We start from the raw sequence: 72,089 nt of genomic DNA, 5'->3' as shown, positions 1-72,089 counted from the left end.
GCTGTCTTTATTTCTGGCTCACCAAAACTCTCCACACTTTCCTTCTAGCTCATCGTTTGAGAAACCATTGACAGTAAAAGCAGAGATTGGGAAATGCAAATGAGGGAAGCATTCTGGAGAAAGAGGTGGACCATGCGCAGTCTTGGGGAAACAGAGGAGGAGTAGCAGCAAGGAGAGAGATAGAGAGAGAGAGAAAGAGAAGAAAAGTGCCGGAAGTGTCGGCAGATAGAAACAAAGGGAGAAGCAAGGAGAGAGAAAGGGACCGGTTCGGAGTTGGGGACAGAGTTGATAAAAGAAAGCATGCGACTTCGTTGTGTTCGAGTACAACAAAGTTTCTCTCATCAACAAGCTCACTGATCTAAACTGATGCAGAGGTGGAGCGACAGCAAATTACCGAGGAGTTTATGGTGGAAGATGAAAACACAGGGACCATCGTGCAGGGATATTGAAATAAAACACAGGAGCATCATCAAATGAGAGAAGGAGAAACAACGGATAGGATAGAGAAAAGGGAGCGTTTCCTGACTGGGCAGGCCCTGACAGTTCCTGTGTTCCAAACAGCGTCCATCTGGGTGAATTACAGCTGAAGTGAGCCTCACATATTTGAGGGGAATCGACTGCAGAGCGATTCCAGCCTGGATATGGCAGACCATGTGTGAAATATATCAATCAATAAATACATGAATTTTTCAGAGTGTTCAGTTGCACACCATGGCTTCACAATTCGTCAAGTGAGGGTGCAGGCAGGAAGCATGAAGTATGATTTAATTCTACTGCAGAAATCATATCCTTCTTCTATGATTTAACGAATTTCGTGATCAGCTTCAGTGGGTATTTCACCGCGTTTTTCAGCTCCGCTCTGAATTTGCTTTGAGTCACGGCGTAAATACACGTGTTGGTGGAGGAACTGAGGATCTGCAGCATCGCTGCAGTGGCGTCTGCGATATAAATCGGATCCATGTCCGAGTAAAGAGAAATGTTTGCAATCCGTTGGTAGATATCAAACTCCACCAGTGTTGCACACAACAATATGGATGGATTTCCTTCGGTTCTTCATCTCCGGGTTCTGTCATTGTCTCCAGTGTTGCATGCCTCGGAGCCGTCTGCGGACTCTGCTGGTCGCTAAAATTTGTCTGACCGTCAGAACATTGCACAACAAAATCAGAAGGAACGGAAGACAAGGCGATGAAACATCTTAAATGCGCCCCACGCGGGGGACGAAAGGAAGCTCCCTTTTGTAACACGACCAAAGGAAACATCATCAATTGTTGCAATATGCTCCATTGCGAAATAGAAAGGGATACTCCTCTAAACAGCCCAGCAGACTCACTGTCCCTATAACCACAGCCGCCGTTCTCTCGGTGCAATATTTTGCTTTCAGTTTCTCAGAACAAATGACCACAAACCTATGACAGGTGCAAGCGACTGTCAGCCAGACGGAGACCGCGGTACTGGCGAAAAACAGGCAACGAATAAGCCTGAAAACGGGATTCATGTGGAGGAATGACGATGGAAAAATGAGAACTGTCCACCTCAGCAGCGGGGTCCGAGATAACGGCGAGGAGATCAGCCGCTGCCATTACCACCAGGTAGCGAGTGATACATTGGAGAGACCGCACGTTTCTAGGGACAGAATCACAATCGCCACCAGGTTAACTGCAAGAGAAGGAAAGGAAGAAGAGAAATGACTGACCAGACGGGGAGATAAAACAGCAGGGTGAAGGCATCAGATTCGTTCTTGAATTGTGTTGCTGACCAAGGGGTAGAAACTGGATAGGGACCGTGATCAGAGACAGAGAGCCGCCCCCCCCCCCCACCATCGGTGTGGACAGAGAAGGCGTGGAGAGAACGGTGCAAGTGGTTGATATCTGGGAAAAGACCGAAACCGACGAGGGGACAAGCGTCGATGCCGGGTAACAGCAGTTGATTTACTGCTTCCTCAGGCGCAATGAGGGATCGATTTTGGATGCCAGTTTTACTGGTTCCATGCATGTGATAAATCAATTGAAATCCAGCACCTGCAGTTTGATTTGTTTTCATTTCTAAAATAAATGAAGTGAATCGCTAGAGGGCAGCATTGTCCCACAACTAATCACCCCCTTCACTCTCGCTCCATCTCAGTGATGAGAACAATGGAAGGACGCTGGTTGCAACAGACGCAGTGCAGTCAGGTAAACTGATGTCCAGAGATTTCCAATCAAACTGAGTCCATCACAGAAGGTCAGGGGAGAGGATTTCAATGCAGGATAGCAACTCAGCTCAGTTGTGGAGAGCTGCCTGCGACAGTAATAATGGGAATTTTTTTGTCAACGCCGGCATCCCATTATTGAAACGAAGGTAGTTGGCAGCTGGCTGTGGTAACAAGCAGCGAGAGCGACACTTTTTAATATTGGAATGAACCATCGGTTTCCACCCAACGGCAGGTGTGGACAGCAGCTACCGGGAATTCCAACAGCTGAAACAGTAGGATGGTAAATATCTTCTATCCACCAGATGACTGGATATCCCATTTCAGCGAGAAGCAGTGATTTCTGTTGCCCCGGTATCCACAGCTCCGGCAGACAGTCTGAGCTGATGCACTCCAACAGGCTCTGATTTACACAGAGAATCAGTCTCCGGTGACACTGTTCCATCCCTGACCATTGCTCTTGAACAAACAAATTTCATCACTGCCGTTGTCTCTGGTGCAAATACTGTGGGGGTTTAACACACATCAATGCCCTTGGCATTAGCTCAGTCATATCCCTCTGTGGAATGGGACCGAAAGCTGCAGTGACACAAGACCGGTAAAATAACAATGAGAGGCTCAATTTACAGCATTTGAACAGCTGCATTGGCATCTGTCCGTACTGTTGACATTTGTCAACGTGAATTTTTAATTGTATTTCTGCATCCACAAATGCTCTCTCAATCTATGTTTCCAGCATTTTCTGTGGTTTTTTTTACTGTCACTCCGGATGATTGATTTACAAATAGAAACGGTTTCCCCGCAGTGTGCACTGAATCCAGGTGTACACGAAAACTACTTTTATTCTCCTCCTGCAGTCTTCCTTATAAAACCATTCGCCACCTTCCATTTGTCCGTCAGCTCCCGTTTGGCCTTTCATCCAACCGTCCCCTCCCAGTCCCAGTTAGCGCCACCAGTTATAAAGCATACCTACCATGTCCACACCCCCCCGGTTCAATCCCCCTCCAGCCCCTGCCGTCTTCACTAACTTGATCATTTATCAGTCCTACCCATACATCATATTTATTTTCAACACCTTGATTTTAAGAGCTGTCCACGGCCTCCTCCTTCTCTTGAACCATCGTCTCCACATCTGCAGCAGGCACATAGGGATCGCTCAACACATCGGACACCGGGCTTTCGACGGACTGTTCTCACTGGGTTCCATTGTCACCGATCCGGTCGTAGTTACAGCTCCAATATTGGCTTCCCTTCCCCTCGCAGCACCGTTAAATCTAGGGTCCCTGACATTGCCAGCTTTCTCCATCAGCTACATGCTGCGTTTTGTTGACATGATCTACATGCAGGATATCGACATTGTGTAGGCTGAAGGGATTTGTTTAGTTAGGCATTTTATTACTTGTTTAATTCCTTCGGCACAACATAGTGGGATGAAGAGCCTGTTCCTCTGCTGTATCGTTCTATATTCTGTGCGCTATTTTCTGCATAAAATCTCGGAGAAGGAGTAGGTCACCAGGCCGTTCAAGCCGGCCCCTCCCTCACCTCCCCATTTCAATATGATGATGACTGATAAATGCTGGCCACAGCTCCTCTTCTGTGCCAGTTCCTCATAACCCTCATCTCCTCGGCTTTTCAAATTATGTAACCATCTCCCCTTAAAAATGTCTGATGATCTTGCGTCGCCATCTTGTGGGCTGAGAATTCCAGAGATTAACTGCCCTCCAAGAGAAGAAATTTTGATCCATCTCAGTTTTAAAGTCTCTGGTCCCTGAGTTTTCCATCTGTGCCTAAGCCTAACTCAAACCCTAACCCCTACCCCTAACCTTAACTCTAACCTAATTCACCACCACCTACCTGAGCCCCTTGCCCTAAACCTAACATTACACAAGCCTAGCCAACACCCCGACTAACCCAAACCAACACCCCATTAGGATATCCTAACCATAATCCTTAGGTCCCCTAAGTCTAACCCTACCCTCCCAAATTCACCACCACCTCCCCAAGCCCCTTCCCCTAAACCTAACATTACACAAGCCTAGCCAACACCCCGACTAACCCAAACCAACACCCCGATTAACCCTTGCCGACACCCCCCTAGGGTTACCTAAACCCTAATCATAAGGCCCCCTAACCCTACCCTCCCAAATTCACCACCACCTCCCCTAGCCCCTTCCCTGAACCTAACATTACACAAGCCTAGCCAACACCCAGACAAACCCAAGCCAACAGCCCGATTAGCCCTTACCGACACCTCCACTAGGAAAAACCCTCCACGAGCACAATTTCCCACCCTATTAAGATATGGATTCTGAAATAAGGCACAGATCGCAATGAAGGCGAGTGGAACCAGACCAAGATAATGAACCCGTGGGCCCATCAAGTGGCAGGGTACAGTGAGACTGAATCTCCAGTAACGAGATCAATGAACACAAGAGGGATAATTTTCCCACTGCCCGCTAACTCAACCTCACCCTAACCCTAACCCACGGGTTCATGATCTTGGTCTACTTGCACTCGCCTTCATTGCGATCTGTGCCTTATTCCAGAATTCATATCTTAATAGGGTGGTAAATTGTGCTCGTGGAGGGTTTTGCCTAGTGGACGTGTCGGTAAGGGTTAATCGGGCTGGGGTGTCGGTCAGGGTTAATCGGGCTGTTGACTTTGGTTTGTCGGGGTGTTGGTTAGGCTTGTGTAATGTTAGGTTTAGGGGAAGGGGCTAGGGGAGGTGGAGGTGAATTTGGGAGGGTAGTTAAGGGTTAGGTTTAGGGGGTTTTAGGATTAGGATTAGGATGTCATAGTCGGGGTGTCGGTAAGGGTTAGTCGGGGTGTTGGCTTGGATTAGTCGGGGTGTTGGCTAGGCTTGTGTCATGTTAGGTTTAGGGGAAGGGGCTAGAGGAGGTGGAGGTGAATTTGGGAGGGTAGATAAGGGTTAGGTTTAGGGTAGGGTTAGGGTTAGTATTCGATCTCGTTGATTCTCCAACGAGTGAAAACAGCTCAACATCTACACTGTAAATCCTCCTCAGAACTGTTTACACCAGCCCCCAAATTTACCCAACTCAGGAATATCAGGAATATCCACACAAACTATTTCAGCTTTCTTGATGCGACAGTCCTAGCAAAAACAAAGAAGCTCCAATGCGACTTGTCAAATGCATGGTCGGTGCAGTTTAACATTCTCGAAGGGACAGCTTTTAGTTTGGCCCAAAGTTAACATTATCTTCATGTTAATAGGTCTGTAACAGGGGAGGTGGGGCGTCCGAGTATAATTGTTACCACCGTGACTTGGAGGTTGGCGAAGCAGCTGCTGTAATGTAATGTTCAACATGGAAATAAGATTTGAGGATTGACCAGCACAGAGTTCCTTGCCAAGGCATCAGCGGTTAGAGACAAAGAAAAGAATATTGTGATACACGAACTATGAGAATAAAAAGAACTGGAATTTGCTGGAAAATATCTGCAGGGTGAAAGCAATTTTGTTGAAAAAAGAAAACACTAGGACGTCTCAGGCAGATACTCTCAGAGCAACAACACCCTCGGTCACAGCAAGTTGAAAAAACAAACATTTAATTTCTATAGATTCGGGTTGTGCCTTTTATACTGACCATATGGTGCAAATTACTCCAAGAATTATCGAACAGGTGATCTAAAAAATGTGGATGTACTTTCTGACGGAAAAAAAAAATGCTCGCTTTGTTGCAGCTCCTGTTCCCTCCACTTGATGTCCCGTCCGACAGATCGGAGATAGACAGCACCGGCGATTCCTCAGCCGGCAGCGGACTAAAGTGAGAGTCGGCACCTGCAACATTTAATGAGCTATAAATAGAGAATCCTGCACATCACTATTACTGTACAACATTCAAGCTTTGTCATTAATGTTATTTTTATTAGTACGCAGTCCTGTTAAAATTTAACCAAGTTCCATCCAGTGCTGAATACAATCGAGCTTGAATCTCTAAAAAGAGATCTCCAGTCACACGTTAGACATTGCATTTATATACTCCAGTTGAGTTTCCGTTCAATGTTAACACCCGGGTTAGTGATGTTCGGAGACTCAGTCACAGTAAAACAATGGAATGTCGAGATCAGATGGGTGGACCGTCCCTTATTGGAGATGGTCACTATCCGGCACCTTTGCTGCACGTATGCTGCCTGATAACAGTCAGCCGGTGCCGGAATACCTTGATGATTCATTTTCAGAAGAACTGAAAATGGAATTGAAGATCATGAAAACATCACTGATCATCTCCAGTTCTGGTGGAAGGTAGGTTGCTAATGTAGCAGCTGAAGGAGCTTGGACTCATGTGATCCGTCTGAGGAACCTCTGTAATGATGTCCTGGGTCTGAGATGTTCCACCTCCGACAATCTCAAAGATTGTCTTGTGAGAGGGCTGTGATCCAAATCACAGGAGTGTTTACCTTTGCTTTCCGCTGACTCCAGCTTTATCAACGATTGTTGGTACCTCACTCGGCCAAAGGCCCGCCTTGAATTCAAGTGTTCTCTATAGACTAGAGAGTGACAAATTTGAGAGGAAATATCACAGGAGAATAGGATTAGAGCAAAACGGAAGACACGTTAATGGTACATGAAGGGCAAAGAAATAAACATGGAAACCCCTGGGTGATTGCAATTTTGCTGATCACATAGGAGGATGGTTGTGTTGGTTGGAGGGCAATCATCTCAGTCACAGGACACCTCTGCAGCAGTTCCTCAGGGGAGTGTCCAAGGCCCAACTATCTTGAGCTGCTTTATTAATGACTTCCCTTCAATCGTAAGATCAGACGTAAGGTTGTTCGCTGATCGTGACGCAATGTTCAGCCTCATTCGCTATTACTCACATAGTGAAGCAGTACACATACAAATGCATCAATATCTGGACAATATTCACGCCATCCCTGCTACACAAGTGCCAGGCAATAACGATATCCAGGAAGAGAGAGACCAACTCTCACCATCTGACATTCAATGGTATTCATTGAATTCCCCACTATCAAAAAACTAATGGTTACCATTGGCCAGAAATTGAAACGGAGTAGTACTGTACACAAAGTGGCTTCAAGAGCAGGTCAGATTCCAGGAATCCTGCGGCGAGTAAATCGCCTCGTAATTCCCAAAGCCCTGCACACATCGTACAAAGCTCAAGTAAGGAATATAATGAATGACTCTCCACTTGCCTGGATGAGCAGAGCTACAACAGTCTAGAATCTGGACACCATTCAAGACATAACAGCTCTCTTTGGTCCGAACTTCACCACAACTGCGAGACCAACAGCAGCAGTAGTTTGCACCACTCCTGGATGCACTACAGCAACTCAGCGAGACCCCTTCAACAGCACCTTCGAAACACACGACATTTCACAGCAATAAGAACAAGGGCAGCTAAGGCATGGGAACAAGGCAGCCTGGAAGTTGCTCTCCAAAGCTACGCACCATGCTAAACTGGAAATATATTATCGTTCTTTCACCGTCGTCGAGCCAAGCTGCTGGAACTCCCTCCGTTACACCATTGTGGATTGGCTCACCCTTCAAGGACTGCAGTGGTTCAAGGACAACGTCAGCATCACCAACGTCAGGGCAAATGGGGGATGGGCAGTTAAATTCTGTCTCAGCCTGTGAAGCCCACAATCAATAAAACAATATAAAAATGTCAGTTGCCAAATGTGCATTGTGCATTTATGGTCGCCATACTCGGCAATGCGATTGTACTGGAGAGGGCGCTGAAGTGATTCACCAGGTATTTGCATGGGTGGGAAACGGGATAGCCTGGGTTTGTTCATCTGGAGCGGAGAAAATGAGGTGAACCTGACTGAGGTAATGAAAAACATGAGATGCATAGACAGTGTGGGGAGGGAGTAGCCTTGGCCCTTAGCGGAGGTGTCCTTGCACGAGAACATCGTCAAAGTACAAGTCGAGTTTATTGTCAGAGCTACACGTACATGTCTGCAGAGGTGAAATCAAAAACCTTCTTGCAGCAGTATCACGGGCAAAAATATCATATAAGCATTTTCACAAGAAAAACATAAATTAAACACAATTTTTACAAGGAAGAACATAATTAGAACAAAAGAAGTCCATTTTAATGCAAATTGATCAAAGTGGTCACAGTATTTCTAAACTGCAGTGATTAGCGTTTTGCCGGTTGGTTTAAGAACCGAATGCTTGCAGAAAAGTCGTCAAATCGGGCGAAGGCAGCCTCGACATAGGGGGCACAACATGACGTTTCTACAGGACAGTGAACGGAACAGAACATCCCGGATGCATCAGAGGAGAGTATTGAGACAGTAAACTGCCCCGTTTAATATATCTCAAACGTGCTTCACGGAAGTGAGAGATTTCAACGAATGGCATTGATCGGGGAGTTTGGGGCGTTGATGATGGTGTTGAGCACACTGTTTTTCAGCCTTGGTACCTTAGTGCAAGATCGCAGGTCACGGGCTGACTCGTTTTGCCAGCGATCAAGGTGGAAGGCCTGCAGAAACTCTCATTTCCGCCGTTAGAGTTTTTCCTCATAGATCAGCCTCCTGCCCCGATAAACGTCCCACAGTGAGGAATAGTTACAGGAAGGAGTCGACCGCCACCGCCAACCACCCCACTGAAGTGTGAATTCAGCGCTGATGATTGGTGTTGGGGACGGTCTGTCATTTTTGTCATTCATGCAGAAGCTCCAGCGCACACGGCATCATCTGACCCTGTCACCACCTCCCGCTCACCCTCATCACAATCAGTTCAACTACAGGGCACCGAGCGACAAGGAAACAGACAGTGGCCTAAATTCATTTGATTCATTTATTTCAAGTATATATGAACAACATGTTTCAGATTTAGTTTACGGATAGGATGATGTCACAGCGCACGATCCTCGGATAAACTACATCTATCGGATTGCTGCATTTTACGCATCGTGGTGCTGCCCTTCAGAGTGTCTTCAGGTGAGCAATTTGGTTATACTTGGCGAGGGCTGAAATATGTAACAGGAACCCCTGGAAAAACCCACTGCAAATGCAGCGAAGCTGTGACATCTGGTCAGGGATCGGGAATATTAATAATCGGACTGTGTCTGCGGCTGTCTCTATCATTTGATTAATTTCACAATGAGATTCACGGGGTATGTCACCACGTACGTCAGTTCCTCTCGGAACTTTTTTCTGTGTCAGGACATAAATCCCCGTGTTGGTGCAAGTGCTGAGAAGATGCAGCGTGAATGCTACGAAAGGAAATCATTGTCCGCGCTGTTACTGAAGCGCCCAGAACCCCTCTCATATACAACATACACAACTAATGAACTCTACAACAGTATGAAACTGACGGATATGCTGAAGATTAAAACAATGAATTTCCTTTGGTTTTTCCATGTCCGGGTCCTTGTCATTGTCGCCATTGCTGCTTCTCACGAGCCCCCTGCAGACTCTACAAGAGACTAAAATGTACCTGGCGGTCAGTGAATTCACCAACAATAACAAAAAGAACGGGAAACAAAAGGTGAGAGTAAACATCAACAACTCAAATGACGCCCACGGGGGTAAATTTAAGAATGTCCATTTCAGGTTACACCCTCGGGTAGATTGTCCATGATATGTGCTCGGTCCAATGTAAAATACCAGGGGATATTCACCAAACAGCTGAGTGTAGTCATCGTCCCTATAACAATAGTCGCCTTTCTCTCCGTGAAATATTTTGGTCTCCGCGTCTGACAACAGATGGCCACAAACCGATCAAATGTGAAACCCACGGTGAACCAGAGAGAGCGCACAGTAGCCGTAGACACCAGGACAAAGATCAGGGAACACACAGAGGCGATGGTCAGGAATGAAAGTGGGAAATACATTTCAACGATGGTCCTTAATATGACGTAATTGATGACGACCAGGAGGTCGGCCGCTGCCATTCCCACCAGCTAGCGAGTGAAAGATTTGGAGAGACCACACTTTCCTCGGGACAGGATCACAATTGCCACCAAGTTCACTGGAAGAGAGATAAAATAAGAAGTAACAATCATCCTGAGATCAGCAACAATAACTGCTGAAATAAAACCCGAATGCCATGAAGAATGGAGTTTGCAGAATAAAAGGAGAAATGCAGTAATTCATACTTGAAAGCTGAGGAAAACCAAATCGTTGTTCCACCCAATACCAGGAACCCGTGTTCGATCCCCTCCTCGAATGCTGTCTGGGCGGAGTTCCCACATTCTCCGGATGGCCGATTCGCTTTCTCGCTGGGCTCCGGTTTTCAGTGTGTTAACAGGCTGCTGTAAATTCCCCCATAGTGCAGGGTGATGGCAAGAGGACCAGCTCGGATGGCTGGGTATGTGAGGGGGAATAAACTGCTGTACAGCAGGAAATAAGAGGGGCAAGTGGCTTACAGGATTCTGCTTTGGGATAGAGTGGAGTCAGCGTACCGAATGCCCTCTGTTTTGCCGGAATAAATGCCGAAAATAAAATGTCGTTATTGCAAAACAGGCACGGTTGGGGACAAATACCTAAACTTCAAACAACCGACCAAGTTTGTGGAGCGTAGGAACCACAACTGAGGCAATAGCTGTGACGACAACTGGTTCCCCACGTGGTTCGATTTGAAATCGCAAATCCTTCAATGGTTTGACTAATTTCACAATGCTGTTCACAGGATTTTTCACCGGGCTGACCAGCTGCTGTCAGGATTAGCGGTTAGTCAGGACATAAATCCCTCTGCTGGTGCGCGCCAACCGACCTGACACCGGTTGTGTGAAGTGCGGTGGGTGAGCTGGAGAAAGGCACATAACATATCCCACTGCTGCGCTTCATGAAGAAATAAAACTGGAGTGTATACTGAAAAGTAAATCGATAGATTTCTTGCTGACTCACATTAGTTGACACTTGAATATTTTCTCACAAGAGAGAACCGGAGTCTTCTTCCGACTCTGTAAACCACACGCCAGAAACAACCGCGATGAAGGTACAATCGCTGAGAGTGCTGGGGCTGTAAATGGCTGTGGACAGACTGATGACTGACAGGGCAGAGCACAATAACAGGGAAGGTTGTGAGAAGGGAATTCACAAAGGGCAGATTGCAGGATCAACGTGCAGTTGGGACTGGGGAGGGTGAAGGTGCAGAGCGGATTGTGTTGTACTCAAATTGACTGGGAGTGAGCTTGTTGTGAGATGGATTGGGGAATCAGCAGAGTGAAGCTGACAAACAGCCAGGCAGAATATAAGAGATGTACAGAATAGACACGGTGAAGGTGCAGTGGGTACCGGGCAGGGTGAATGTGCAGTTGGGACTGGGCAGGGGGAAGGTGTAGTGGGGTCCGGGCAGGGTGAAGATGTAGTGGGGACTGGGCAGGGTGAAGGTGCAGTGGGGTCCGGGCAGGGTGAAGGTGTAGTGGGGACAGGGCAGGATGAAGGTGCAGTGGGGACCGGGCAGGATGAAGGTGCAGTGGGGACTGGGCAGGATGAAGGTGCAGTGGGTTCCGGGTAGGGTGAAGGTGCAGTGGGGACTGGGCAAAGTGGAAGTCCATGGTTCAATGCAGTGGGAATATTCAGTAAGGTATTGTCAGAGTGAAGGTGAACAGTGGATGGAGCAAGGAGACAGTGCTGTGTAGTCTGCACATACTGACAGTGCATTTGGATGCGGGCAAGTTGAACGTCCAATCCAAGCCAACAGTGTGAAGCAGCAGTAGTTCTGGGCAACGTGGTGATGCACTTAGGACTGATGGTGGATGTGAATGGCATTTCCTTCCCTTCTCTCTTATCTCTCTGCAAATTCCTTGAATGATTTTGCACAGTCTGCCAAGGTAAATGCCACATTACTACAGTACCTAGGCCAACAATTGTTAACTGCAACCCAATGAAGTGTTTCCTCGCATCCTGTTCTAACGAAAACGTCTACTCTCTCCGATCATTCCTTATCGCTCCCATTTCCATGCAGAATAACAGGCCGGTAAATCTCCTCTGCCCTCCCTCCAGTGAAGTCGTGTCATTGCTGTAATGTGGAGACCACAACTTTCTTCTGTACTCAAATTGTGACAGAACGGGTGTGGAAAGCACTCCAAGCATTGTATCCCCGCTGTAGTGTGAGAAAGAAAAGTGCCTCTATGCATTTTACATACCTGACTGAGCTCTCCCCCTCCTTTGAACACCCGTGGACAAAGAATCCACAATAATTCTGATCAACAGACCTCAATCAGTGAGGATAGGCAGCAATACCTCTGGCATGATTACTCTCAACACTGGTGCCCCACAAGGCTGCGTCCTCAGCCCTCTACTCTATTCATTATATACTCACGACTGCATGGCCAGATTATGCTCTAACTCCATCTACAGTTTTGGAGATGATGCCACCATAATGGACACTATCTCAAATAATGACGAGTCGGAGTACAGGAAGGAGATTGAGAGCTCAGTGACATGATGCCATGACAACAATCTTTCTCTCAAAATTCAGCAAAACAAAAGAGCTGGTTATTGACTTCAGGAAAGGGACGGTGTACAGGCACCTGTCTGCATCAATGGTGCTAAGGTCGAGAGGGTTGACAGCTTTATGTTCCTGGGATGTGAACATCACCAATAGCCTTCCCTGGTCCAACCACGTGGACGGCACGGCCAAGAAAGCTCACTAGCGCCTCTATTTCTTCAGGAGGCTAAATAAATTTGGCATGACCCTTTTTATCGGTGCACGATAGAAATAATCTTATCTGGCTTGGTATTGCAACTGCTCTTTCCAGGACTGCAAGAACCTGCAGAGAATTGTGGACACATCCTAGAGCGTCACGGAAACCAGCCTCCCCTCCACAGACTCTGTCTATCCCCTTCGCTGTCTTGGTGAAGCAGCCAGCATAATCACAGTCCCCACCCACCCGGATCATTCCCTCTTCTCTACTCTCCCGTCAGGCAGAAGATATAGCAGCCTGAGGGCACATACTACCAGGCTCAAGGACAACTTCTATCCCACTGTGACAAGACTTTTGAACGGTTCCCTTATACGTTGAGATAGACTCTTGTCCTCACAATCTACCTTATGACCTTGCACCTTATTGTCCACTTCCCTGTAGCTGTGGCACTTTACTCTTTATTATGCGCTTACTTTTGCCTGTGCTACCTCAATACACCCTGTCCAAACTCAATATATTTACACGGTGTAATGAATTGATCTGTACGATGGCTATGCAATGAAAGTTCTTCACTGTACTTCGATACGTGACAAAAATAAACCAATACCTAGCCAGTTAAGAGAATGATTTACGTTTAAATAAATAAAATGATGGACTCAGACTTTTGGCTCACATTCACATGAATTCACCCCGGATTCTACAGTTCATCCACACACGTTGTGTAACTTAGAGCAGAGAAGTAGCCACCAGCTCACATTCCTTTGGTGGGAGCAGAAACCGGAGCAGTCGGAGGAAACCAACGCGCTCACAGGGAGAAGGTGCAAACTCAACACAGCAGCAGCCAAGGTCAAGGTCAGACTTCACTGTGAGACAGCAGCTCTATCATGCAGAAACATAATTCAGAATCTGGCACTGAGCTTGGTGATGAGATATAAGGGACAACTCAGGGACAGTGCATGAATTAACATGTGCGAAAATCAACAGAGCTGAGCCTAGCTGCAACTCTGCATATTCACAGTGAAACAAATGGGAAGTGAGGAATGCAGAAGTTGCCGGTGAACTCAGTCAGGATCTCTGAGGCGTGAACAGGAGTCAACAGCGAATCTCCAAAGAAATGAGTGACCACGGGGACTTTACTTCTACATATCTTACACCGCACCAACCCAGTCAGTAAAACGTAAATGTATTCTTGTGTGATGTCTGACACCAAGGAACTTTGCCCAGTCCCGTCACATTCAGGTTCAGTGTCTCGAGCACACAGGCACATTCCCAACCGGAACAGGTGCTGCATTTCTCCACTGATGTTGGGTCAAGACCCGGGATCCCTCACTACACACAACTGTGACAGCACTGACACCCATAAGGGGGCAGCGGTTCAACAATGTTCTTCCGTCAGCTGGTGTGAGGGCTCTGGAACTGCAGGCGCTCCTCTCACGGAGCAGCAAGGGGTGGGGAACAGACCCGCACTTGTGTCTTGTCCGTCACCCAAGCCCACGCCCCAGATCTGATCTCAGATTTGGACAGTGATTGAAATGTACTCAGTCCAGGCAAGAACACGGCCCCATCTCTCTCTGGAACACAGTCTGAAATTTACTCAAACCAGGAACAACCGAGCTCAAACATCACCACAATGTACAAAGAGAACTGGAAAAGCTACTCCATTACTGGAGGTGAATCTTCACATCCACAGACCAGTGGGGGAATTAAAAAAAACACGATGCTGAAAATCTGAATAAAACGGAAGATGTTGCATACATGGAAATGTAAGTCAGACTGTACAATGTTGTCCCAGACTTTGATACAACAACTTCCCAGCTGTATCAAAGACACATATCACTTTACACAGATTGTTAACTCCCTGACCGTGACCCCTATGGCCACACTCTTTACCATGGACATTGGAAGCCCGTACGCAAATATGGAAACTTACAAGGGCATGAAGGCTGTTAACAATATCCAAGAAAAACACAAGATCACAAGACAAAAGAGCAGAAATAGGCCATTCGGTCCATCGAGTCTACTCCATGAGCTAAACTAAAACTATTTCTATCTAGCCCCAATTTCCGGTCTTATCCCTATATTCCTAGATACCTTGACTAATTCGATACCTATCTATCTCCTCCTTAAACGCCCACAATGATTGGGCCTCCACAGCTGTACGTGTCAAAGAATTCCATAATTTCCCTACCCTCTGGCTAAAGAAATTTCTCCTCATTTCTGTTTTAAACCGGTACATCTAATTCTAAGATTGTGCCCTTTGGTCCTGGACTCACCCACCAAGGTAAACAGCTTAACCACATCTACTCTGTCCAGTCCTTTCAATATTCTAAATGGTCCTATGAGGTCCCCTCTCATTCTTCTGTACTCCAGTGAGAACAGTCAAAGAGCCGACAGAAGGTCATAAGTAAGCCCTTTCATTCTGGGAATGATCCCCGTAAATCTCTTCTGAACCCTCTCCAACTTCAGTGCATCCTTCCTAAGATATGGGGCCCAGAACTACACACATACTCCAAATGAGGCCTCACCAGTTCCCCATAGAGCCTCATCAACACTTATCTACTTTTTATACACTATACCTCTCGAAGTGAATGCCAACATCGCATTCGCTTTTTGTCCTGCCGATCCGACCTGGTGGTTAACCTTTAGGGTATCCTGCACTAGTACCTCCAAGTCCATTTGTACTTCTGTACTTTGAATTTTCTCCCCATCTAGATAATAATCCGTCCGTTTATTTCTTTTTCCAAAGTGTACAACGGCACATTTCTCAACATTGAATCTCATTTGCCATATCCTTGCCCATTCTCCTAAACTATCTAAGTCTCTCTGCAATCTTCCTGTTTCTTCAATACTCCCTACTCCTCCACCTATCTTGGTGTCGTCTGCAAACTGAGCCACAAAACGATTTACTCCGTCATCCAAAGCATTAATGTACCATGTAAAAAGAAGCGGCCCCAACACCAACCCCGTGGAACACCACTAGTAACCAGTGGTCAACCGGAACAGGATCCTTTTATTCCCACCCTTTGCTTTCTGCCTACCAGCCAATGATCCACCCATTCTAATATCCCACCTGTAATTCCATGAGCTCTCATCTTATTAATCAGTTTGTTGTGCGGCACCTTATCGAGGGCCTTTTGAAAGTCTAAATACACAACATCCACAGCCTCTCACTTATCCACCCTACCTGAGATTTCCTCATTAAGCTCCAATATTTTGGTCAAACAGGATCTTCCCCTTACGAAACCATGCTGGCTTGGAACTATCTTGCCTTGAACATCTAGGTATTCCATAACCTCATCCTTGAGGATCGATTCCAATAACTCTCCCACCACCGAAGTCAAATTAATAGGTCTGTAATTTCCTTTCTGCTGCCTCCCACCTTTATTATACAGCGGAACTACATTTTCGACCCTCCAGTCCTCCGGAACCATGCTAGAATCTATTGATTCCTGGAAAATTATCACCAATGCCTCCGAAATCTCCAAAGCCACCTCCTTCAGAACCCAGGGGTGCATCTCATCCGGTCCGGGTCTGTTTTTAGTCCATTTAGCTTCCCTCGCACCTTCTCTCTAGTAATCTTGACTGAACTCAGTTCCATCCCCTGAGACCCCTGACTATCAGGTATATTGCTGTTGTCCTCCACAGTGAAGACCGATGCAGAATACTCATTTAGTTCCTCTGCCATCTCTCTGTTATCCATTATTATCTCTGCCGCACCGTTTTCAATAGGTCCTATATCAAACCGTGGCTCTCTTTAACATTTCATATATTTAAAAAAACTCTGGTATCTTTTTGAATATCTGCCAACTTCCTTTCATAATTCATCTTTTCTTTCCTTATGATCTTCTTAGTTTGTTTCTGTTAGTTTTTAAAAGATTCCCAGTCTTCTGTTTTCCCACTATTTTTAGCTTCCTTGTATGCCCTCCCTTTCGCTTTTATTTTAGCCGTCACCTCTCTCATTATTCACAGTTGTGCCATTTTTCCATTCGTAATCTTCTTTTTTCTTGGACTATATCTATCCTGCATTTTCCTTATTTTTTGTAGAAATTCCATCTTTTTCTGCTCTGCCGTCCCTTCAACTAACTTACTTTTCCAATCAATTTGGGCCAGTTCCCCTCTCTTGCCACAGTAATTTCCTTTGTTCCACAGAAATATTGATACATCTAATATCAGATTTTCCTTTTCACATTTGAAAACTGAACTCAACCATATTGTAATCGCTAGTTCCTAATGGTTCCTTTACCTTTAGTTCCCTAATCACCTCAGGTTCATTACAGAGCACCCAATCCAAAACAGCTGATCCCCTGGTGGGCTCATCAACAAGTTGCTCCAGAATACCATCCCGTAGACACTCCACGATCTCGCTGTCCTGAGATCTACTGCCTTCCTGGCTTTCCCAATCCACCTTCATGTTAAAATCCTCCATAATTATCTTGACATTGTCTCTCTGACACGCTTTTTCTATTTCTAGCTGTAACTTAAAGTCCACATCCCTGCTGCTGTTAGGAGGCCTATATATATATATATATATATATATATATATATATATAACTGCTATTATTGTCCTTTTACCCTTGCCATTCCTTAGCTCCACCCATAAGGATTCCACTTCTTCTGACCCTATGTCGCTTCCCTCTATTGATTTTACATCATTACTAACCATCAGGCCCACACCATCCCCTTTGCCGACCCGCCTATCTTTCCTATACACTGTGTAGCACTGAACATTCAGATCCCAATCATATCCGTCATTAAGCCATGATTCAGTTATTGCCAAAATGTCATATATTTTAATCTGTAGCTGTGCCACTAGGTCATCAATTTTATTCCTAATGCTACGTGCATTTAGACCAATAATCTGCTACCGATTTCTCTATATTTCTATTGTTCAGTAAATTATCCTGTCTTTTCACCTGCCTGTCCTTCTTACCATCTTCAATGTAAACTGTCTTGGACTTATTCCTATATACCTCTTCTTCTATCCGAACATCCTGATTTCCTTCCCCCTGCCAAATTAGATTAAACCCTCCCCAACAGCCATATTAAACATTCCCGCCGGGATATTTGACCCCTTGGGAGTTCCGGCGTAACCCATCCTTTGTGAATAGGTCATACCTCTCCCAAAGAACGTCCCAATGATCCAAGAATTTGAAGCCCTTCCCCCTGCACCAGTTACTCAGCCACGCATTCAGCTACCTAATGTTGCGATTCTTACTTTCATTAGCACATGGCACAGGTAGTAATCCTGAGTTGCTATTTAACCTTCTTACTAACTCCCTGTAATCTTCCTTCAGGACCTCCTCACTTTTTCTACCTATGTCATTGGTACCAACATGTATCACCGTCTCCCTTCAGAATATTCTGGACCCGGTCCGAGATATCTCGTACACTGGCACCAGGCATTTATCTGTTCCCCTCATTATAGAATCCCAATAACCACTGCATTTCTCCTTCTCTTTTCCCGCTGGACCACAGCACCAGACAAGGTGCGAAACTACCGTTTGCCGTGGTCTTACTCTATCGGGTCATCGTCTCCAACAGAATCTAAAATGAGATACCGATCTTTGAGGGGGATCACCACAGAGTTAATCTCTACAAATTCTTTATAGCTTCTGTCTATCTCCTCCTCACTCTCCCTATCAGCCGAAGGTGATCGAGCTGCAGCTCCAGGTCCTTAACACGGTTCCCGAGGAGCCGCATCTCAATTAACTTTGCGCAGATGTCGTCCTCGGGGAGGCTGGTAGTCTCCCAGGGTCCCCGCATCTGGAACTCCAAACATAAAACGAATCCCAGATGCATACTACTATGGCACTGTCTAATGTTACTAAAATAAATAAGCTAGTAACTTACCCTCGATCTATAAATCTCACCTGTTACCTGTTTACGCCTAAGCCCGTTGAGACAAAGCCCAACCACGCTGCTCCCTCTCACTCCGCTGCCCGCTCCTAACGGCGTCCAGTGGATATGGCAGTCTTCGTTTTAAACCTCTCGCGCGCTACCCGCTGACATCACGCACCTACGCACTCGAGCCCCGCTATTTCTGTTTAGAGAAAGAGAAAAAAACACTCAGCTGCTCCGAAGTCTGATGTTCGCCGAAACGACCCGATTCGAAACGCTTGCACTGACAGACCAAATGAAGCTTTGGTCAAACTACTTTACCTGGGCCTGGCAAAGAATGACTTTGAGTTCATTGACGAATGCTACTTACAAGTCACAGGGATAACAACAGAGAAGCCTTTTCCCCCAGTTTATGCCAACATATCTATGGCAGTATGAAAAGGGATAGTCTTCCAGGAGTGTCCAGGTGACCAATGTGTTATTACAGTTACCTAGATGACATTTGGGGAGTGTGTACTCCCCAAAAACGGATTCAGAGGTAGGCATTCAAATCGTTGACAACCATCACCCAAAGTCAAAACCATAACAACCAAAGAGAAAGTTGACTCTTTGGACACCAGCGTTTTTAACTTGGCATCAGAAACTGAGGGCCATAAATTCTCCATCAAACAATTTTTGAAAACAACAGACACCTACACCCTGTTGAACACTACGCCAGCATCCAGACACACATTTAGAGGCAGAGTAAATCACAACGGATTCATTTTCATCTCACATGCATCAAGTAGGAGGACCTTAACCAATCAACTTCACCACATCATTCAGACTTCACAACATCACCGTGGACTTCACAACATGAGCAACGCATCACGCAGACAAAGGAGCTCAACTCTCCGTTCAACGGCACCATCATCTAAACCAGATCCAGACATCCCCTATGTTCCACCCGTTGCCCTCCCAACCTCCTTTGCCACCTACACCAACTTACTTTCTTCCTTTCTCGGTCATAATCAAGTGACTTTGACCTGAATCCTTCAGTGTTCCTCATTCTACAGGTGCCCTCTGACCTGTTGAGTTTTGCCAGCAGTTCAGGGTTGTATTGCAGAACAGTGGGGATTTATTCCGGGATGTGGAAATATTCCGTGCCAACTGTGAATATATAAAGTTGATGAAGTGAAACTCGAGCTTGTCTCTGGCAGCCGAGCGACAAAACCGACTCACACCCGGGCGGGAGCATTAACGGCTGATCTCCAGTCCCTGAAAGAGAAAGGAAGGCATTGACAGCAGGTTAGTGTCCCTCAGTGCTGTAATAGTCGGGAGACCCAGGGACAACCATCCTGGGTTGTTTCATTGTGTATTTTACAGACTGGCTGCCCACACACCCAGAATGTACACTGTAAACTCACACCGTCACTGCTGACCTGACACTGGCGGCTGGTTTACACATCACCTATTAACACCTTCAGCAATCAAAATACAACACGGCAACTCTGCCTGAGATCACAGTTTGAATGAAGACACCGGGTTAAATTAAAAGGAACAGTCGGATTGAGCAGAGCTCACTCACAGAATTACACAGCTGTGTAACAGGCTATTAATGCAGCACACATCCATCACCAGCACCTACAGAGTTAACAGAGATGAACAGGGTGAGTACCTGTGTGGAACGACGCACAGGGAACACCGACAGCTACCAGAACCGTATAGTAAATGGCCAGGACTTGTCCAAGCATCCGGGCTCCCATGTTCGTGGAGAAGTAGTGATTCCTCTGTTGATGCAACACACCAGGCCCGTTGTCAAAGCAGTTCTGAGATGTTTACGGCAGCTCTTATTGTGGAGGAGAGAACTCCCCAGCGGCACCAGTCTCCTGATCATTGACGTTAGTTACACTCACGGAACAACCAGCTTACATCAGCTGCTCCCAGAATAGGGCTGCTGTAGGAGTTCCAGACCTAAAGGGACATGCCAAACATCAAAATGTAATCTTTGGCAGAGAGCAACGGGTAAAGTGTACAGGGGCTGTGCCACCGTAGGCTGCGCTGCTCTGAGCCCTGAATGAACCCGAGCTGTCCCGTCAGATTTATAAATTTATCCATACATAAACGTGTACAGGACGGAAACAAGCCCTTCGACACAACTTGTCCGTGCTGACCGAAGTGACCATGTACACCAATTCCATTTCCCTGCGTTGGGTCCATATTCCCGTAAACATTCATCTTCCCGTCCTTGTCTTTGTGTTTTCTTTAACCGTGTCATTGTATCTGCTTCTACCACCTCCTCTGGCAGCTCTTTTCATTTACCTATTGACCCACCATTCTCTGTATGGAACACCCACGCCTCAGATTCCCTGTGAATATTTCCCATTTTACCTTCCCTCTATGCCCTCTACTTTTAGACTCACCCATTCTGGGAAGAAGACAGTGATTCTGTTCCTCATAATTTTACAAATCTCTGTAAGGTCAACCTCAGCCGCTTTCACTCCAGGGACACGGTCCCAGCTGATCCAATCCCTCAAACCCTCCAATTCAGGCAACATCACTGTGAAACTTTTCTGCACCCTCCCCATTTTAATCACATCCTTCTTACAGCATCGGACTGGAACGTCACACAACACTTCACACTAACACCTTGCAGAACTATACAACTCCGGTACTGACTGCTTCTGTCGATGAAGGCAAGCATGCCATGTGTCTTCTTCAACATCCTGTCTACCTCTGTTACCACCTGCAGGGAACTATGCACCTGTACCTCTCGGTCTCTCTATTCAACAACCCCAGCCGCGGCACTGCTATTCACCATGGATATCCCGGCATGTTTTAAATTCCCAAAGAATGCATCACTTCAGACGTGTCTGAGTTAAATTCCACCTGCCATTCCCTTTGCCTACTTACCAGTTGATCAGTATCCTGTTGTAACTTTGGACTACATTCCTCACTGTCCACGACACCACCAACTTTGGAGTTATCTGCAAACTTACTGATCACAACACCAACATTCCTCTCCAAACAACAGGGGAGCCAGAACCCATCCTTGCCACATATCACTGGTCACAGGCCTCAAATCTGAAAAACAACCATCCTCTCCCACCCCTGCCTCCTTCCACCAAGTCAGTTTTCTATCCATTCAGCAGTCACCCTCTGTCCCATGTGATCTCACCTTCCAGACCAGCCTACTAGGAAGGACTTCATCAGGGCTTTGCCAAAAGCCATGTGGACGACTTTTACCGCACTGTCCTCATCAATCTTCATCACCTCTTCAAAATATCCTCAGTCAAATTCGTGAGACATCATTTCCCACGGACAAAGCAATGCTGACAGTCCATAACCAGTCCTTGCCTTTCGAAATGCTGGTACATCCTGTCCCTCAGAATCCCCTCCAGTAAAATTCCCACCACTGATGTGAAGCTGATCCTTCTGTAGTTCTCTGGCTTGTCTTTGCAACCTTCTTCACTAAAGCACAACATTCTCCATCCTCCAGTCTTATGGTACCTCACCGATGGTTAAGGGTGATACAACAATCTCGCCAGAGCCCCAGCAATGTCATCACAACACCCGCGGATACAGGCATTAGGGATCTATCCAGATCGCCTACACCGATACATTCATTCTGTAGGTGTGTTTCAGGATATCATTTCTTCTTCTCTCTACTCACCAACTACCATGTCTTTTCTGCGGTAAATAAAGATGACCAGTGTCCATATAAAATCTCACCCATATCCTGTGGCTCCACAGATAGACAACAACACTGGTCCCTACGGGAACCTATTCTCTCTCTAGTTGCCCATTTACTCAAAATATACTGACAGAATTCTTCAGGATTCCCCTTTACCTGATGGGTCAGGGATATCTAATGTCCTTACTTTGCATTTATAACTTCCCTCTCATATATACTCCCACATTTCTTATACTTCTCAGGGGATTCATTTCGTCTGAGCTGCCTAAACCTGACATGTGCCTCCTTATGTTTTGCTGACCAGATCCTCAATATCCATCATGAATCTAATTCACTTCCCTTACCCTGCCAGACTTTCTGTTCACTGGAACAGGGAGAATTTGACCCTGAAGTCTTCCTATCCCATGTTTAAAGACTCCCACTTGCCAGAAATCATTTTACTGTTAACAGACTCTCCCAATCAACCTTGAAAGTTACTGTCCATTGATACCAAAATTTGCTTCTCTCCAGTTTAGGATTCATGGACCAGCCCTAACTTTTCCCATAACTATTAAAAAAAATGGGGTTATGCCACTGGTGCCACACTGCTCCCGCACTGACACGTCAGTCACTTGCCCAGCCTTGTGTCCGAGGAGAAGGTGAGTGTTGTCCCCTCTATGGGAGGAGCATCTTCACATTGCTTGAAAACACTTCACTGGACTCACTCACAAATGTTGCCCCATCTAATCCCTTCACACTACTGCCGTCGCAGTCAACAATAGGGAAGATAAAATCACCTATTTCCACCTGTGTATTTCCCTACAAAGATGCTGCCTAACCCTGTTGAGTTCCTCCAATACATTTTGTGTATTACTATCACAGCCTATTATTTCGACAGCTATCTGCGATCACCCTAAACATCCCTCTAAATCCTGCTGGCTATTGGCAGGAGGAAGGTGTGAATGGTAGGCAGGGAGATCTGTTTAGCCCCACATAAACCCTACTCTGTGTAGCCCCACATAATCCCCTCTCTGAGCAGCCCTCAAAAGCCCCACTATGTGGCCCCAACATAAATCCTGTGTAGCCCCACATAACCACATCCCTGTGTAGCACCACATACACCCTTCTCAGTTAGACCGACATCATCACAACTCTGTGTAGCACCACATAAACCTTCTCTTTTTAGCTCCACATAAACCCTTTGCTGTGTGACACCAAATAAGTCCCTCTCTGTGCAGCCGCTTCTCTGTCGAACACCAAATAAGCTATTGTGCGTAGCCACAAACACTTCTCTTTCTAGACCCACAGAACGATAACCCCACATAAACTCTTCTCTGTGTATCCCCACATAAACCCTTTCGGTGTAGCCACACAGAACGCTTCTCTGTGTAGTCCCACATGATCTGCTCTCTGTGTAGCCCCACAGAAAACCCTCTCTGTTTCGCCCCAAATAAATCCTTTCTTGTAGCACAACAGAATCACTTCTCTGTGTATCCCCACATAAACACCTCTCTGAATAGAATCGCCTCTCAGTATAGCACACATACAAACCTTCTGTGTTGCCCCACATAAACATCTCCCTGCGTAACCCCACTTAATGTCTTCTATGTGTAGCCCCACGGAAACTATCTCGGTGTAGCCCCACAAAAACATTTCGCTATGTAGCCCACATAGACCCCTCTCTGTGTGGCCCCACTATGAACACATTTCTGTGTAGCCCCACTTAAACCATTCTCTGGGTAGCCCCACATATACCCCTCCCTGAGTAGCACCACATATTTTCTTCTCCGTGTACCCCACATAAACGTTTCTGTGTGTAGACACACATAAACAAGTCTCTGTGTAGACCCACATTATCCTTTCTCTGTGTAGCCCCAATAAACACGATTTTGTTTAGTTCCACATAATCTCTTCTCTGTGTAGCCCCACATAACCCCTGGAAGTGTCGGTCACATTATCCCCTCACTGTGTAGCCAACAAATAAAAAACCCTCTATGTAGACCCACATAAACTCCTCACTGTGCAGACCCACATAAAACCTTCTCTGCGTTGCCCCAGATAAACCCTTCTCTGTGCATCTCCCACATAGACACCACTCTGTGTAATACCACATAACCTCCTCTCCCTCTAGTCCAATAGAAACCCTTCTCTGTGTCGCCACACGTTATCCCCTCTGTGTAGCCCCATATAAACCCCTCTGTGTAGCCCTAAATAGAGACCTCCCTATATAGCCCCACATAATTCCTTCTGTGTGGCCCCACATAAAACTTTTCTCTCTATAGAACCAAATGAACCCTTCTCTGGGTAGCCCAGGTTAACTGATCTTAGCAGCCCACATAAACCCTTTGATGTGTAGCCGCACATAAAACATTGTCCGTGTATACGCACAAAAAGCTCCCCTCTGTTTAGACCACATAAACTCCTCTCTGGGTAGCCCCTCAGAAACCATTCTTCATACCCCATATAAACCCTTCTCTGTGCAGCCCCATATAAAGTCCTCTCTGTGTAGCCCCTGACCACCAGGAGTGTCATCCCTGACCAGCGAGACTGTCACCCCTGACTACCGGGAGCATGGCCACTGACAACCGGAGTTTTCACACCTGGCACCCTGGAGCCTGACGGCTGACCACCGGGCGTGTCACCGCTGATCAATGGAAGTCATACCCCTGACCACCAGGAGACTGACTCCTTTACACAGGGTGTGTCACCCCTGACCAACGGGACTGTCACCCGTTTACCACAGGCCCCGGAGTCTGACCCCTGTCCACCGGGAGTGCCACCGCTCACCACCAGTAGTCTGACTGCTGACCAACGGGAGTGTACCCCGGCCTCAAGGAGTGACACCCCTGACCACCTGGAATCTGAGCGCTGATCACCAGGACTGTCACCACTGACCACCGGTAGTCTCCACCCGGTGAAGAACGGAAGTGTCACCCTGTCCACTGGGAGACTGACCGTGAGCACAGGGAGTGACACCACTGACCACCAGGAGACTAAGTCTGACCACCGGGAGTCTAAACCCAAACACGGGAAGTCTGACCCCTGACAACCGGTGGTATGACCCCTGAACAGCAGGAGACTCACACCTCACCGCCAGGAGTCTCACCCCTGACCACCGGAAGCCTAAACCACTGACCACCGGGAGTCTCACCACTGACAACCGGTAGTGTCACGCCTGACCACCGGGAGTCTGACAACCTTATCACCGGGAGAGTCACCCCTGACCAACCGGAGTCTGACCCCTGACACCGGGACTGTCACCCGTGACAACCGGTAGTGTCACCACTGAACACCGGGAGTCTGAGCCCTGATCACTGTACCTTTGACCCCTGACCGCCGGTGGAGTCACCCCTGACCACCGGGAGTGTCACCCATGACCACCGGGAGTCTGCCCCTGACCACCGTTAATCTCACCCCTCACCACAGGGAATGACACCCCTGACCTCCTGGATTCTGACACCTGACCACCGAGAGGGTCACCACTGACCACCAGAATTCCGATCCCGGAGCAGTGGGTGTGTCATACCAGACCAGCGCTGTCCTCCCTACTAACTCAGGTTGTGTAATACCTGACCAGCGGAAGTGTCACCCCTGACCACCGGAAGTCTATCCCATGGCCACCGGGAGTGTCACCACTGACCACCAGTAGTGTCACCAATGACAACCGTCAGGACGGAACCGTCACCACCGGGAGTGTCACCCCCCTGATCACGGGGAATGTCACCCCTCACCACCGGCAGTCTGACCCATAGAAGCCAGGTGTCTGATAGCTGGACATCAGGAGGGTCACCCCTGACCACAGGGATTGTCATCCATGGCTACCCGGAGTCTCACCGTTCGCCATGGGGAGTATGAACCCTGACCACCGCGTGTATCACCCTTGGTCACCGAGAGCTTCACCCCTGACCACCTGGAGTTAGACACCTGATCACCGGGAGTGTCACCCCTGGCCACAGGGAGTGGCACCCCGACCACCGGGAGTCTGACCCCTGACCAGCAGGAGTATCACCCTGACCAGAGGGAGTGTCACCCCTGACCACCGGCCAGACTCACCCGTGAACGACAGGAAGTGTCTCCACTGACCACCAGGAGAATCACGTCTGACCACCTGGAGTCTAAACCCTAACCACTGGGAGACTCACTTCTCTCCCTCATATGTCTCACCCCTGATCACAAGGAATATCACCCCAGACGACCGGGAGTTTCACCTGTAACCACACAGGAGTCTTGCCCCTGACCTCCCAGGAGTCTCACCCATGACCACCGGGAGCCTGGACCACTGATCCCCGGGAGTCTCACACCTGACCGCCGGGCAGTGTCACCACTGGCCACCGGGGAGTGTCAACAATGACCACTGAGGGTCTCAACCCAGACCACTGAGAGTCTGACCCCTGGCTACCGGGAGTGTCACCCCTGACCCTCGTAGAGTCACCCCTAACCATCTGGAGTCTCACACCTGATCTCCGGCAGACGCACCCGTGACCACAGTGAGAGACACCCCTGACCACCGGCACTGAACCTGAACACTGGGAGTGTCACCACTGACCACCTTATGTCTCACCCCGACCATAAAGAGGGTCAAATCTGACCAGCGGGAGTCTCAAACGTGACCACCGGAAGAATCACTCCTGACTACTTGGAGTCTCACCCGCGACCACCGGGCGTGTTACTCCTGATCATCGGGAGGTCTCACTCCTGACCACCGGGAATTCAGCCGTGACCACAGGGAATCTGACGCCTGACGACCGGGAGTCTAACCACTGACCACCTGTGGTCTGACTCCTGACCACCAGAAGACTCACACCCTCACCACCAGGAGGTGTCAACCCTGACCATCGGGATTCTGACCCCCGACCACCAGGATTGTCACCACTGAACAACGGGGGTGTCCACACCCGACCAATGGTGTCTGGCCCCTGTCCTCCGGGATTGTCACCCCTGACCGCCTGGACTGTCATCCATGACCACCGGGAGTCTCACCGTGGTCACCGGGAGTCTGACACCTGACCACAGGGTGTTTCACCCCTGACGACCGGGAGATTCACCCGTGGCCACCGGGAGTGTCACCACTGACCACCGGGATACTCACGTCTGACCAGCGGGAGTCTAACCAGTTACCACCTGTAGTGTGACCCCTGACACCGGGAGACTCACACCTCACAGCCAGGAGTCTGACCCCTGACTACCGGGAGTGTCTCCCATGACCACCGGGATTCTCACCCTGACCTCAGGTAGTCTCACCCTTGACCACCGGGGGTCTGACAGCTGACCACAGGATGTGTCACCCCTGAACACCGGGAGTGTTACAACTGATCACCGGAGTCTGACCCGGACTGCCGGGAGTTTCTCCCCTAGCCACCGGGAGGCTGACACCCTTACCACAGGGAGTCTCACCCATGACCACTGGGAGACTCACTCCTGACCACACGGAGTCTGACCCATGACCACCAGGAGTCTGACCCCTGACAACCGGGATTCTTAACGGTTGAGCACCGGACACTCACCCCTGACCACCCAGCAGTCTGACCCCTGACCCACCGGGAGTCTCACCCATGGCCACCGGCATTCTGACCCCTGACCACCGTGAGTGTCAGAACTGACCACCGGTGGTCTCACCACTGACCACGGGGAGACTCACACCTCACCGCCATGAGTCTCACTGCTGACCACCGGGAGTGTCAACCCTGACTACTGGGAGTCTGACCCCTCACCACCGAGAATGGTCACCCCTGAGTACCAGGAATCTCACCCTGACCATCGGGAGCCTGACTGCTGACCACCGGGATTGTCACGCCTGACAACCGGGATTTTGACCCCCTGACCACCGGGAGTCTTACCCTGACCACCGGCATTCTGACTCATGGCCACGGGGAGTCTGGCACCTGTCCACCGGCAGTGCCGCCCCTGACCAACGAGAGACACACCCCTAACTGCTGGTGGTCTCACCCTTCACCGACGCGTGTCAAACCTGACCACCGAGACTCTGACCCATGACCACCGTGAGTGTCACCTCTGACCAACGGGAGTATCACCACTGATCACCGGGAGTGTCACCATTGACCACCGGGAGTGTCAGCGCTGGCCACCGGGAGACTCATCCGTGATCTCCGGGAGTGTCACCCCTGAACACCGGGAGACTCACTACTGACCTCTGGGAATCTATCACCTGAATACCGGCGTTTTAACCGATGACAACTGAGAGACTCACCACTGACAACCGGGAGTCTAGTGCCTGACACCGGGAGTGTCACACTGACCACCGGGAGACTTACCCCTGACCACCGTGGTTCTCATCCCTGACCAGCGCGTGTCTGAACCTTGACCACCCGGAGTGTCACGCCTGGCCAACGCGAGTCTGACCACTGACCACTGAGGTTACACAGAAATGGGTTTATGTGGGGCTACACGGAGACGGGTTATGCGGGGCGACACGTAGAAAGGTTTATGTGGGGCTAAAAGTGAAAAGGGGTTAATGAGTCTGCACGGAAAAGGGTTTATGTGGGGCGACACAGTGTAAGGTTTTATCGTGGGCTACAGAGAGAAATATGTGTGGGCTTCAACAGAGAAGAGTGGGTTTATGTGGGGCTTCGCCGGAGAGGGGTTTTATGTGCGGCTACAAGATAACAGTTTATGTAGGGTTACACAGAGAAGGAGTTATGTGGGACTACATAGGGATGGGTTAATGTGGGGCTACACAAAAGACGGTTGTTGTGGGGCTACCCAGAGAAGGGTTTAAGTGCGGCTACACAGAGAGGTGTTTAAGTCGGGATGCACAGAGAAAGGTTCATGTTGGACTACACGGAGAAAGGTTGATGTGGGGCTTCATAGAGAGGGTTTCATGGGGGCTACAGAGAGAAGTGGTGTGGGGCTGCACAGAGACTGGTTTCTGTGGGGCCTACACAGGAAAGGCTTTATGTGAGGCTGCAGAGAGTGTGTTTTTTTTCTGGGGATACCACAGAGAAATGCTTTATGTGGGGCTAAAAGGGAAATGGTCTTTGTGAGGATACACGGAAGATGGTTTATCTGTGGCGACAAAGGGAAAGGTTTTATCTGGGGCTACAGAGAGAAATTGTGAGTGCCGGGCAACACAGTGAGGGTTTATTTGGGGCCTATACAGAGAGTGGTTTATGTGGTGCTGCACAGAGATGTGTTTTTGTGGGGCTGCACAGAGTGGGTTTTGTGTGGGTCTACATAGAGAGGGGTTTATTTGGGGCTACACAGAGAAAGTGTTTATGTGGGACTACACAGAGTGGGTTTTTCTGTGGGATCTACATAGAGAGGGGTTTATCTGGGGCTGCACAGAGAACGGTTTCTGTGGACTAAGACAAGGTTTAAGAGGGGCTACACAGGGAAGGGTTTATATGAGGCTACACAAAGACGGGTTTAAGTGGTGGCTGAACATAGAGAGGTGTTTATGTGGGTCAACACAGAAAATGCTTTCAGTGGGACCACACAGAGAGATTTATGTGGGTCTCCAGGGAGAGGTTGGTGGGGCTACACATTGAGGTGATTAATGTGGGCTAAACAGAGAAGGGGTTTAAGTGGGGCTACACAGAGAGTGATTCATGTGGGGATACACGGTGAGAGATTTATGTAGAGCTTCACAGTGAAATGTGGGCCTACACAGGTAGGTTGTTTCTGTGGGGCTTGAACCTGATGGGTTGATGTGGGGCTACACAGAGAGGTGTTTATGTCGGCTACAGAGTAGATTTTCTCTGGAATACACGAAAGCGGTTTATTTAGCTCTACACAAATGGGGGGTTTAAGTGGGCTACACATAGAGGAGTTCATGCGAGACTGCAGAGAGAGAGGTTCATGTTGGCTCCAGGGAGAAGGGTACATGTGAGGCTACACAGGGAAGGGTTTATGTGGGACGAGGGAAAGCTAGGGGTTTATGTGGAACTACACACTAAGCTGTTTATGTGGGGCTACACGGAGAGCGGTTTATGTGGGGAGACACAAAAAAGTGTTTTCTGATTGGCTGCACAGAGAAGGGTTTAAGTGGGTCCGCACGGAGAGGAGTTAATGTGAGGTTACACAGAGAATGTTTTTCTGTGGGGCTACACAGAGAAGGGTTTAAGTGGGAGCGGGGTTTAAGTCGGGCTACACAGAGAGGGGTATTGTTTGGGCCACACGGAGAGCGGTTTATGTGGGGGTAAAAGGGAAAAGCGTTTATGTGAGGCTACACGGAAAAGGGTTTATCTGTGGCGACAAAGAGAAAAGTTTATCTGGGGCTACAGAGAGAAATACGTGTGCGGGGCAACATAGTGAGAGTTTATGTGGGGCTATACAGAAAGTGGTTTATGTGGGGCTGCACGGATGTGTGTTTATGTGGGGATGCACAGAGAGGTGCTTAAGTGCTGCTAAGAAGACAAGGTATTTATGTGGCGCTACACAGTTTATGTGGGGCTAAAAGGGAAAAGGGTTCAAGTGGGGTTACACGGAAAAATGGTTTATGTGGGGTGACAGTGTAAGGTTTATCTGGGGCTACAGAGACAATTGTGTGTGGGCAACAAAGAGAGGAGTTTATGTGGGGCTACACAGTGGTTTATGTGTGGCTACACAGAGAGGGGTTTGTGGGGCTATATATAGAGGAGTGAATGTGGGGCTACACATATTAAGGTTGCTGTGGGACTACACAGAGAGGGGTTTAAGTCGGGCCACATAGAAAGGGGTTCATGTTCGACAACACGGAGAGGGGTTTATGTGGGGCCACACAGAGGCATCTTACGCGGAGCGACACGTAGAAAGGTTTATGTGGAGCTAAACGGTAAAAGGGTTAATGTGGGGCTACACAGAAAGGGTTTTATGTGGGGCTACACAGAAAAGGGTTTAAGTGGGGCGACACTGTGTAAGGTTTTCTGGGTCTACAGAGAGAATTGTGTGTGTGAGACAAAAGAGAGATTTATGTGGCGCTGCACAGAGCGGGGTTTGTGGGGCTAGACATAGAGGAGTTAATGTGGGGCTACACAGAGAAAGGTTTTCTGCGGGCTACACAGAGCAGGCTTCATGTGGGAATACACATAGAGGGGTTTGTGTAGGTCTAAACAGAGAAGGTTTCATGAGGGGATTCTCAGAGAAGGGCATTTTCTGGGGTTTCAGGAAGAAGGTTCAGAGAGGGTTCTAGTCAGAGAGGAAGTAGAGAAGAACACACAGAAGAGTTTCTGTGGGGCTGCACGGCAAATGGTATATGTGTGCGACAAAACGGTTTATGTAGGGCGATACAGCGAAGGGTTTATGTAGGGGCGACACAGCGAAGGGTTTATGTGGCGCTACGCCGAAAGGGGTTTCTGTGGGGCGAGACAGAGATTGGTTTATGTGGGGCTAAGAGAGTGGTTTCGTAGGGCTTACACGTAGAAGGGTTTATGAGGGGCTACACAGAGAAGGGTTTATGTGGAGCGACAGCGTAAGGTTGACTGGGGCTACAGGTAAGGTTTACTGTGCGACGTTACACAGAGAGGCTTTTTAATGGGGCTACACATAGAGGAGTTAACGTGGGGCTACACAGAGAATGGTTTCAGTGGGGCTAGACAGAGAGGGGATTATATGTTGCTGCACAGAGAGAAATTTTGAGGGTTCACACAGAGCGCGGTTTCTGTAGGTCGACAAACAGAAGGGTTTCTCTGGGGCTCAACAGAGATGTGTTGATGTGGGCCTACGCAGACAGAGGTTTATGTAGTCAAGTACAGAGAAGGGTTTATGTGTTGCTGGATAGAGAGGGGTTTACGTCGGGTTACACGGAGAGGTGTTTATATGTTGCTACACAGATAGGGGCTTTTGAGGGTCTACGCAGAGAGCTGTTTATGTGGGGCTTCAAAGAGTAGGGTTTCTGTGGGGTTACACAGTGAAGGGTGCAAGTGGGGCTAGAGAGACGAGATTTATTTTGTGTGTGGCTACACAGAGAGGCGTTTATGTAGGGCTCCAGAGAGATGGGTTTCTGTGGGGCTACATAGTAGCGTTTATGAGGAGCTACACAGAGAGCGTATTATGTGGGGCTACTCAGAGAGGGGATTATGTGGGGCTACTCAGAGAGGGGATTATGTGGAACTAAACAGAGGAGGGTTAATGTGGGGCTACACAGAGTAGGGTATATGTGGGACTACACTGAGAAGCATGTATGTGGGGCTTCACAAAGAAGGGTTTATATGTTTCTACACAGAAGGTTTGATGTGGGTCTGCACAGAGAAAGTATTACATGGGGCTCCTCAGTGAGGGGTTTATGTGTGCCTACTCAGAGAGGGGTTCATATGGGGATACACAGAGAGGTGTTGATGTGGGTCTACAAAGAGTGGGTATTATGTTGACCTGCACAAAGAGAGCGTTTTATCTGGGGCAATTTAGATGGCGGTTTATGTGGTGCTACACAGAGAAGGGTTTATGTGGGGTTACAAGGAGAGGGGTTTTGTGGGCTACAAAGGGAAGGGTTTCTGTGGGGCTACACAGAGAGGGGTTTATGTGGGTTACACATACAGGGGCTTATTTGTGTCTACACAAAGAGGTGTTTATGCGGGGCTACACAGCGAGAGTTTTATGTGGGGTTACACAGAGAAGGGTTAACGTGGGGATGCACAGGAAGGGTTTTATGTGGGGTTACACAGAAGGGTTAACGTGGGGCTACACAGAGAAGGGTTTATGTGGGGCTGCGTAAGGAGTGTTCATGTGGGACTACACAGAGTGGTTTAGTAGGGCTACACAAGAAGGTTTTATGTGGGGCGACACCGATACGGCTTTATATGGTGCTACACAGAGAATTGTGTGTGTCGGCCTACACAGAGATGGGTTCATGAGCGGATTCACGGAAAAGGGTTTATCTTGTGCTCCACAGTAGCAGCAGCCAGGTATATGGTACAACAACAGGCTCTGATGTACAGCAGGGGAGTGTAGGGACAAGGAGATTTGAGACTCCATAGTGAGAGGGACAGACAGGAGTTTCTGTGGCCGTGCACGAGACTCCAGGACGGTGAGTTGTCTTACAGGTGACAGGGTCAAGGACGTTTCGGAACAGTTCCATAACATTTTCAAGTGGGAGGGTGAGGAACCAGCGGTTTCTGTATACATTGGGACCAGACGAACATGGGGAGAAAAAGAGATGGCTTCCTGCAGAGTGAATATGGGGAATTAGGCAGAAGGTTCATAAACAGGAGCTCAAGGGCTGTAATCTCTGTATTACTCCCGGTGCCACGTGCTGGTGAGGGGAGGAACAGGAGGACAGGACAGGTGAATGTGTGGCTGAGGAGCTGGTGCAGGAGGGAAGGGGTCAGCTTCCTGGACCATTGAGATCTCTCCTGGGGAAGAGGTGACCTGTACAAGAGGGACGGGCTGCACCTGAACTGGAGGGGACCAATAATCTGGCCGGGGGATTTGTTGGTGCTGCGCGTTAGGGTTTAAACTGGTTTTGCCCGGGAATGGGATCCAAAATATGAAAGTGGCAGATGAAAAGGACGAAGCAAATCTGAAAGTTACATTGAGCAAGACAAAGAGACGGGAAAGGCAGGGGCAAGGCAGGGAGTGAGGAGGGTCTGATGGGCTAAACTGTGTTTATTTTAATGTGAGACAGCTGACAGCTCAGGCAGATGGACCCAGCGTATGGAGTGGCCCATGATATTATGGTGTTATAGCTGTTACGGGCAGAACTGACAGCTCATTGTACTGGGGTACAGATGCTTGGGGCACGATAGAAGTGGAGGCAAGCTGCAGTTTTGTTTGGGAGAATATCACAGCGGTACTTAGAGAGGAACATCTAGCGAAGCAAAATGGGTAGAATTTCAAAATCAGAAAGGTGTGTTCTCTCTGATGGGATTATGAGATATCCATTCCCTGCCCACCTCCACCCCCTCCTCATTGCAATGGCCAGCAGGATTTAGAGCAGGGAATCTTAAGGTAGATCGCAGATAGTTGTCGGAATGATAGGCTGCGATAGTAATACAGAAATAAGTGCTGGAGGAACTCAGATGGTCAGGCAGCATCTTTGGAGGGTAATTAACAGGTGGAAATAGGTGATTTTATCTTCCCTAATGTTGAGTGGAACAGCCCTAGTGTGAAGGGATTAGATGGGGCTACATATGTTGGGTGGTTCCAGGAAAGTGTTTTCAACAACGTGAAGATGTTCCTTCCAGAGAGGAGGCAACATTCAAACTCCTCCTGGGCATAAGGATGGGCAGTGACTGACGTTTCAGTGGGGGAGCACTGTGGCACCAGGGACCATAATCCCTTAGTTCAAATAGTTATGGGAAATGATAGGGCTGGTCCACGAATTCAACATCCCTAAATTGGGAGCTAAATTTCGATATCATTAGATAGGAACTTGAAAGGTTGATTTGGGAGAGTCTGTTAACAGGTGAAAGGATTTCTCGTTAAGTGGAATCTCGTATACTTGGGATAGGAAACCTTCAGGGCAAAGTCTCTCCGTTCGGTGAAACTCAAGGCTGGCAGTGTGAGGGCAGTGAATTAGATTCATGATGGATATTGGGGATCTGGTCAGGTAAGCATAAGGATGTCCTCCCACATTCCTAAAGACGTACACATGTGGGCTGCCCCCTGAACACTCCTACGCAAAAAAGATGCATTTAATTGTGTGTTTTGATGTACATGTGATTACTAAAATATCTTATCTTATGTCAAGTTTAGGCAGCTGAGCTGAAGTGAGTCCCTTGAGGAGTATAAGAAATGGAGGAGAAAACCTAAGAGGGAAGTTATAAATGCAAAAGAAAGACATGAGATATCCCTGGCCGATAAGGTAAAGAGGAATCTTGAAGGATTCTGTAAGTATATAAAGAGCAAATGAGAAACTAGGGAGAGAATAGGTCCCCTCAAGGATCAGTGTTGTTGCCTATCTGTGGAGGCACAGGACATGGGTGAGTTTTTACATGGATCCAGGTCATCTTTATTTACCGCAGAGAAAGACTTGTGAGTTGGTGAGTAGAGTGAAGAGGATAGTAAAATCCTGAAACACACTTAGAAAACGAAATTGGACGTGCGGACGATCTGAATAAATCCAGGGTGCCTGTATTGGATATTGTGGGAAGTAGGTGAAGACATTGCTGGGGCTCTGGCAGAGATTTTTGTATCGTACTGACCCAACGGTGAGGTACCACAAGACTGGATGTTGGATAATGTTGAGCTTTATTGAAGAAGGTTTCAAGGACAAACCACAGAACTACAGGGCGATGAGCCTCACATCAGTGGCGGGAATTTTACTGGAGGGGATTCTGAGGGATAGGATCTACCAGCATTTGGAAAGGCGAGGTCTGCTCAGGGACAGGCAGCATTGTTTTGTCCGTGGGAAATGAAGTCTCACGAATTTGACTGAGGATTTTTTGGTAGGCTGGACTGGAATGTTAGATCGCATGGCACAGAGGGTGAGCTACTGAATGGATGCAACACTGACTTGGTGTAAGGGGGCAGGGATGGTAGGGGAGAGTTGCTTTTCAGATTGGAGGCCTGTGACCAGTGATGTGTGGCAGGGATGGGTGCTGGCTCCCCTGTTGTTTGTCATCTATATTCATGTTTGCAGAAGAATGTTGGTGTTGTGATCAGTAAGTTCACAGATGGCTACACAACTGGTGATGTCGTCGACAGTGAGGGATGTTGTTTAAATTTACAACAGGATACTGATCAACTGGTAAAGTGGGCAAAGGAATGGCAGGTGGAATATAACTTAGACACGTGCAAAGTTCTAGTCCGATGCTAAAAGAACAATGTGATTAAAATGGGGAGGCTGCAGAAAAGATATACAAGGATGTTGCATGGATTGGAGGATTTGAGGAATTGGATCGGCTGGGACCTTGTCCCTGGAGTGAAAGCGTCTGAGTTTCACCTTGCAGAGGTGTGTAAAATTGTGAGGGGCAGATTCACAGTCTTCTTTCCAGTGTGGGGGAGTCTAAACGTAGAGGGCATAGAGTGAAGGAAAGAAGAGAAATATTCTCAGGGAATCTGAGGTGTGAGGGTTCTTTACAGAGAGTGGTGGGTCAATGGTTAAATGAAACAAGCTGCCAGAGGAGGTGGTAGAGACAGATACAATGACACGGTTAAAGCAAACACATGGACAGGGACGGGAAAATGAACGTTTTCGGGGAACATGGACCAAACACAGCGAAATGGAATTAGGTGTACATGACCACCTTGGTAAGCACGGACAAGTTGTGCCGAAGATCTCGTTTCTGTCCTGTACACGTTTATGAATGGATGAATTTATAAATGTGATAGGACATATCGGGTTCATTCAGGGATCATAGCAGCACAGGTCAGCGACACACACAGTCCTGTCACTCTCTAGTCCTCCTCACTGATACCCGGGGCTCAGTGCACCAGGTAAAGCACCTTTCACACAGGTGAGACCAGGATCCGCCCACACAGACCTCCCCCCAAATCCTCACCCACACCCGTTGCCCTCGGACAACCCTGTTTTGTTTAAATTTTTGAAAAAGTTTGCTTATAGTTCGGTAAATTTGTTTTAAGTTTTACGATAGTTTGTTTTGACTACAAATGGTGGTTTACTTTCTTTTCAATTTTGGAGACTTGCCACCAATAGAGTTGGGGGTATTCAAACTAGTAGATAGCTTTCTGGCTGCTTAATGGCCAGTTTTCCGGCTTTTGTGGGTGGGGGTGGGGCTGTTTTTTTGCCTTTTTTTCCTCTGGACTGGTGAACTACAAATATGTCTGAATTCTAGTAATACCTGGCTCCTCTTTGAACTCTTTTTCCTCTTCCTGTCAATGAGCCTCCTGTACAATAAGGTTAACCCTTTACATACCATATGTTTTTAGTCTATTAAAATGGATAAGATGATTAATTTTGTTTCCTGGAATACGAACGGTGTAAATTAAGCGCAACAAGGTCTTTAAAGTTTTTCATAGACCGAATGCTCAGATTACTTTTGTGTAGAGGACTCATATTAAGAGAGAGGATAATCAACACTTTTTTTTAGATTTTGGAGGGGTCAACAGTTCTATTCTAATTCACAAGCAAAGGTGAAAGGAGTTTCTATTTTTATAGACTCTTCAGTTTCATTTGTTCATCATGAGATAATTTCAGACCCGAATGGGAGATTTTTTATTAATTACTGGCTTATTTCATAACAAAATAGTTGTTATGGTTAATGTCTATGCAGCTAATGTTGATCATCCTGAATTTTTAAACATTTATTTGCATTTTTTCCTAATTTAAATGAATATACTTTGATTTTGGGTGGATATTTCAACTGCTGTTTAAACCTTCCGATGGATAGATGTTTGTCGAATCCTGCACTTCCAAACAAATCCGCTGTCTTTATTAATTCCTTTTTATTAGATTCTTATTTTAGATGTTTGGAGATTTCTACACCCATATGATAAAGAATTTACATTTTTTGTCATGTTTATCACAATTACTGGAGGACTGATGTATTTTTACGATGTTAGATTAGATACATTTATTATTGATTGTAAATATGATGTAATTGCTATTTCTGATCATGCGCCGTTGAAATTATCAATTAAATTGACAGATGTATCCTCTGGCGTCAGACAATAGCGATTCAATCCTTCTCTATTGCAAGAGTTAGACTTTGTCCAATTTACTAAAGAACAGATTTCACTTTTCTTTTAAACTAATTTTACTGAAGAACTTTCCAGTGTGATAATATGGGATACTTTTAAAGCATATATCCGCGGTCGAATTATTTCATATTCTACTGGATTGAAAAAAAGAACTAGCAATGAAATACGGATATTGGTTGATCATATTCTGATGCTCCGAATTTGGAGCTCAATAAAAAGAGAACAGTACTTCAATTACAACATCGTTTACTAGTAACATCTCCAATTGAAAATCAATTACTTAAAACCAGAAGTCAATTTTTTATACATGGTGACAAATCTGGTAGATTGCTTGCCAGTCAACTGAAAGCTGCTTCAACTAAAGGTCAGATTATTAAAATTCGTAAACCAGATGGTAACTATAAGATAGACCATGAACAAATTAACAAATATTTTCAGGAATTTTATACTTTTTTATACCAATCAGAATTCCCTGAGGATTCTACATTAATGCATGAATTTTTAAAGGACCTGAAGACTCCAAAATTATCATATAATAATCTTTCAATATTAGATGCACCCATATCGGAGGAAGAAATAAAGAAAACAATTTTTTTCAATGAATTCGGGTAAAACATAAGGTCCTGATGGGTATACAGTCGAATTTTTAAAGTCCTTTTCTGATCTTTTTTTCTCCCTGGTTAGGAAAAAAATTTAAAGATGCCCTATCAGTGGGTAAACAGCACAATCCTTTTTTAAAGCTACTATCTCGTTAATTCTTAAAAAGGATAAAGAACCCACTGAATGTGCGTCTTTTCGACCCACTTCCTTATTAAATGTGGATTTCAAAATATTTTCCAAAATATTGGCTTCTAGATTGGAAAAGGTTCTTCCAGAAATTATATCTGATGGCCAGACGGGATTTATCCAGAAACGTTATTTGCATTTTAACATTAGTTTAATGAATATTATATATACCCCCTCATCCAAAATTCCAGAATGTTATCTCATTAGATTCTGAAAATGCGTTTGATAGAGTAGAATGGGAATATTTATTTGATACACTTGAGAAATTTAACTTTAGTCCCAATTTTATATCTCCGTCAAATTGATTTATCATACACCTATGGCTTCAATACTTACTAATAATCATTGATCCCCTCTGTTCAAGCTTTTCGAGGTACTATATAGTTACCCCACCAAGGTACTAAAAGCTTGCCCCCCCCCCAAGTTATTTATTATTTGATGTTGCTTTGGAACCCTTGGCAATTGTACTTCGGGATTCTTTTAATATATTTGGTGTCACTCGTGGACAGGGGATTCATGAGGTGTCTCTATATGCAGATGACTTGTTACTTTATGTTTCTAACCTGGAGGAATTCATCCCTGCAGTATTATCACTGCTTGCTCAGTTCAGTGTTTTTTTTAAAGGTTTTAGATTAAATCTTAACAAGAGTGAACCCTTTCCATTAAATATGCAAACCCCATTTTATCGGCAATTACCATTTAGATTAGTAACAGACCATTTTATGTATTTGGGTGTTAAAATTACCAAGAAGCATAAGGACCGGTTTAAAGTTAACTTGTTACCTTTAATAGTTCACGTTAAACAATTATTTACGAAATGGTCCCCATTATCTCTATCATTGATTGGCCTAATTAATGTGGTTAAGATGAATATTTTACCAAAATTTCTATATTTGTTTCAGGCGATTCCAACTTTCATCCCGAAATCTTTTCTGACACTATTGATTCTAAAAGAATATATACAAAAATTAAAAACAGGATGGAGTCATGGCTTTGCCTAACCTTAGATTATATTACTGGGCAATTAATATCAGATATTTAATTTTCTGGGCACAAGATTTAGATGTAATTCAATGTCCCAACTTTTATTAATGTTTTAAGTATAAGGGTTAGATTTTTATAACTTTCTTTAGTAAGTGTTTTAAAAGTTTTTCTAAGTAGTCGAGTGGGGGCTGGACGGAGCAGGCGCGGCACTGGCAGCTTAAAAAAGCAAACAGCCTATAGAGTGGCAGCGTCGGAGGGGGCAGCTGAGTGAGAGGCAGCAGAGTGGTCGGGCTTTGGCTCAAGGGACTTTGGCGTGAATGGGCAAGGAGGGTAAGTAGCTGGTAAGTAGGTAAAGGTAAGGTTTACCTGTTGTCTATTATAGAATTGTAGGTGTGATTAACTAGGGGGAGAAAAAGCAAGGTAGTCAGATGGAGGACATGGTCATATACTGCAGCTGTTTGATGTGGGAACTCGTGGACCTTGCTGCGGTCCACGATGGCCACATCTGCAGTAAGTGCTTGAGGCTGCACGAACTTCGGCTAAGAGTTGATGAGCTGGAGTCGCAACTACCAACACTGCGCAGCATAAGGGAGGGAGAGAGTTATGTAGACACGGTCCATCGGGAGGCAGTCAGCCCCTCAGAGCAGGCACATCTGAGGTTCAGGATGCAGATAGAATGGTGATTGTCAGGGGAGGGAAGAGGAAGAAGAAGTCAGGCAGGCAGACAGAGCAGCGAACCCCGGAGGCTGTTCCCCTCAGTAACAAGTTTTCTGCCTTGGAAGCTGTTTAGGGGGATGACCTGCAGGGGCCTAGCTGCAGTTACCAGGTCACTAGCACTGGGACTGGTACTGCTGCTCAGAAAGGAAAGGTGGGAAAGAGACATGCGGCAGTGATAAGGGACTCTATAGTCAGGATAACAGATAGGAGGTATTGTGGCAGTGAGCATGAATCCCGGATGGTATGTTGCCTCCCAGGTGCCAGGGACGGGATGTCACTGATCGGGTCCACAGGATTCTTGAGCGGGTGAGAGAGCAGCCAGAAGTTGTGGTCCATGTTGGCACCAACGACATAAGTAGGAAGGGGGATGAGCTCCTGAAGAGCGAGTTCAGGGAGCTAGGCAGAAGACTGAGGAACAGGACCTCAAGGGTAGCAATATCGGGATTGCTGCCGGAGCCAGGCGATAGTGAAGGCAGGAACAGGAAGAGGTGGCAGAGAAATGCGTGGCAGAGAAGACGGTGCAGGAGGGAGGGATTTAGATTTCTGGATCATTGGGATCTCTTCTCGGGAAGGTGGGACCTGTACAGAGAGGACGGGTTACACCCGAACAAGAAGGGGGCCAATACCCTTGCGGCTAGGCTTGCTAGGGTGGTTCGGGAGGGTTTAAACTAGTTTGTGAGGGGAAGGGAACAGGAGGAGTAGGTCACAGGAAGAGGGGAATGGGTAAAAGTTAGATCTAACAGGTAGGGAGGCTTTGGAGAAGGAGAAGCAGAATACAGGCTATAGAAGTAGTAAGGTAGATTGACTGAACTGTGTTTACTTACATGCAAGAAGCGTCAGGAATAAGGAAGATGAACTGAGGGTTTGGATAAATATGGGGGCCTATGATATTGTAGCTATTACTGAGACGTGTCTGAGGTCAGGGCAGGAGTGGATATTGAATATTCCTGGGTTTCGGTGTTTTAAGAGGGATAGGGAAGGGGGGAGAAGAAGAAGAGGTGTGGCGATACTGGTCAGGGACACTGTTACGACTGTATAAAGGATGGATGTTGTAGAAGGATCATCTCTAGAGTCCGTATGGGTGGAAGTAAGGAACAAGAAAGGAACAGTTACTCTACGAGAAGTATTCGACAGGCCCCCCAGTAGCGGCAGATATATAGAGGAGCAGATTGACAGGCAGTGTTTGGAGAGATGCAAAAATAACAGAGTTGCTGTAATGGGAGACTTCAACTTCCCAAATATAGACTGGAACCTGCTTAGTGCCAAAGGTTTAGATGGGACGGAATTTGTTAAATGTGTCCAGGAAGGATTCCTGACGCAGTATGTCGATAGACCGACTAGAGGGAATGCCATGCTAGATCTAGTTTTAAAATGAACCGGGACAGGTGAAAGATCTATTGGTGGGTGAGCATTTGGGGGACAGTGACCATTGCTCCATAACCTTTAAAATTGTCATCGACAGGGACAGGTGCAGAAAGGACAAGAAGATATTTAATTGGGGAAGGGCGAACTATGTGGCTATAAGGAGAGAACTTGGGAGTGTAAAGTGGGATGTCCTTTTTGAAGGGAAATGTACCATTAAGATGCGGTCGATGTTCAGGGATCTTATGCAGGATGTTAGGGATAAATATGTCCCGGTGAGGCAGAGAAGGAATGGCAGGGTGAAGGAGCCATGGGTGACGAGAGAGGTTGAACGACTTGTTAGGGAGAAGAAGGTAGCATACATAAGGTATAAGCAGCAAAGTTCAGACAGGGCCTGTGAGGAATATAGGGTAGCGAGGAAGGAACTTAAGAAAGGGCTGAGGAGAGCTAGAAGGGGACATGAAAAGGCTTTGGCTAGTAGGGTTAAGGAAAATCCCAAGGCCTTTTTCGCCTACGTGAAGGGTAGGAGGATGGCTAGGGTAATGGTTGGTCCGATTAAAGACAAAGGTGGGAGAATGTGCCGGGAGGCGGCGGAAGTGGGAGAAGTTCTCAATGAATACTTCTCTTCGGTATTCACCAAGGAGAGGTGTCTTGATGACGCGGAAGGGAGTGCTGGTAGGGGTAATGTTCTCGAGGTTGTAGATATCAAGAGAGAGGATGTGTTGAAGTTGTTAAATAATATCAAGACAGATAAATCCCCGGGGCCGGACGGGATTTTCCCCAGGCTGCTTCAGAGGCGAGGGAGGAGATTGTTGAACACCTGGTAAGGAGTTTTGAGTCCTCGTTGTCCATGGGGATGGTGCCGGGAGATTGGCGGTTGGCGAATGTTGTCCCCTTGTTTAAAAAAGTTAGTAGAGATCGTCGAGGGAATTACAGACCGGTGAGCCTTACGTCTGTGGTGGGTAAGCTGTTAGAAAGGATTCTAAGGGATAGGATCTATGAACACCTGGAGAATCATGGACTGGTTAGGGACAGCCAGCATGGCTTTCTGAAGGTAAGATCTTGCCTCACAAGCCTGATAGAGTTCTTTGAGGAGGTGACGAGGAAGATTGATGCGAATAGTGCGGTGAGGGTATTGCGGTGGATGTGGTCTATATGGATTTTAGTAAGGCGTTCGATAAGTTTCCTCATGGTAGGCTTCTTCAGAAGGTCAGAGGCCAAGGGATCCAGGGAAGCTTGGCTGTGTGGATTAGGAATTGGCTGGCCTGCAGAAAGAAGAGGGTTGTTGTGGAAGTGGTGCCCTCGAATTGGAGGGCAGTGACTAGTGGTGTCTCGCAGGGATCCGTTCTGGGACCTCTACTTTTTGTGATATTTATAGATGACTTGGATGAGGGGGTGGAAGGCTGGGTTAGTAAATTTTCGGACGACACTAAGATCGGCGGTGTTGTGGATAGTGTGGAGGGCTGTCAGAACTTACAGAGGGATATTGATAGGATGCAGAGCTGGGCTGACAAGTGGCAGATGGAGTTCAATCCGGAGAAGTGTGATGTGGTGCACTTTGGAAGGACAAACTCCAGGGCAGAGTACAGGGTAAATGGCAAGGTACTTGGCAGTGTGGAGCAGCAGAGGGATCTGGGGGTTCATATTCACAGTTCATTGAAAGTTGCCTCACAGGTGGATAGAGCAGTTAAGAAGGCCTATGGGATGTTAGCTTTCATAAATCGTGGGATTGAGTTTAAGAGCCGGGAAGTGATGATGCAGCTTTACAAAACTCTAGTTAGACCACACTGTGTTCAGTTCTGGTCGCCGCATTATAGGAAGGATGTGGAGGCTTTGGAGAGGGTGCAGAGGAGATTTAACAGGATGCTGCCTGGATTAGAGCGTATGGAATATGAGGAGAGGCTTAAGGAGCTCGGGCTTTATTCACTGGAAAGGAGGAGGATGAGGGGAGATATGATGGAGGTATATAAAATATTGAAGAGGAATAGATTGAGTAGACAGCCAGTGCCTCCTTACCAGCGCACCAATGCCCAGTACGAGGGGGCATGGCTTTAAGGTTAAGAGTGGGAGGTTCAAGGGAGATGTCAGGGGGAGGTTTTTCACGCAGAGAGTGGTTGGTGCATGGAATGCACTACCTGGGGTGGTGGTGGAGGAAGATACATTGGACAGGTTCAAGAGTTTGTTGGATAGGCACATGGAGGAATGTGAGATCGAGGGATATGCGGGAGGAAAGGGTTAGATAGTGTGAGGGTGGTTTGATGGACGGCACAACATGGTGGGCCGAAGGGCCTGTTTTGTGCTGTATGGTTCTATGGTTTTATGGTTATAATTTGAATCAGTGCAAGGATTTTCATTAGTTTCTATTTTAGAAGGCTCACTCCCTTTTGCACTTATTATATTGAGTAAACATATGACTAACCCAATAGTTAAACATTCAATATGAATATGGTTTCAATTCCGTAAATTCTTTGAATTGAATAAGTTTAACTTATCAAGCCCCGTTCAAACATTTTTTGCTTTCTACCATCCAGAATCGACTCAACTTTTTCATTATGGAAAATGAGGGAATAACATGTTTCCATGATTTATTCATTGATAACAGTTTTTTTTTGTCTTTTGAACAGTTGTCTAATAAATATAATTTGCCTGGATCACACGTTTTTCGATACTTACAGATAAGAATTTTTTAAAACGTTACGATACCTTTTCTGACCATATAAAACCGAAATTAAGGAAAAAAATTATAGGATTTAATCCCCATCAGAAAGGCTTGATAACAATAATTTATGATGTAACTATGAAAATACGTCCAGAGACACTTGATAAAATTAAGGATGAATGGGAAAGAGAACTCCAGATACTTTTACCCACAGAGACATGGAAGAAAATTCTTCAATTGTTTAATACATCTTCAATGTGTGCCAGACACTATTTGATACAATTTAAGGTGGTTCACAGGACCCATATGTAGAAGGACAAGTTAGCCCGTTTTTATCACCACATAAATCCCATATGTGACAGATGTAATTCGGAGGCGGCTTCCCTGACACATATGTTTTGGTCCTGTCGTCTTTTGGAAAAATATTGGAAAGAACTTTTTAACATTATTTCAACTGTATTGAATATTGATTTACAACCTCACCCAATCACTGAATTTTTTGGGTTACCAATGATGGAATCTGGCCACTTATCTGCTGCTGCTTGTCGTATGGTTGCCTTTGTTACATTAATGGCCAAGCGATCCATTTTGTTTAAATGGAAGGATCCAGTACCTCCCACTACTTTTCATTGGTTTTCTCAAACTATGTCATGTTTAAACTTAGAAAAAATTAGGAGTGGTACTGTTGATCCTTCGCTTAAATTTGAGGAAGTTTGCAGTCCATTCATTCAATATTTTCATATGATATAGATCCCTTTTCAATAAACTTTGAACTTTGAGGAGCGGAGTTGCCGACCTCATAGTGCTCTTTGTTCATCGAGGAATATCAGTCCAGTTATTTTTTCTTCTGCAATTTTTTTAGTTTGTTTCATTTTTTTACTTATAATTTTTTCAATTTAGGTTTTTTTATACAATAAATCTTTTTCTTTCTCTTTTTGATATTTTTTGTAATATATTCGTTTACTAAGAAACTGTGCGGCCGAGAATATATTTTTTATTCTTCATGACTATATATCATGATTGTCCTCCCGATCTCTTTGTATTACGTGTATAATTTCCGATGCTATGTGTATTAATCTGTATTAATTTGAAAATTAGTAAAAAGATTTAAAAAGAAATAAATTGTCTGCAACAAAGTAAATATCACCACTAACGAAATGATGCACATGATTGATACACACCACATACACACCACAGCAACATGATAAAGTCTTCGAATACAAGTGTAACAGGAAGAAGGATCCACAGAAATAACAGACAGATCCATATCTTACGGGGAATACCAGCTGCCGCAAGTAGAGGACTGTAAATGCTCGCTGTGCAGTACATTGCCGGATAACCCATTGTCTGCGTGCAGTAAGTATGAGTTGGACAGAACTTTCGAACTGCCCACATATGTTGGCAATTGGTTCGAGGAGCTTTGGTGTAGCAGAACGAAGATCATCTGAGCCAATCTCTGTGAAGATCCCTTCAGTCACACCAGCCATACTTCACTAAATAAACACAATAATCTGTTGTTACTTTTCGTGTCACAGTGTAACGAATTGCACTCCGAGAGGGAATTTACAAGCAATTGTAAATTTCACCTTTCGGAAGGGAATGTTGCAAGTTCTTTTTTCTCTGAAGGGACCTCTGAACTACGTAATCTCAACGATTCGAGCGATCAACATCATTCTGAATATGATCACACAGCTTCAATAATTATCATTTGTAACATAAGGCTCAGCACATGGGTACATAAAATCCAGTAAGTGTCTTCAAGTTCGCGGTAAAACGAAGAATATGGCGGGCTGGTTAGTGGTAGGGGATGATTTAGCCGCCCCACTGCCTTTCTGGTGTGTTCAGTGCTGGAAGCGATTGTAGTGGTCGGGTGAGATGTAATACAACGACTTTCTGCTGTGTTCATTTTGCAAAAGCCATTACTGCATCCAAACCAATACTGGAATAGCACGGGTAAACTCACACGAAGAATTTGTGTTCAGGCTGGTGGCTGGTCGTTTGCAAATAGTCAGAAGGGCAATTACTTCACATCACAGAAATTGACCATTGGACCCGAAGCACCGAGTCTCTTCCACTGATCGACCTGACCACCTAGTCTCGCGTTCTTGGTATTCATTCTAGATTCTTGATTTTTTTACATGCATTTACTTTCATAATCCTTTCAATAATGCCTAGGTTTTTATCCTTCCCCAGTTTACTCCAGGCTATCCTGACGCTCAATGCTTATATCGGAGATCTCCACTCGGGTTCCTGTACCAATGATGAGTTTTCCATTATCACTGGATATATTTTCCTCATATTCTTTATTACTTCTGATCATTCAGGTGTTTCAAGCTCATCGATCAAAGTATTGAAAATTATTTAAAAAATAAAGCCCATAAATGACAATGAATTCTCACCCCATTTTTCAGGGAAATCACGCCATGATAGTATATCAGCATGAATCAGAATTTTAGAGCCTTTCCTTCATTTGCCAGGCGACACCTCCATATTACCGACTTCTTGTCACCGGGTCTCACAAATGTGAAACTTCTCCGAGCTTGCACTCAACGGAGTCCTCTGGTTTTCAGATTCTTTAATCAACTTGAAACTGGTACTTACCTGTGTTTATCCGGATATCCAAGGCATTTTTGAACTCATGAGTGGGCACTGTGACCAACTCTGTGACTCAGCGGGTCAGGGAGAAGTCGGACAGGGCAGTAGTGGTAGGAGAGTCGATAGTCAAGGGGACAGACAGGAGATTCTGTGGCTGCAAAAGAGATGCCAGGATGGTGGGTTGCCTCCCAGGTTCCAGCGTCATGGACGTCTTGAAGCGACTGCAGAACATTCTCAAGGGAGAAGGGGAGCAGCCTAAGGTCATCGTGAATGTTGCTACCAACAGCACTGGTAGAAATAGAGATGAGGTCCTGCGCAGTGATAATGGGGGAGTTAGGAGAGAACCTCGTAGGACCTCAAGGGTAGTAATCTCTGGATTTACTCCCAGTGACTTGTGCTCGTGAGGGTAGAAATAGAAAGATATCTAGGATTAATGTGTGGCTGAGGAACAGATGCCGGTGGCAGGGATTCAAGCTGGGATCTCTTCTGGGTTAGGGATGACCTGTGCAATAGAGGTGGGTTGCATCTGAACTGGAGGCGGACCAATATCCTGGCTGGGAGATTTACTAGTGCTACTCAGGAGGGTTTAAGCTAGAGTGTGGGGCCCTGAGCAGTAGAGTGGCAGACGAGAAATCGGGATAATACTGTAGCCAATGAGAGCAGAGTTAGTCGTCAGGATAGACAGGAGCACAGTGAAGGGAGTAAAGAGCATTGATTTAAACTGCATTTATTTCAATGCAAGAGGCTTGACAGGTAAGGTGGATGAACTCAGGGCATGGATTGGCTCTGGGAACTGAGACAACATCACCATACAGAAACATGGCCGAAGGAAGGGCAGAACTGGCAGCTCAATGTTCCAGGATACAGATATTACAGATGTGACAGAGGTGAAGGTCAGCGGGTAGGGGTGGGGGGGTTCACTTCTTGATGAAAGAGTACATACCATGGTCCTCAGAGAGGAGATTAAAACACTACTGCACATACAGGCTTTTCGGCCCACGATGTTGTGCCGACCTTTCAACCTTCTCTATGATCAATCTGCCCCTCCCATTTTTCTCTCATCCATGTGGCTATCTAAGGGTCTTTTACATGTTCCTAGTGTATCAGACTCCACCACCGCTGCCGGCAGGGCGTTCCATGCACCCACCACTCTGTGTCAAAAAAAACTTACTTCTGACATGCCCCCCTATACTTTCCTCCAATCACCTTAAAATTATGCTCCCTCATGTTAGCCACTTTCGCCCTTGGGCAAAAGTATGACTGTTCACTCGATCTATTTCTCTTATCATCTTGTACACCTCTATCAAATTACTTCTCATCTTCCTTCTCTCCAAAGAGAAAGGCCCGAGGACACTGAACCTATCCTCATAAGACATGCGTTCCAATCCATGCAGCTTCCTAGTAAATCTCCGCTGTTCCCTTTCTAAAGCTTCCACATCCTTCCTACAATGAAGCAACAGGAACTGGAAACAATACTCCAAGTGTGCTTTAACCAGAGTTCCATAGAAATGCAACATTACCTCGCGGCTCTTGAACTCAGTATCCCGAGTAATGAAGGCCAAAACACCATAGGTCTTTTTAACAATCCTATCAACCTGCGCGTCAATCTTGAGGGATCTATGGACGTGGACCCCAATATACCTCCGTCACTCCACACTGTTAAGACCCCTGCCATTAACCTCGTATTCTGCCTTCAAATTCGACCTCCAGAAGTGTATCACTTCACACTTCGCCGGCTTGAACTCCATTTTCCCCTTCTCAGTCCAGCTTTGCATTCTGTCAACAACCTGTGTTTGTGCAGGTACTGAGAAACGTGAGCATAACCCACATTTCTGCAGGATATAGATCGGTGTGCTGTAATATCTGTCTGTGTAGAAATCGTTTTCCACTGGCCAGTTCACAGAATGTACAACATAGGGCATCCACAATAACATGAAATTGGCTGATAGAGCGAACAATAAAATCACTGACTATCTCCGGTTCCCCACTTGCGGATCCTTCTGATTGTTGCTGCTGTTTCGGAGTTCCCGGCGGACTCTATTTGTCGCCATAATCCATTTGATAGTTATAACATTAAACAGCAGAATTAAACCAATTAGTAATACCGGTGTTGTGATACTGTCAAATAAGGGCGACGTAAAGTATTCAGCTGCGGCAACGCAACGCCATGGATCCACTGCACACACTGTTACGATCAACACAGTCGCTATTCTCTCGGTGCAATACCGGTTCAGCAGTTCTTGACAGCAGATGGCGACATAGCGATCGAAAGTGAAAGTGACAGTCAACCAAACAGAACAGTCCCTGGTTACGACATTCAGGACAAGTAGCACAGAACACGCTGGAGTTGTGAGAAAGAAATTAGCAAATAGATAGAAATAATCGATCTCCTCTCATATAACAGCGACAGCAACCACTATCAGATCTGCTGTCGCCATGGCCACCAGGTAGCGAGTGATGGATTTGGAGACATCACAATTCGCGCGAGATAGGATCACAATCGTCGTTAAATTAACTGAAATAAATGGTAAGATACGTTATTAACTACCAGTTGCCTCAGATTGGTCAGTGCGACTTTGTTTGCCTTGTGTGATCGTGTCACTGCCTGGAGTGCCACTCGGGTACCAGCCCGCCTGCGCTGACAAGATGGGATCTGGATGGCCGATCTGAATAACACTCCACTGGCGACGTACAACTGATGTCTCGCCACACGGATTTAAACCACACGGATTGCGTAGAGACGATGCAATTATAATTACCTCAGTTCAGGATAACAGTAGAGGAGAAACGGTATTTACATGGACAGACAGGGAAAGCTGGCGACTGTTTCAGATTCAATAGAGAGCTGGCATGTACCGTTTATTTAGTAAACGTTATGGGTATTATGAGGGCAATTGTGCTTGGACTGCCGAGATCAAAAATAGGAATCACGGCACAGAGCAGACTGAGGAGTGACAAGGGCTCAGCTGGCAAAACACACCCAGCGGCGCCGGTGAATCCTGCCTACCTTTGACAGGAGGTTATGTTGGTGCGGAATCTTACTTACTGCGTGGCTTGTAAGCATATTTCTCGGATTCGATGATATTACTAATAAATGAGTAATATATGCTTAGATTGATAATAGATTTGTATAGAATTGTATCAAAAATTTTACTCAGACTCCCATCCAAAATTAAACCACTGAAGTAACATAAATTACATTTTGAATATAGACTGAAAGAAAAGATGTGGGCTTAATATCCAGCCCGCTGATCGAAAAGGAACCGGATCAGCTGACGTAAAGTGTCTTCTCCTCCTTTATCTCAACAAATATAACCAGGGACGCCATCGTGTTCGAAGTGGGCAGTGCATTGCACGAAACAATCCCGATGCCCCGCTCCCTCCATATGTACAACAGACACTGTAAGTCAGAACAGTCCGGATTAGACCAGGATTTCTTTCCGTAAGCTTCAGTTGTGTTTCTGTTGGCAAATGCGACCAGCTTCGATGGACATCTTGGTTGGTGTTGCGCCGAAGAGCCTATTTATGTCCTGTCTAATCCATGACACTATGACCCTACCACCGGTCCCTGCATATATTTACTGCCACCAACTTTAAAAGTCTGAAGCAAATTTCGCCATCTGCAACAGTGGAAGTTAACCTCATGTGATACAGTTCAGAAATCTTGTAGTGATAGCCCGATAAGACAATAACTATATCGCTGGTGCCTAATTTTTATGTACAGTTTCCTGTAGTAAACGGAATCCATTTGAAAGTGATAGCTGGAAATAGCAAAAATACCGATTATTAAGGACCTGCCTCTAATTATTCTGTACAGTTTCCGGTAGTAAACGGAATCCATTTGAAAGTGATAGCTGGAAATAGCAAAAAGTACCGATTATTAAGGATCTGCCTCTAAAAACATCCTGCAAATTCATCATGTTATTTTCAAATAATACTTGAAAACACTGAAATTATAATCCAATTTGCATTTTATTTACAGAGTTGACCATTTAATGTAACTAGGTATTTCACTCCGTTCTTCAGCTCCTTCGTGTAATTTTTCTGCGTCAGTACATATATACACGTGTTGGTGCAGGTATGAAGCATCTGCAGCATAAACCCAAATTCCTGTAGGATATATATCGGTGTGCTGACATACCTGCCTGTGTAGGCATAGTTTATTATTTGCCAATTTAAGGAGTATACTACATAGGGCATCTAGAGTAAAGTGAGATTGACTGAACTCGCGAACAACAAAACCATTGACTTTCGCCGGTTCTCCAGCTCTGGTTCCTTCTGACTCTTACTGTTGTTCCAGAGTCCCCGGAAGACTCTTATTTTCCGTTATTATATGTCTGACGGTCAAAGCATTGAACAACAAAATTAAAGAGATTAGTATTAACGGAGTCATGATACTGTCAAAGAACTCGTAGACGATCCACATGGGTGACGTCAAGAATTCAGCTGAGGCGACCGAGCGCTGTTGATCCATTCCAAAGAAAAATGAAGTAGCCTTGGCGTAGCCCGCTGCACAACCTGTCATTATTACCTCCGTTGCTATTCTGTCGATTCAATAATGTTTCCTCATCCTTTGACAGCAGATGGAAACGCTGCGATCGAAAGTGAATGCAACCATCAGCCAAACCGAATAGTCGATGGTTGCGTTCCGCAGTACATTTACCACAGTACACACCGGAGTTCTGAGTAATAAATCAGCAAAAAATACATAAAACTAATTTGCTGTAGGATAACACCAAGTAACGATTGATGCATTTGGAGAGACCACATTTTCCGCGTGTCAAGATTACAATCACCGTTAAATTAGCTGAAATAAATGAGAAATAGTCAGTTATAAACGGGCCTAACTTGGTCAGTCCGAAGAATAATAATCCGGTTCAAGCCACTGTCTTTGGTCGCTGCCACGATACCAATCCTCATGAGCTGACCCGATGGGAGGCGGTCTGCGATCAACCTTGACGGTCCTCCAGCGATGTACATCTGTGAACCTGTCAGAGACATGCCCTGAACACACTGGACAGGCAGGAAAGCTGCAGGGTGAGCTTTGATTTAATTAAGAACAGGGCCCCCTCTGGCGATTCTGTTATGTAGTGAACAGAAGACCGGATACCTGGACCCCAAGGTGAGGACATCTAGCGTAGTTCCCATTTTTTAACGTTGCTGGCAACTTGCTGGAACGGCATATGCACTACAGTGGTTTATTTTAATTTCACTTCACTTCACTTTGTTATTCTGCTTTAAATTAACTTACTTCATTTGGGTGCATTTCTTGAAGACCTTCTGCTTTAAAAATCTGGAAGGTGTTACACCTGATCAGTAGAGCTGTCGGTAGGCGATGTGTTTATTTCGATGATTGTTCCGATGTTTGTTCCGATGATTTCTTGTTTTTTCTCTGACGGACAAAGTGCATTCTGTCCCTTCAGCCAGACATTAAAATTTGTGTCATTTCTTCACACGAACGTGCGTAGAATGTACAAGTAACGATTGATACATTTGGAGACACCACATTTTCCGCGTGTCAAGATTACAATGACCGTTAAATTAGCTGAAATAAATGAGAAATAGTTAGTTATAAACAGGCCTAACTTCTTCAGTCCGAAGAATAATAACGTACACGAACGTACAATTCTCGTTACTCCAGTTTTCGATGACAGCAGAGGAAGAACCACATTTGCATGGAGAGACGGGAAAAAACAGCGATAGTTTTGGGTTTAATCAAGCGCTGGCAGGAATCGTCTTCCTGCTTTCTCCCTGCTCCTTTATTCAACCTTCACTATTATGGACACAATTGTGCTGGTATTGGCCAGAGATAGATATCAGGGCACAGAGTGGACTCAGCAGTAACCGGGCCTCAGCTGGCAAACCGCACACGCCTCAGCGGCGGTGAATCCTGAAGCCTTTGACAGGAGGTAAGGTGGGTCGGACTCTTAGTGATTGTGTGCATTCTGAGCAGACGTAAATGTGTCTGGTGTTCGGCGGCGTTAATATAACATAAATACATTTTCCTCATATGCTCAGATCGATCATGCATTAAGATATGCAAATATATTGAAAACCTTGCTCAAATTACGATATAGAATTAAACTATTAAAGTCATATAAATTACTATTTTAAAACGAAATAACAACATAGTTTTATTTGCAATGTCCACTGTCTGAAATGATCCAATGAACGAAACATCTGGGCAGCACGGATAACATACAATGCCGCAAGAGTGGTATAAAGACCGAGCCACGCGTACAGCAGTCAGATCCAGTGCCTTACCAGGAATACCGACCGTTGCAAGCACAGGATAGTAACTTCTGGAAAATGAGATATCCATCAATATGGTAAATTGCTGGATATCTAATTTTCTACCTGAAGCAGCGATCAATTCTACAAAATGTTCCAACTGCCCGCATGCACTGATTCAGGAGATCTTATACACCAGAAGCAACGGACAACGAGCTCATTAGTGGCCTCCTCAGACACATTAGCCATGAGCCACTGAACAAACACTTAGTGTGAACTATTTTACTTACTGTGTGATTGTATAACATATGTAACTCTTTGAGAGACGTTACAAGCAATTTAATTTAATATTGTTTTGACAGATTTCCGTAACAAACATTGCAATTCTGTTCTGTGTCACCTAGTCTGAACGGGAAAAACAAAGATTTTTTTTCCCCTTTGAATCGTTCATTAGCTATGGTCAATTATAACATTGTTAGTATCATAGGGACTGGTATGATGTAGGGCGTTAAACGTCGGAGGTAAAGTGAGGTATAAGCCTTCCTGGCAGAGGATAGTTTGCCATCGGCTTGAGTATCCAGCGGCTGTAGTGTCGAAAGGGACAGGCACCGGTGGGTGAGATATCAAATACCAGAGATTTACTGCATTCCCGTATGATTCATGATCTTAACAAGTCCAAACCGATCTGAAAATGGCCGGTGATGCTCGCACAGACATGCAGCTGTCAGGCAGCTGGGTAAAATGTACACACAGACTGAGAACAGTACTTTACAGTATATATATTGTCCATTTTACGAACTCACTTCGCATCTATGAGCGTTGATGTAATCCGTACATTAAAATATTTAACTTACGTCTGTTAGTTTTAAAATCAAATCATTCGTTCGGATTGTATCATTAAATCTGATGCGTCATTTCCTTTTCGAGCAAATCATTCCAGTAAAAACGGCAATATTTTCTCGTGTCCTCCCCAAATCCGACCTCGGACCAACGAGGAAGTTGGTTTATCCTCTGCAATTTGCTTGGATAACCTTTTCATGACTTCATGGTGTCACCCAGTAAATTATTCAAAACGTTATAATTCATAAATACACTAAACACAAGCATCAATTGACGATGATTTTTCTCGCACTGCACCTCTTCTTTGCACCCTGCGTGGAACAATTTCGTTCATTCTCTTGCGACTGTATCTCATGGTCGAGCTCTCGTCACCGTGTTTCTGACATGTCACGTCTCTGCCCATTTGTCCAAATATTTCTCTCTCATTTTCTTTTTTTTTCAATCTTTTTATTAGTTTTCAAATTAATACAGACTGATATATAGCATCACTATTTATACATGCAATACAAAGAGATCAGGATAACAATGATAGCATAGATAATCATAAAGAACAACAAAATATAAAAGAATCTGTAGATCCAACGATCTCTTAGTAAACGAAAATACTACAAAATAAAGGAAGAAAAAGATTTATTATATAAATTAAAAAAAAACAATTAATAAGAAAAATTGTAAACAATATAAACTAAACAAAAAAATATAAAAAGAAACAAACAAAATAAAACTGGGCTAAAATTTCTCAGTCGAAACAGAACAATATTATGTGGTTAACTCCGTTCCTCCAAGTTGGAAAGTTATTGAAAGGGGATCTACATCATAAGAAAATATTGAATAAATGGCCTCCAAATATCTTCAAATTTAACCGAAGGATCGACAGTACCACTCCTAATGTTTTCCAACTTTAAACATGAAATACTTTGAGAAAACTATTGAACAATAGTCGGGGGTATTGGATCTTTCCATTTAAGCAAAATCGATCGTTTGGCCATTAATGTAACAAAAGCAATCATACAGTTTGCGGAAGCAGATAAATGGCCAGACTCTATCCTTGGTAAGCCAAAAACTGCAGTGATAGGGTGAGGTTGTAAATAAATCCTCAATACAATTGAAATAATGTTAAAATATCTTCCTAATATTTTTCCAAAAGAGGACAGGAGCAAAACATATGTGGCAAAGAAGCCACATTCGATTTACATCTGTCACATATAGGATTTATAAGGTTATAAAAACGAGCTAACTTACCGTAAGCTGTATCAACGAGTGTCTGGCACACATTGAAGATGTATTAAGTAAATGAAGAATTTTCTTCCAAGTCTCTATAGGTATAGATGTCTGGAGTTCGCTCTCCCATTCATTCTTAATTTTGTCTAATGATTCTAGACGTATTTTCATAATTAAATCATAAATTTAATTATACTATCAAGCCCTTCTGATGAGGATAAAGACCTAATTTTTTTTCCGTAGTTTCAATTTTGTAAGGTGTCAGAAAAGAGGGCATAACAGTTTTTAAAACATTTCTAATCTGCAAATATCGAAAAAGTGTGATCTAGGCAAATTTTATTTATTAGACAATTGTTCAAAAGATGAAGAACAGTTATCAATGAATAGATCACGAAAACATGCTATAGAAAAAGCTGAGTCAGCTCTGGATAAATGAAAGAAAAAAATAGATTGAATGGGACTTGAGAAATTAAATTTATTCAATCCAAAATATTTACGAAATTGAAGCCATATTCGTATTGTATGTTTAACAATTGGGTTAGTCATATGTTTACTTAATTTGGTAAGTGCAAAAAGGAGTGAAGCACCTAAAATGGAAACTAATGAAAATTCAAGTACTGATTGGTGCTCAAGACATACCCATTTGGGGCAATGAATTACATCAAAATCTTTTATCCAAAAAATTATATATCTGATATTAATTGCCCCAATAATATAATCTAAGGTTCGGCAAGGCCAAACCACCATCCTTTTTCAGTTTTTGTAAATATTTCTTACTTAACCTTGGGTTTTCATTCTGCCAGATATATGAAAGAATTTTAGAATCAAATAGTGTCAAAAAAAAGATTTCGGGACAGAAGTTGGAATCGCTTGAAATAAATATAAAAATTTTGGTAAAATATTCATCTTAATCGCATTAATTCGGCCTACGTATGATAAGGACAGTGGAGACCACTTAGTAACTAATTGTTTATCATGGTCAATTAATAGATTAGCTTTAAATAAGTCCTTATGTTTTCTCGGTAATTTTAATAAAATAGCCAGTTACCAATCTAAAAGATAATTGTCTATAAATTGGGGTTTGCATATTCAATGGAAAAAGTTCGCTCTTATTAAGATTTAATCTATAGACAGAAAAAATACTAACTGATCTATTAGTGATAGTAGTGCGGGGATAGATTCATTCGGATTAGAAATATAAGGTAACAGGTCATCTGCATAGAGAGATATCTTATGAATCATCTGTCCGCGAGTAATGCCACATACATTTGAAGAGTCCCGAAGTGCAATAGGCCAAGGGTTTCTAAAGCAATATCAAATAATAAAGGGCTTAATGGGCAACCTTGTCTAGTATCTCGAAAAAGCCTAAACAAAGGACATCTTTGATTATTAGTAAGTATTGAAGCCATAGGTGTATAATAAATCATTTTAATCGCAGATATAAATATAGGGCTAATATTAAATTTTTGAAGTGTAGTGAATAGATATTCCCATTGGACTCTGTTAAACGCCTTTTCAGCATCTAGTGAAACAACAGATTCTAGAATTTGGGATGAAAGTGTATATATAATATTCATTAATCTCCTGATATTAAAAGGTAAATAACGATTCTGAATAAATCCTGTCTGGTCTTCAGAGATAATTTGTGGGAGAACCTTTTCCAGTCTAAAGGCCAATATTTTGGAAAATATTTTTGAATCTACATTTAATAAAGAAATAGGTCTATAAGATGCAGAATCAGTGGGATCGTTATCCTTTTTAAGAATTAAAGAAATAGTTGCTTCATAGAAAAGTGTTGTAGTTTTCCCACTGATAGGGCATCTTTAAAAAATTTGGCTAACAAGGGAACAATAATATCAGAAAAAGATTTTAAAAATTCAGCAGTATATCCGTCAGGGCCGGGTGCTTCAACCGAGTTCTTTGAAAATATTACTTTCTTTATTTCTTCCTTCGAAATGGGAGCATCTAAAGTAGAGCGTTCATTTAAAGATAGTTGGGGAATCTTCAGATCTCTTAAAAGTTCATAAATTAATGTAGGATCCTCAGGGGATTCTGATTGGTATAAAGAAGAATAAAATTCTTGAAAGGATTTGTTGACTTGAACTAATCTATCGTGTAGGTATCATCTGATTTACGAATTTTATTAATCTGACGTTGAGATAAAGTAGCTTTCAATTGGTTGGCCAATAATTTACCGGATTTGTCACCATGTATATAAAATTTTTAAGTGGTAGATGTTCAATTGAAGATGTTAATAATAAACTATGTTGTAATTGGAGTTCTGTTCTCTTTAAAAAGCTCCAGATTCGGAGTATCAGAATATTTGTTATCGATTTCTTTAATCTTGTCAACCAATGTACGTATTTCATTATTAGTTCGTTTTTTCAAACCAGAGGAATATGAACAAATTTGACCACGGATGTATGCTTTAAAAGTATCCCATATTATCCCACTGGAAATTCTTTCAGTAAAATTATTAAAAAGAAAAATGAAATCTGTTCTTTGATAAATTAGACGAAATCTGAGTCTTGTAATAGAGAAGGACTAAATCGCCATTATCTGACATCAAAGGATACATCTGGTAATTTAATTGATAAAGTCAATGGTGCATGATCAGAAATGGCAATTGCATCGTATTTACAGTGCACGGTAAGTGGAGCTAGTCTAGCATCAATTAAAAAAAATCAGTCCTCGAGTATTTATGGTAAACGTGAGAAAAGAATGAAAATTCTTAATCATATGGGCATAGAAATCTCCAAACATCTAAAATTCCAGATTCAACTAAAAAGTAATTAATAAAGACAGCGGATTTGTTTGGAAGTGTAGTATTTGACACAGATCTGTCAATGGAGGGGTTAGACAACAGTTTAAAATCTCCACCCATAATCACAGTGTATTCATTTAAATGAGGAAAAAATGGAAAGAGATGTTTAAAAAAATTCAGGGTGATCTACGCTGGGTGCATAAACATTAACAATAACAACTTTTTTACTATATAGCGGACCAGTAATTAATAAAAATCTACAATTTGGGTCTGATATTGTCTCATGAGCAACGAAATTGAGTCTATAAAAATAGAAACTCCTTTCTCCTTTGCTTGTGAATTCGAATGGAACTGTTTACCCCTCCAAAATCTAAAAAAACGTTGATTATCTTTCTTCCTGATGTGAGTCTCCTGAACGAAAATAATCTGAGCATTTAATCTATGAAAAACTTTAAAAACCTTCTTGTGTTTATGCGGATTATTTAAGCCATTAACATTCCATGAAATAAAATTAATAGTCGTATCCATTTGAACAGGTTAAAAAATATGGTATGTAAAGGGTTAATCTTGATATTTGCGAGTCTTACCAACATGAAGTAAAAAAAATTCAAAGAGGAAACCGATGTGACGACAATTTAGAAAAAAGTGTAGTTTAGCCTAGAAGAAAAAAAACGTAAAAACAACCCCACGCCCCTCCCCCAACAGCCAGATAAACTGGCCAATAGGCAGCCAGTAAACTACCTTCTAATTGAATTAACCCCTGTTCTATTGGTGGCAGTAGTCCAAATTGAAAGAAATATATAAACCACCGATGTTTTGTCTAAAAATGAATAACATAATACAAACAGAGATGGTTGTGAGATTAAAACAGAGCCAAAGGGCGTTAACAGCCGACAGTTAAAAATACGGTTTAATAATTATTTCGAAAAGAAAGCGAACGTTCAGTCATTTTGTTAAGTTCTTAATTGTTATTAAAACAAAACATTAAAAATATTAAAAGAAGAAAAAAGAAAGGTTTAAATCTAAAATTAATTAGATAATAAAACAAGTAGGTAGTAAATCAAAGGAAAAACACTGTGTCTCTTCCGCAATTTCTTAGCTTCTAAAATTAAAAGCTAATTGAAAAGAAAATTCCCGGCTTCTTGGATATATTTAAACCATTTACGAGATTTATCAGGAAGTGTAATTCGCAGCCTTGCTGGAAATAATAATGCAGGATGATAATTGCTTTGATAAAGACGAGCCATACTTGGTTTGTAGGTCAGCCTTTCTTTCATAACTTCTGGGGTGTAATCTTCAACTATTCGAAACTTCCATTGTTTAAATCGAATCATCCCACGTCTACAAGCGGCACGAATCAGGAACTCCTTGATGCTGACAAAATGGAATCGCAGTATTACTGGCCGAGGTTTTTGATCTGGAGCAGGTTTAGATCTTAATGCTCTGTGAGCCCTATCGAAAATGGATTGAAGAGGGAACATTTCGGAACCAAAAACATCGACCAAAAGATTAAAGAAGAATTCCGTAGGGTTACCAATCTCGGTATTTTCTGGAAAATTGATGATCCTTAAATTTTTCCTCCTGCTGCGTCCTTCCAGGTCGATGATCCTCTGTTGTTGCTTTTCCAGGTTTTGCTTGCTCGTAATTAAGGCTTTTTCAAGTGAGTGGGGTTTGACATCTCTCTCTTTACCAGCTTGGTCGAGTTCAGCAATTAATTGCCTTTGTTTGGCATTCTCCTGATAAGAGTATTTTGTTTTTCTTCAAAGTCTTTATAATACACTTCAATTCGGCAAAGCTCCGGTCAAACTTTCTGTCCAGATTAGAAATAGCTTCCAAAGTAGGTTGGTCTCCACTACCTTTAACATTAGCAGAGGCTTTAGATCTGGTGGTCATTTCACGGTTAAAAAACAAGATTAAACTTGTGCCAGTGTTGTAAAAAACTTATTAAAGGGTGGTAAACTAATAGATTGAAAAGTGCCTGGACCAAAACCAAGTTATGACTTAGTCCATCGAGCGCCACCAACAGACTAATTTCTCTCTCATTTTATTTGGCATCACTGAACAATATGTACTTTGTATTTATGTTATGTTGAAATTAATTTTTATCGGATGCCTTTTGCATTTCTGTGAAATCGTCAGGCACCGTTACCCGCATCCAGTGGTTAATTAGCACTGATTTTGCAATCCGTCCAGGACATACTGGAGATCGCAGAGCAGACATCACGCATTCACCAGTCAACCCTTACACAATGGGGCAGGGTAATTAATAATGAGGAATAATGAAATGGAGATGTTAGACCAAATACATCAAAAACTATGGAGATAATGTCTCCACAGTGTTCCGGATGTTATTCGCATCTCTGTTTGAACGTTATGGCAGGGTTTACATGCCATAACAGGATACAAGATGAAGATGGACAGAATATTTAACAACAGCGCATCCCTTCCTGATGAACTTAACGCATTCTATGCGCGTTTGAACAGAAGGGAAGTGGATTGTCATCACCCACACCTGACAGACTCCAAAGCTACTGAACCTGTGGTCACCTTTGGGGCCGTAATATCAGTCGGAGAGTGAAAACGAGGAAAGCATTTGGCCCAGATCTTCTGCTGATCAACTGGCAGAAGTATTGAGGACATATTTACCCTCACCCTGCTTCAATCTAAGGTCCCCTCCTGTTTTAGGAAGACACTATCATCCCGGTACGAAAGAAAAGCAAGGTAAAATGACTCAATGACTACCGACTAGTAGCTCTGACATCCACCATCATGAAATGCATTGAGAGGCTGGTCATAGCACGCATCAACTACAGCCTCCCAGACACTCTTCACCCACTGTAATTCGCCTACCGCCGAAACAGGTCTACAGCGGACTCCATCTCCCTGGCCCTACAACTCAGCTCTGGAGCATCTGGACAGTAAGACACTGCTGTTCGACTATTGTTTATTGACTACAGCTCTGCCTTCAAATACAATAATCCCAAGAAAACTTGTCATCAAACTCCGAGACCTAGGGACTCAACAACTCCCTCTTTTAACTGGATCCTTGACTTTCTAACCAACAGACCGCAATCAGTGAGGACAGGCAGCAATACCTTCGGCACGTTTATTCTCAACACTGGTGCCCCACAAGGCTGCGTCCTCAGCCCTCTACTCTATTCCCTATACACTCCTGACGGTGTGGTCAGATTCTGTTCTCACTCCATCTGCAAGTTTGGCAGATGATACTACCGTTTGTAGGCCGTATCTCAAACAAACGATGAGTCGCATAACAGGAGGGAGATAGAGAGCTTTGCGGAATGGTGTCATGACAACAACCTTTCCCTCAATGTCAACAAAAGAAAAGAGCTGGTCATTGACGTCAGGAAAGGGGCGGTGTACATAAACCTGTCTACATCAACCGTGCTGAGTTCGAGAGGGTTCAGAGCCTGAAGCTCCTGGGAGTGAACATCACCAACAGCCTGTCCTGGTCAAATCACGTGGATGCCATAGACAAGAAAGCTCGCCAGCACCTCTACTTCGTCAGGTGGCTTAAGCAATTCGGTTTGTCCCCTTTGACTCTCACCAACTTTTATGATACAACACAGAGGGCATTCTATCTGGATGCATCACGGCTTGCTACGGAAACTTCTCAGCCCAGGACTGCAAGAAAGTACAGAGAGTTGTGGACACAGCCCAGCACATCACGGACACCAACCTCCCCTCCTTGGACTCTTGTATTTACCTCTCGCTGTCTTGATGAAACAGTTAGCATAATCGAAGACCCCACCCACCCGGCTCATTCTTTCTTCTCTCTTCTTCCATCAGGTAGAACATACAAGAGCCTGAGGGCATATACCACCAGACTTAAGGACAGCTTGTTTCCGCACTGTGGTAAGACTATTGAACTGTTCCCTTATACAATGAGATGGATGATGATCTCGCGATCTACCTTGATGTGACATTGCACCTTATTTCACTGCAATTTCTCTGTAGCTCTGACACTTGACTCTGTACTCGGGGCTGTTATTGTTTTTACCTGTACTACATCAATACACACTATACTAACCCAATGTCACTGCTCTGTGTAATGAATTGACCTGTACGAACGGTATGAAAGACAAGATTTTCACTGTACCTCGCTACAAGTGACAATAATAATCCAACACCAACACCAATACCTTCCGTTGTGTGTACTCTAGCCAGAGTAAGTGAAATCTAATGTTTATTCCAAATACTGGGTGTGGACTTTCCCTTCGCCGTTCTTGTCGTCAAATAGTCCTCTTTTCCGTTTTGATTAACATAGCCCCGTCGTTTTCTTGGCAACTTCATGGCATCTAATTGATTTCCAACAGGAGTGTTTAACAGCAGCACCTACTCTGACAGAGTCTGTGCCATTCAAACTCTGTTTTCAGTTCTCCAAATGTATCTACAGTTTTCGCACATTCGTTTTTCCAGAATCGAAACCCACCTCTCGCGATATTTTTTAAAGGACGTATTTTAATTCTTCCTGCGTTGACTGCATGATACTTCGTTACATCTTTGTTTATCCAGGGTCTCTAAACTATGCCTTTAATCTATTAGAAAGCATGAAATATAATCCAAAATAGAGCATGGCGAAACGCGAAGCTGGACGGTACCGCAAAACACATTATCGCTGATATCTCGCTTCAGTGTTATGTTCCAATCGGAATCCCAATTCCTTCATAGTCTTCACAATCAGCTCCTTCAATCATCAGACAAGGTGGTTGACCGCAGATTTTCCCACAGCTTGCTCTATCTTCCATGTTGTGTCTCATTCTGAGCCTCACTCTGTCAAATTGAAGACCTCCCTCCTACTGGCAGCTTAGTTTGCCTCTCATCCCTGTGCCAGAAGCAGACACGGATGATCCGCTCATCCACATTGTTGATACAGAAGAGTCAACGGATAAGCATTTTGGGGCTCTGGTAAAGTTTTTCCATTTATCCGTAGGTACCCGTGAGTTACTGGAACAATGGCGTATAGTCAGTATGACAGCCCTAACCAAGAATGGCAGCAGAGAGAAGGCAGGCAATGATAGGCCTGTCCGCTGTAAAGTCAGTGGCACAGGGGGCGGGTTTAAACTAGTTTGGCAGGCGGATGGGAACCAGAGCAGCTGGTCAGAAAGTGGAGGGATTGGAGAGGATGGTTGATGTCATGAACGGTAAAGTCTGTAAGGAAGACAGGCAGGAGCTATATAATAGACAGGATGACACGGGGAGGTTGATATGAATTCTTTTCAATGCTGGAAATATTGAGGGTAAGGCTGAGGAAATTGGAGCATGGATCAGTACTTAGAAATACAATATTGTGGCCATTACGGAGAGTTGGTTGAGAGAGAGACTGGACTGAATGCTTGACGTTTCAGGATTTCGACGCGTTTCCAAAAAGGATAGAGAGGTTAAAGGTGTTGTTGCACCATTAATCAGGGACAATATCACAGCTGAACTCAGGAAGGTTCATCCACCGGGTCTATAGGGGTACAACTTAAAAATGCGGAAGGTGCATTCACTCTGACAGGGTTATACAACAGAACACGAAAGAATCACCGGGAGACTGACGAACAGAAAAGCAGGCAGATTAGGAAAAGGTGCAAAAACAGCAGGGTTGTTGTTGTGGGTGACTTCTGCTGCCCCATAAAAGAATCGGACCTCCTTCCTGCAGGAGGTTTAAACGGGGTAGAATTTGTTAGGTGCGTCCAAGTGGGTTTCTTAAATAAATATGTAGACAGTCCAACAAGAAGAGCGGTCAAACTGAACCTGGTGATGGGAAATTATCCTGGTCAGGTGACTGACATTTCAATGTGGGAGCTTTACGTGAACAGCAATCACAACTCCTTTAGTTTTAAGATAGCTATGAATACGGATAAGTATGGACCTTGCGAGAGTTGACTAAATTGGTGCAGGGCAAATTACCAGAGGATTATGTAGGAACAGGGAGAATTATTTGGCAACAGCTTGTTTTTTGGACAAATCCACATCTGCCGTGTGGAGGGTACTTTAAGACCAGCTACACAGAGTAACAGGACAATTGTGCTGCAGTAAGAAGGAAAGACAAGAATGGCAAAGTAAGGGAATCTTGGATGTCGAGAGAGGTGGTGAATTTAGTAAAAAAAAAGGAAAAGGAAGCGTATATAAAGTTCATTAAGGTATCTTCATTCTAAACCTGCTGACAAAAATAAAATTGTATCATCAGGAATTGAATACAATCCGAAACCGATTGAATATAGAGAATGCCGCGGAAGGTGAATGATTGACTGAATCTATGAAGAACATATTCCATATAACAGATCTGTCCATACTTTCTGACCATCTCCAAGTGCTTTCATCCACTCTGGATACCTCTTTACAACGTACGTTTTAATCGGCCATTTCTGACAGATTGAAATATGGCGAAAACACCCTTGGTAACTTCATCCAATATGTTTATTTAAGTTGCCGAGTGACGTCACCGCACTGATCCATGTGTTGCACCGGACGTTACATGAAAAGACTCATTAATATCCATTCTCTGTTCAGGATTAGCCAGAAAATTTTCGATTCACGACAACATGTTACCTCTCACAACACACGCTTTTACATTCTACACTCACACTATCTCAATGTCTTCTGGAAATCCAGTTATTGTTAATCCCTGATTCCTTTTTATCCAAAGCAGATTAGAACTCTAATAATTTGGTCGGACATTGAACGTTAGAAATAGGAGCAGAAATTAGCCATATGGCCTCTCAAGCACGCTCCGTATTTGATAAAACCATGGCTGATTTGACTGAGGTATCCGCTTCACCTACCCGCCTTTTCCCCATAACCCTTAATTCCACCTAGAATGCAAAAGTCTATACACCTGCGTCGACAGGAGTTGGGTGTTGCATTGCAAGTGACTGAGACACCACTGATGTTCTGCCTCCTCCACATGCACAGCAGAGATTTCAGGTCAGGTCAATGTTCGAATTAGAGCAGGACTTTTTTTTTACTTTCTTTTTCATCAGTTCTGTTTTGGTTGGGCAGTTTTCTTTGGACAAAAGTCATTTTTGAACCTTTTAAAATAAATAAAAACACGAAACCCTACCGGTTGCGGCTCGCATATACTACACGAGTTTTAGATTTCTTAGTTACATGTCTCTATCTACAACAGTGGATGTTAAACTCGTGTTATATGGTCAACAATTCTGTGGTGTGAACCTGTTAAATTATGTCGCTGTTACTTAACTCTCTGATCCGGTTTCCCGTATTACATCCAATTAAGATGAAAATGAGAGCTGAGAACGGCAAGCTCCTGATTGTCAAGACCTTGCCTACAAGCTGCCATTTTATTATTTTCCACATTTTAATTGAAATCTCAACGAAGTTACAATCGAATTTATATTTACGCAGTCTTCACATTTTATGTAAACAGATATTTTCTCCTTTCTGAATTTCCTCTGTGTTAGTCCACAGATACACATGTTAGTGGAGGTACTGTGCATCTTCAACATAAACCCAAATTGCTGCAGGATGCATATCAGTGTACTGCAATATCTGTCTGTGTAGAAATAGCTTTTAGATTGCCAGTTCATTGAATGTACGACAGAGGGCATCCACAACAACTTAAATTTGGCTGATAGAACGAAAAACAAAATCATTGACTTACTTCGGTTTTCCACCTCTGGATCCTTCTGATTCTCGCTGCTGTTCCGGAGTCCCCGGCGGAATCTGTTTGTCGCCATAAACCGTCTGACGGTTAAGGAATTAAACTGCAGAATTAAACAGATTAATAAAAACAGTGTTGTGATACTGTAAAATGACGCGTCAGCTCCGCACGCGGATGACATAAGATATTCAGCTGAAGCAACGCAGCGCCGTCGATCAACTGAAAAGTAAAACGGAATAGACTTCTCACAGCCCGCTGCACCCACTGTTACTATCAGCACAGTCGCTGTTCTCTCGGTGCAATGTCTTTCCTTTTCAATCTTTTTATTAGTTTTCAAATTATACAGATTAATATATAACATCAATGTTCGTACATATAATACAAAGAGATCAGGAAAACAATCATGGCATAGATAATCATAAAGAACAATAAAATATAAAAAAAATCTGTCGATACAACGATCTCAGTAAATGAACATAATATAAAAGAAAGGAAAGAAAAAGATTTATTACACATAAAAATAAAAGAAAGAAAAAATCCCCAAATCAATAAGAAAAATTATAAACAATATATCAAAGCAAACTAAACAGAAAAAATTCAAAGAAAAAAAATCAAAAAAAAAGAAAGAAGAAGGCTGGACTAAATTTTCTCCGTAGAAACAGAGCAATATTATGTCGTCAACCTTCCTCTAAGTTGGGAAGTTATTGAAAGGAGATTTATATCATGTGAAAATATTGAATAAATGGATCGGGTGGGGAGTCAGAGGCTTTTTCCCAGGCTTGAAATGGTTACCACAAGAGGATACAGGTTTAAGGTGCTGGGGAGTAGGTACAGAGGAGATGTCAGGGGTAATTATTTTACTCAGAGAGTGGTGAGTGCATGGAATGGGCTGCCGGCAAAGGTGTTGGAAGTGGATACGATAGGGTCTTTTAAGAGACTTTTGGATAGGTACATGGAACTGAGAAAAATAGAGGGCTATGGTTGAGCCTAGTCATTTCTAAGGTAGGGACATGTTCGGCAGAGCTTTGTGGGTCGAAAGGCCTGAAATGTGCTGCAGGTTTTCTATGTTTCTATGATGTAACGTTGGCGCGGAATTCACTGACTGTGCGCTTCGTAACTAAACATTCCAGTATTTCACGGCATTTGATAACAACATTAGATTCCTGTGACATCATTGAATTGATAACAACTTAACAGATATAAACGTATTGAAAACCTCATTAAAAGTCGCATACAGAATAAAGCATTGCATTAATATTAATTACATACTGAAAACGAAATAATAGCGAATTTATTTCCCTTTCTGTGCCCGCTGATTATCATGATGAAATGAAACCCAGGAACTGGAGAGCAAGAAAGGTTTAATCCACTTTGTAGGAAGAGTAATACAAAGACGGAGAAAAAATAAATCCAATACCTTACCTGGAATACCCATCATTGAAAGTCCAGGACAGTAAATGCTCGCTATGTTGTAAATCACTGGGAATCCCATTTGCTGCATGAATAAGCGATCAGTTGGACGAAACCTTACAACTGCGCACATATCCCGATTCAAGGAGTTCTTGTACATCAGTTGGAACGTCCATTGAACCATTTAGTGCCCTCTTCAGTTAAGTTAGCCACAAATCACTGAACAAACACTTATGAAGAACTATTTTTACCCATTGTGTCAGGATGTAATAAGTGTAACTCTTTGAGAGATACGACACGCTATTTGTTTTCATATTATGTGAACAGAATTTCAGAAGATAACGTTGCAAGTTCTGTTCTTTGTGACGAGGGTTAAACCGCCTAAACAAAATTACAATTGATTCTGTTAATACGAGTTCGAAAGAGACAGCGCTTGTTCTTATACAAAACAATAGCGGCCGCTTTTAAACACATATTAATAATAACTTTCCTGGTATTTCACACTCTTGTAAACTACAAAAAATGCGGCTTATTTCACAGGTGGTGAAGGGTAAGCCTTCCTGGCAGGACAAAATTTACAGTTGTACTTTACGTTGCTTTACTGCACCACTACAGCCACGACGGATAAGATGTAAACTAACGGAGGTCACTGCATCTTCTTATGTCTTCTGACATTAATAAGTCCAAACCAATGACACAACCGCCTGCGATGCCCAGGAAACCTGTTGAAAGTAAGCCGGCTGTAAACAGCTTGAGAACACTGACTGGGAACAGCGACTAACGGAACAGAATAGTCCTTTCGGACCGAAACTTCGGGCCTTGCCCATTGAGAGGCCCGACCACATCGTCGAAAGTCGAGTCGAAAATCAAGTTTATTGCCATGTGCACAAGTGCATGAATACACAGGTGAAACGAAAAACTTACCTGCAGCAGCATCACAGGCACATAGCATAAAATATACAACATTTATAAGAAAAACATATATCCATCATAAATTACACAAAATTATACAAGATAGAACCCAATTAAAACAAAAATAAAAAGATGTCCAAGTGCAAAACAGTCAAATTGGTGATAGTGTTGTCATTCCGAGGTAGTGATGCTGTTGTTCAGGTTGGGTCAAAACCGAATGGTTTAAGGGAAGTAACTGTTGTTGAACCTGGTAGAGTGGGACTTCAGGCTTCTGTGCTACCTGCCCGATGGTAGCTCTGGGAAGATGTCATAGACCGGATAGTAGGGGTCTTTGATGATAATGTTGACTTCTTGAGGCAGCGCCTCATCCAGATAATTTCAGTCATGGGATGGGATGTGCACGTGATGCATTGGGCTGAGACCAATACTCTCTCCAGCTCTTACTATCCTGCGCATTTGAATTGCCGCACCAGATCATGATGCAACCAGTCAGGATACTTCCAACAATACAAGTGCAGGCGTTTGTTCAGAGTGTTCGGTGACATGCCGAAATTCCTTAATCTCCCCAGTCTTTCTTGTGTTGCATCTGTGTCGAGGGCCCAGGCCAGGTCAGCTGATATGTTAACGCCCAGGAACTTAAACTGCTGACATTCTCCACCGCTAATCGACCAATGAGGAGTTGGGCATGTTTGTGTTCCTTCCTTTTCCTGAAGTCAACGATCAGCTCTTTAGTTTTAGTGACGCCGGGCGAGAGGTTGTTGTGGCACCACTCAACCACCTGTCCTATCTCGCTCCTCTCCGCTGACTTATCCCCACCTGTGATTCGTCCAAGAATAGTGGTGTCGTCGGCGAATTGGTGCATCACATTGGAGCTGTGCTTTGCCACACAGCCGTATGTGTATACGGTATAGTGCCGAAGGATAAGCACGCAACCTTGAGGTGCACCTGCGAGGAGGAGATGAAGTCTGCCGATGAGGAAGTCGCAGTTCCAATGGCAGATGGCGGTACAGGGGCCCAGGTCATGCAGCTGGATGGACCTTTGGTGCTCGTTAGTGATCGTTCGATAATCGTTGGTGTTGTCATGGAATTTAAAAGAAGTAAATTAATTACCTTCCTTACGTTTAGCAACGTTACGTATACGTTCGGTTTTACATAAATTCTGCCATGTCATTCCAGGTCCGAAGGAAACTTACCACCAAAGAACGGTAATATCAACCCGTGTTATTTTGTTGATGAACTTTCCCATATCCCGTTGAGTCAAGGAAAGGAAACCTGACCGACATGGAATATTCTTGTCAGGATTAAGAAGCAGACATGAGTCAAGTGCAGGCAGCTGGAATCAAGTTGATCCCTGGAGGAGCACAGGAGCTGCAGAAGTATACTCAAGAAGGACATCATAATGTCACAAAGGGGCCATGAGATAGCGTTGGAAGATCAGATTACGGGAAATCGTAAGGGATTGTGTAAGTATATTGAAGGAAAACGAATACGTCGGGAAAGAATATGGCCCCCTGAACGACCAAAGACAAGGAAGTGGAAGTCGGGAGTACACACACGAATCGTTTTTTGAGGGGTCAGAGGTAAAAAGCGTAAGCAACTTCAAGTTCCTGGGCATCAAAATCTCAGAGGATCTATCCTGGTCTCAACACGTTGATGCAATCACGAAGAAGCAGGCCAGCGGCCCTATTTCATTAGAATTTTAAGGAGATTTGGTACGTCACCAAGACTCTTACAAATTTCTATAAACATACGACGGGCAGAATTCTGGCTGGTTGCATCATAGCTTGGTTTGGAGCCTGAAATGCATAGGATCACAAGTGGTTGCAGAGGGTTGTAGACTCGTCCAGCTCCATAACGGCAGAACCCACCACACCATCGAGGACACCTTCAAGAGGTGGTGCGTCATGAAGGTTGCATCCATCATTAAGGATCCACGCCATCCAAAACATGCCTCCTTCTAGTTATTATCATCAGGGTGGAGCTACAGAGCCTGAAGACCTAAACTCAACGATTCAAGAGCAGATTATTCCGCTCCGCCTTCATGTTTCTGAACGATCCATGAACCTATCACCAGTGCCTCATTATTCCTTTTTGCACTATTTATTTATTTTTGGAATTTATAGATTTTATATGTCATTGCATTGCACTAGTACCGCAAAAGAACAAATTTCACGTCATATCTGAGTTATAATAAATCAGATTCTAATTAAAAGTGGACATCTTTGTGTGATGCTGCAGGAGTTGGGTGAGGACAATGAATATTTGTCCTCTCTTTGAAACGTGGCGAATGACATGAAGTCTTCGGAGCTTAAGTTGTTAATGGGGATGTCTTGGACACAGTGCGCATTACAGCAGAGAAGGTACCGGATGTTATAAAGCGCATGAAATTAGACAAATCTCAAAGGCCTGATCAGGTGTATGCAAGAACACTGTAGGAAGCTAGAGGTGAAATTGCGGGAGCCCTGGCTGAGTTGTATGCATCATCGTTTGAGACGGGTGAGGTTCCGGAAGACTGGGTGGTGGCTGATGTGCCTTATTTAAGAACGGCTGCAAAGTAAAACCTGGGAACAATAGACCAGTAAACCTAACATACCTGGTCGGTATATTACTGGAGGGGATTCTGAGGGATTAAGGCAACATGCATTTGGAAAGAAATCAGATAATTAGGGATAGTCAGCGTGGCTTTGTGCGTGGGAGATCATGTCACACGAATTTGATTGTGTTTCATTAAGAAGTAACAAAGTCGATGAGAGCACGGCGTAGATATCATAAATATGAACGTCAGTGTGGCCTTTGCTTCGGTTCCGCATGGTTGGCTGCTGTGGAAAGTTAAATCGCATGGAATCCAGGAAGAGCTTGTATTGAATATATAATTGGCTTGATGGTAGGAAGCAGAGGGTGAAGGTGGAAAGTTATTTTTCGGACGGGGTCCCGTGACTAGTGGTATTGCCCAGGATTCGGTGCTGAACTCATTACTATTTATCATCAATATAACGTCACAGGTGGACAGGGTGGTGAAAATGAATCATCTATGTAGCAGCGTCAGAGGTAGACAGGGCGGTTAAAAGCCATTAAGCACGCTGGCCTTCGTCAGTCATGGCATTGAGTACAGGATTTGGGACATTATCTTGCAAATGTAGAAGTGTTTGGTGAGGCCACACTTGGAGTTTGTCTACAGTTTTGTTAACCCTAATACAGGCAAGAAGTGATTAACCTGGAGAGAGTGCAGAACCCCTGCATGACGTCGGGAACTTACCGATCCACCAAGCTACATGTTCTTCCACATATATCACAAACAATAGAGGTCCTAACAGCGATCCTTGCAGAACACCTCTGGTCAGGGACATCAGCCAGAAGAACATCCTTCTACCAGTACCATCTGTCTTCAAAGGGCAAGCTAATTCTGAATCCAAAACATCAAGTCACCATGGATCGAATGCTTTTTTAATTTGGATCAACCAACCATAAATGATTTTGTCAAATGTTTTGCTAAATTCCCTACAGACAACATCCACTGCCATCATCAATCACCTTCATCACCTCTTCAGAAACTCAGTCAACTTGAAAGACATAACGTCCTCATACAAAGCCATGCAGCCTATCCCTAAGCAGGCCATGATTTTCTTCAAATGTTCACAAATCCTATCCCTAAGAATCCTCTGCATTAACTTCCCTACCCCTGACGTGAGGCTCACCGGCCAATATTTTTCCCAATTATCCCTATTTCCCTGATTAAAACAAAGTAACAACCGCCGGCTTCTCTCCAGTGCTCCGCGGCCCCTCATCGTTAGTAAGGATACAAAGATGTTCCACAAGGCACCAGCAATCTCCTATCTTGCCTCTTTCAATAATCGGGGATATGTCCCATGAGGGTCTGGGGACCTAGCCACCTTTATGCTCTTCAAAAGACAAAGAGCCAACTCCTTCTTGATCTCAAAATACCCTGGCATATTAGCATGCCAGACACAGCTCTCACTCTCCTCCGTGTTCTTTTTCTTGGTGAATACCGACGTAAAGTAGTCGTTTAGTACCTCGCTCACATCCTCTATTTCCAAGCATAAAGTCCCTCCTTTATCCTTGACTGGTCCTACCTTCTCCCCACATTCTACTGATTTTAATGCAAGTACTAAATGCATTAGGATTCTCTTTCATCCCAATTACAAATGCCGTTTCATGACCCCATTTG

Source organism: Pristis pectinata, chromosome 31 (genome assembly GCF_009764475.1).
Source record: "Pristis pectinata isolate sPriPec2 chromosome 31, sPriPec2.1.pri, whole genome shotgun sequence".
NCBI lineage: Eukaryota > Metazoa > Chordata > Chondrichthyes > Rhinopristiformes > Pristidae > Pristis > Pristis pectinata.
The sequence above is the reverse complement of the archived record's forward strand: the minus strand, read 5'-3'. Positions refer to the sequence as shown.